This window comes from Magnolia sinica, chromosome 13 (genome assembly GCF_029962835.1).
Source record: "Magnolia sinica isolate HGM2019 chromosome 13, MsV1, whole genome shotgun sequence".
NCBI classification, from domain to species: domain Eukaryota; kingdom Viridiplantae; phylum Streptophyta; class Magnoliopsida; order Magnoliales; family Magnoliaceae; genus Magnolia; species Magnolia sinica.
Window position 1 is genome coordinate 34,264,807 of NC_080585.1, and position 72,089 is coordinate 34,336,895.

The window sequence follows — 72,089 nt, forward strand, 5'->3', positions numbered from 1 at the left end:
TATTGGAAGGGATTGGAAGTTAAATCCTGGATTGGCCAGGCGTGCCAAACAGGCTGGGTGATCTGATCCTGGGATATAACAATCCGATGGATCTTGAGACAATCCACTGACAACACCATCATTACCTTTAAATCTCATCCAATCCACCCTAATCCGTTCAAATTTGCCTGGGATGTGTTTGGTTCAAGGGATTAGAAGGGATGGGAAGGTTTAATCCCGGGATTGGCTAGGCGTGCCAAACAGACTCGATATAGCAATCCCTTGGATCTTACACCAATCCACTGACGCAGACTTCATTACCTTGAAATCCATGTTATCCACCCTAATACCATTCAATCCCTTCCAATCCACCCGGCCAAACACGCCCTAAGGACCCGTGTGGCCGGGGGGATTGGAAGGGATTGGATGGTATTGGAAGGGATTGGAAGTTAAATCCGAGGATTGGCCGGGCGTGCTAAATAAACTGGGTGATCTGATCTTAGGATAAAGCAATCCCATGGATCTTAAGACAATCCACCGACAACACCATCATTACCTTTAAATCCCATCCAATCCACCCTAATCCGTTCAAATTTGCCTGGTACATGTTTGGTTCTAGGGATTGGAAGGGATGAGAAGATTTAATCTTGGGATTGGCTGGGCGTGCCAAACAGACTCGATATAGAAGTCCCATGGATCTTACACCAATCCACTGACGCAGCCATCATTACCTTGAAATCCATGCTATCCACCCTAATACCATTCAATCCCTTCCAATCCACCCGGCCAAACACGCCCTAAGGGCCCGTGTGGGATGGCGGTTTGGAAGGGATTGGAAGTTAAATCCCGAGATTGGTCGGGCGTGCCAAACAAACTGGGTGATCTGATCCCAGGATATAGCAATCCCATGGATCTTAGGGCCTGTTTGGCCAGACCGATCCCACGGTATTAGGAGGGGTGGGATTGGTGATATCCCGGGATATGCATGACAAGCTAAACAGACCCGGTGAACTTGTCCCGGGATATAAGCAATCCAATGGATCTTAAAACAATCCACTGACATCACCATCATTACCTTAAAATTGATCCCATCCCTTAGTTGGATGGATTGGAAGGTAAAATCCCAGGATATGCTGGGCGTGCCAAACAGACCCAGTGAACTTGTCCCGGGATATAGCACTCTCGTGGATCTTAAACCAATCCACTGACACCACCATCATTACCTTAAAATTCATCCCATCCCTCCTAATCCAAAGGGATTCGCCCAGCCCAAAAAGCCCTTAAGACAATCCATTGACAACACCATCATTACCTTTAAATCCCGTCCAATCCACCCCAATCCGTTCAAATTTGCCTGGTACGTGTTTGGTTCGAGGGATTGGAAGGGATGGGAAGGTTTAATCCCAGGATTGGCTAGGCGTGCCAAACAGACTCGATATAGCAATCTCGGGATATAGCAATCCCATGGATCCTACACCAATCCATTGACACAGCCATCATTACCTTGAAATCCTTGCTATCCACCCTAATACCATTCAATCCCTTCCAATCCACCCTACCAAACACACCCTAAGGGCCCGTGTGGCCGGGCGGATTGGATGGTATTGGAAGGGATTGGAAGTTAAATCCTGGGATTGGCCGGGCGTGCCAAACAAACTGGGTGATCTGATCCCGGGATATAGCAATCCCATGGATCTTAAGACAATCCACGGACAACACCATCATTACCATTAAATCCCATCCAATCCACCCTAATCCGTACAAATTTGCCTAGTACATGTTTGGTTTGAGGGATTGGAAGGGATGGGAAGGTTTAATCCCGGGATTGGCTGGGCATGCCAAACAGACTCGATATAGCAATCCCGGGATATAGCAATCCCCTGGATCTTACACCAATCCACTGACGCAGCCATCATTACCTTGAAATCCATGTTATCCACCCTAATACCATTCAATCCCTTCCAATCCACCCGGCCAAACACACCGTAAGGGCCCATGTGGCTGGGCGGATTGGAAGGGATTGGAAGTTAAATCTCGAGATTGGCCGGGCGTGCCAAACAAACTGGGTGATCTGATCCCGGGATATAGCAATCCCATGGATCTTAAGACAATCCACTGACAACACCATCATTACCTTTAAATCCCATCCAATCCACCCTAATTCGTTCAAATTTGCCTGGTACGTGTTTGGTTCGAGGGATTGGAAGGGATGGGAAGGTTTAATCTCGGGATTGGCTAGGCGTGCCAAACAGACTCGATATAGTAATCCCATGGATCTTACACCAATCCACTGACGTAGCAATCATTACCTTGAAATCCATGCTATCCACCCTAATACCATTCAATCCCTTCCAATCCACCCGGCCAAACACGCCCTAAGGGCCCGTGTGGCCGGGCGGATTGGATGGTATTGGAAGGGATTGGAAGTTAAATCCCGGGATTGGCCGGGCGTGCCAAACAAATTGGGTGATCTGATCCCAGGATATAACAATCCCATGGATCTTAAGACAATCCACCGACAACACCATCATTACCTTTAAATCCCATCCAATCCACCCTAATCCGTTCAAATTTGCCCGGTACGTATTTGGTTCGAGGGATTGGAAGGGATGAGAAGGTTTAATCTCGAAATTGGCTGGGCATGCCAAACAGACTCGATATAGCAATCCCATGGATCTTAAGACAATCCACTGACAACACCATCATTACCTTGAAATCTATGCCATCCACCCTAATACCATTCAATCCCTTCCAATCCACCCAGCCAAAGGGGCCCTAGATTAACTGAGGTTTTAAATTTATGGGGTTTCAAATCCCCTCAATGTGTGGGAGTTTGAAATCCAAGGTGAGACCTTTGATTACATCTAAAATCATTTCATAACACATGTATCATTAGACTATTATGCCCATTAATGATATCAAAAAATAATTAGATTATCAATTGCATCACTAAAATTAGTTTAATACATTGACCAACATCGTCCAAACATTGTCAATGTAAATCAACGGTTAAAAATCATTGGTTAGTCACTTAGACATGATTTTGTGTTTGTGGCCCATCTGATAGTTGGAATTTTATCATTTTTTGGCAACATATATATTTCAATCGGCTTATTACAATCATTGTGTCAACAATTAAATAAGTTGACTAATTAAAAATATTAAAGTTGATTTAGTAATTAAATTCAAACCCCAGCAAATATACCATGAATAGCTACTTATGGATTAAAGTTGATTCTCAATTAGGGTGCCAAACACAGCAAGAGGATTTCAAACCCAGGGGGTTTCAAATCCACGGCATTCCGAATCCAGTGGTTTCAAATCCACGCTCAGGGCCTAAATGTCAGCCTGATCTAAAACTTATGTGGACCTTAAGAAGATATTAATGGTAGAAATTCCAACCCATACTGTTTCTTGTGATGTGGCCCACTTGAGTTTTGAATCTGGATCATTTTTGGGCTCAAGTCCTAACATGAACTGGGGCAACGGATGAGGGGAGTGGATCTGACACAGATGTTACAGGGGGGCCACGGAGCTTTTTGTTGCACGGACACCGTAGGATCAGAGCAACTATGGTCAACAAAGTAGGAAATGTTGGTCAACCCAGGGAAAAGGAAGATAAATGATGTATACGGTCACATAACATACGTGAGATTGGATCATATGGCGCACGTGTTGGGCATCGCTAGGTGGGCAGCTGGTGGATGGAATATGTGATGATGAGATCGGGTTTTGCCTATGGGAAATTTCATGTGGGCCCACCTGGCATTGCAGATTGAGACTGAGAGACATGGCTCGGATGGCTTTAATCTTATTGCATGTATATATTGCAACATGCCGGATGGCTAAGATCATCTTAGTATAGTAATTCTTAACATGTATGATCCATCCACCGTAGAGGGCCACGATTTGGACGGGATACTCGGGCAGAGTGTGATGGATGGTATGCAGGCACTTAGAAATTACACATAACTTGCACATTTGTAATACAGATAGTCGAATTAAACCGTCCATGTCATGGTACCCGATGTAGATGTATTTGAAAGAAAATCTAAGATTATTTTATTATCTAGCTATCGGATTAGCAGACGTTTATTGGAGAGTTAAAATGAAAAATAGATCCAACGGTCATACAAGCATCCACAAATCATCATAGGTTAGGATTGTTCAACCAATATGATCTTCGGCTTGTTACTTGGGGACAGTGGGATGCATCTATTCAGTTTATTTGAGTTGATATGTGCCACGTATACAATTTGTAAGCGCCTGTGTATCAAGCGTCATGCGAAGCATGAGCATCATACCCGAAAAAACGTGGAATTAGAAGCGAGGAGAAAATGACCACTGTAGACAAAACCTTTTACCCAGCGGTTTTTATGAAGGAATACAAACTTAAGTTACCAACTTAGACTAGCACGTGCGGACAGCGACTTTGAGGACGAAACTACCCCTCCTTTTCCTTGCGAAGACGAGCGCTGACGCTCCTCCAACTGAGAGTTGTACGAACGGCTTAAAAGAGATCAAAGTTAAATGGCCCCACAGCTATCTATTTATTATATCCACAACGTTCATCCATATTTCGAGATCATTTGGAAACATTATAAAAAAAAATCATATCCAAAGATCAACTGGGCCACACCACAGAGCAGCGGAAAATTGATTTTCATCGTTGAAACTTTTGTAGGGCCCACCATAACATTTATTTTCCATCCAATCTATTCATAAGGTCACAAAGACCTGGATGAAGAGGAAAAACAAATTCATAATGATCCAAAACTTGTGTGGCCCCTAAAAGGGTTTCAACGGTAGACGTTCAAGCAGAATGGTAATGATGCATGCAGGGGGATACGGATATAGCTACGGTTATAATCCGTAGCCATAACTATAGCTCGGCAATCAATCGTGGATCCCACGATTCCACCGCAAGTCGCTGTCCCTATTGGCGATTAATCGTGGATATCGCGATTCCACCCCCCAATCTATGGCTACAGATTATAACCCTAGCTATAACCGTATCCCTATGCACTTTCTTTTTTCTTTTTTATTTTTTTATTTTTATTTTATTTTTTACATGGAGAATTTTATTCTACCTACATTTTTTTCTAACACATATTTATATAAATATGTAAATATAAGCATATAAAATTTTTTTTTCTCTTTTTTCCATTTCTTTCTTTATTCATATAACAAAAATATTTTCTAAACCAAAATTAGTTACTTGACGTACTATATATAATTTTAGGGTTGAAAGTTGGGCAGGCTCAACCCGACCAACCTGTGACCAACCCGACATTGGGTTGGGCTTGGTCAGGATGTATCGAGTTTGGTCTTGGAGTTGGGCCATACAAACAGCAACTTGATAAAACTTGGGTTGGGCTTGGGTTGAGGTCTCGGGAATTGCCTGGAAATGCATAAAAATGACCATGAAATGAAGGGAAATGACCGTGAAATGATGGGAAATGACCGTAAAATGCATGGAAATGACCATGAAATGTATGAAAATGACCGTGAAATGAAGGGAACTGACCGTGAAATGAAATGGAATCGTTAGGATTGATCATGAAATGCATGGAAATGATCGTGAAGTGAAGGGAAATGACCATGAAACGCATGGAAATGACCGTGAAATGAAACGAAATCGTCGAGATTGACCATGAAATGCATGGAAATGATCGTGAAATGAAACGGAATCGCCGGGATTGGCCGTGAAATGAAATGGAATCACCGGGATTGACCATGAAATGCATGGAAATGACCGTGAAATGAAACGGCATTGCCGGAATTGCCCGTGAAATGCATGGAAATGACCATGAAGTGACAAACTGAAAATTGAGCGGGACAAACTAGAAATTGAGCGGGCCAAACTGAAAATTGAGCGGGCCAAACTGGAAATTGAGTGGGCTAAATTGGAAATTGAGCGGGCAAACATGAAAATGAGCTGGACAAACTAGAATTTCAGCGAGCTAAACTGGAAATTGAGAGGGCAAACATGGAAATGAGCGAGACAAACTAGAATTTCAACGAGCCAAACTAGAAATTGAGTGGGCAAACATGGAAATGAGCGGGACAAACTGAAAATTGAGCGGGACAAACTAGAGATTGAGCGGGACAAACTGGAAATTAAGTGGGACATATTGGAAATTGAGCGGGCCAAACTGAAAAATGAGCAGGACAAACTGGAAAAATGAGCAGGCCAAACTGGAAAATGAGCGAGATAGACTGGAAATTGAGCGGGACAAACTGAAAATTGAGAGGGTAAAAATGGAAATGAGCGGGACAAACTGAAATTTGAGCGGGACAAACTAGAAATTGAGCGGGACAAATTGGAAATTGAGTGGGCAAACATGGAAATGAGCGGGACAAACTAGAATTTCAGCGGGCCAACTGAAAATTTTCTGCCACTGGCATGGTAACGTGTAATCTATCCAATGCATGAATCTGATTTTGAGTTGGATGGTCCAAATATATAATAGCATACAGCCCATCCTACATTCTCTTTACAAGAAATTTAGGACTGTGGACCCCACCTTTTATCAAGCTGTTTTAATGAAACAATACAAACTTTCTTTTGGAACTTAGACCTGCACGTGCAGAGATTGAATTTCAGGATGAAAATACCCCTCCTGTTTCCATACTCTTTTCACTGCACTGCTTTTAGCGTTTGCTGACACTCCCCTTAACGAAAAAACAGGTGCTTCCAGCCCTACACTCTCTTGGAACGAAGAACTAAAGTACGAAGGGTTTTCTTCTCATTTTCCTGACTAAAATCTCTGTGAAGCATCTAGATATTCATCTAGATATCATTAATCTACATTTGCCATTTTTCATCTTGGCTACGGTTACGTGAAATCCCACGAACTGGTATGTTAAGAAATGGTATGTTGTACAAGCTTTAAAACCTGAATGGTATTCTGTACAAATATTAAGGAATGGTATGTTGTATAAACCTGAATGGTATGTTGTACAAGCTTTAAGTTCCAAACATTTCTGTGGGTGGTCAACAAATAGAAGGGCCACAATTAAGGAATCTTAAGCTCTTTCGTGGGTCCTAAAGGCAACCATCAGCAGTTTGGATAACTGAACAATGGCCCCCACATGTAGAACTCCTTAAATCCTAAATGGTCTATTGTATAAGCTTTAACAAACACTTCAAAAACTAGAACATGACATACTAGATTAGCTCAACCAATAGCTATTGAAAACACAATTGAATCTCTAAAAATATAAAAAAAAAAAGAAAAAAAAGAAGAAAAGACCCAAAAAGGGCCACAATTAACTGAAAAACTTTTGTAGAAAACATAATCTTAGAAAAATCATAGACAACAAAGAAGAAGATTGATTGGATAACAAAGATTGATCAATCAATATGATTATATATTTATGCTCCATCGACAATAGGGCCCACAATAAATCAGCATTTCTGTATGATATAATCAACTGCATTTATCCAAAAGTACCAGCTATCAGGGAATTTTGAAAGGTGAAATCCTTCCAACTATCAATAGTCTCATGTAGATTGATATCTCAAAATTTTCTATGATGAATTGGCTGATGCATAATGCAAAACTGAAAGCGTCATCTCATGAGAGCATAGGCCAAGGATTTTTCGGATGGATTAGAGAGACTAAGTTTGGGGAGAGACGCAAGATAACCTGTCAATGGAGATCATAGTTGAACAGAAAAGGGTAATTAGAGGTGCTTAGAAAAGAAAATTAACATCCTTAAATGATATTCTTGTTATTCTACTAATGCTACTCTAGTTGTCCTTACCATTCAAACATAGCACAAGAGAATTTCATCTTTTTTCGGCAATGATTGCAAAGAAATCACAATATCCATAACATACAAAGAAAACATGGAAATCTTATTTTCGACTAGTGCATGTGAAAAGTTCTAAACGGTGGGGACTGCATGCCTGGAAATAAGGGGGAAGAACCAAATGGGCTTGAATTTTAGCCTCTTGTACATGCAGAAGAGGGAGCCAAGAACTCATTGTCATGGATTGATTAATGGGGTATCAGCAGCATGGCCTTCTATGATAGAGTTGAGTTGAGTTGCATGTAATAATGGTGTGGGGCTGATTATGTTTGCATGTGAGTTGAGTTGGTAATCAAATGTGAGCTTGATCATGTTTGCATGTGAGTTGGCAATAATGTATCGGTGGGTTCTGTGCTATTTTGTGCTACCAACTACTAAGCATGGCATATCTTGTGTGTGGGTGTTTTGTGGTTGGCCGTTTGTTTGGCAACTGCTGTTCCATGATCCTACTTTGCTTGCTTGCCCTCACCCTTTCGACAATCTGCCATTTAAAGGCCAATCCCAAATCACTATGAGAAGGAATAAGATAATGATGATGCCGATGGCAGCGGCAACGATCAAGAATAGCAAAGCACGGATAAAGACTGGGTTAGAAAGTCCCAATGAACCAAAACTAGGAGATTTTCCATCCAACCTGCCTTTTATTTTATTTTATTTTATCTATGCATACACTTGTGCCACTATATTCATGAAAGTCTGGGAAAACCTTAGAAGAGTCTAAAATCATGTTTTAATTCCCCATGTTTTTCACTCCCCACCTAGAAGTTGGGACAAGATTTATGACCAAAAGGAATTCATGGGAAATGTAAAAACTAACCAAGAACTGATTTATTTTTTATTTTGCCCAGAAACTAAGGAATTACTAAGCTAAGAAATGTAAAACTCAGCAACCAAAAATTGTCTACACATAATGAATGTATTTTATTCAAGCCCACCATTCATCTTTTCAACTCATTTTCAAGCTTGAATCCGAAAATGAGGCAGATCCAAATCTAAGGTGGGCCACACCATAGTAAATTACATAATCTAAGGTGGACCCCTGACTCTCCTCTTTTATGTAGTAATACTTGGTGGCCTTATCCTGTCTCGATTTTCTTTTAGACTGTTGGAAGCTGGCATTCTGAATCAGGTCAAGATGATCTCTTAGTTTTTTCATATACCTTCTAATATTTGGTCATCTGTGACATTGATGCAACAACTCATTGGAAGGTTGATAATCATCTACAAGAAATTAAGGATAGCATTCGTTCCTTGTAAGTACTGAAAGTATTGAACGATGACAGACTATAGTAAGTTTTCGTAAATGCAACATGCTAGTGTCTTTATGTGTGCACATGCATGTATAAGTGCTTTTGTGGCGTGCATATGTAGCACTTATACGAAATTCATGTTTATCTTAGGGCCGTTTGGTTAGCCTTAAAGTTGTATTCAGATAGAACTTTTTGAATGCATTTGTCTAGCTACACTTGTTCGAAGTTTCTTGTTTGGATAAGCAAATCTTCAGTTTTTAAAGATGCTAGAGAACGAGATGGAGGAGAGCAGGAGTGGCACCATTAAGACAAGTGATGTATACTATGACGTTCTTCCCTCCTTTGTACACTACTTGTACACTAACACCATTTTGTTGTTAGTGAGTCCATACATATTTATGTTGAAAGCACTAAAAAATGAGAGTACCAAGCTTCTTTAAGCTACCTCAATAGTATGTAGAAAACGGGGACATAAAACATGCATATGAAAAAGATTTTGGTCAGTTGGGGTTCTCCCCAAGTTGATGAAAGAAAGAAAATTGATGGATTCTTGCTTCTTCCAAGCTGCATTTGCAGTTCTACAGACAGTTCTTGGCCTTAGCACCATGATCTGATGAACATTTGCATTGCATGGAGTCTGCAATACTTATCCATTTATGTCGTCAAAGCTGTACTTTTTTCTTTTAAGTTGTTTCTTTATTTCTTAGCATATACTTTGAAGGACAAAAATCCTTCACATCAGTGACCTTACTTTGATTTTGTATTATGATTCAATAACAGTCACTTGAATGGGTTGCTTTCGAGTTTCAACACTTGATGTAAAAGTGCATTTGGATTTCATAGTTCCCATGGTTGTCATAATTCATTGCAGAACATACTGACATAGGATGGTCTTGGTGGTGTGGGCTATTTTTCGCCTATTTTGCATCTTCTATTTCTCTTGATTTGGTTACGTTAGGTCACTCTTTTATAATCTTGCTGGCTAGAAGATTGTCTTTTCTTTGTTTGGTTGAGCTATTAGTGCTAGCAACAAAGAGGTTCATTTTTTTTTTACTAGATTTCATGATTTTGTTCATCATCCACATGATTTAGTGATTATGTTGTTGTGGTACGATGCAGTTAATAGAGAAGGTGAAACTCTCATGGCATAAAGCATCAAAAAGTCTATTTTTACGCAAACAAGCATATGGTTTTAGTGGAGGTTAAACACATTGAACCTGATTTCCTAAACTTAAACCTTAACGTATTCTTAATTCCCTAAACCTATAACCTAAACATATAACTTAAAACCTAAACCTAAATCTAAAACCTAAATGTATTCTTAAATCCCTAAACGTAAACCTACACCTAATCCTAATCTCAACTCCCTAACCTAAACCTAAACCTAAACTTGAAAAGCCAAACCTAAACCCAATCCCAAACCCGAACTTGATTGATGTAATAATGTAGTCCAATCACATGGCAACAAACAAGAAAATCTTTCCTTGTTGGCAAGCATACTCGAACTTAATCATCACAATGCATCAATTTCCATCTCCACTATCTCTTATAGCATAGATTATTTGAGATTTTGGATTTATCTCATTTTTAAAGTCATGTCCTAAAACAATATGATAATATTAATAGACAAGGTGGATTTGTCACAAACATTATTCCAAGACCTATATAACTTCTCCTTCTAAGGAGTTAGGTAGGGCACATGCAGCTTGAACCATCAAAGGAAATAAGGATCACCTCTCATATGTTCTCTCTCTTTTCATTTGTTTTTTCCATAGGATTGTGTGTATATATATATATATATATATATATATATATTAAAACTAGATTAGGCTCAACCTACACTCAACTTAATTGAACCCAACCAATTTTAACTAGATCTAAGGTGATGAACTCGTCTAGCCTCAATTTCGAGTTTGGCCCGCTCAATTTCCAGTTTGGCCTGCTCAATTTCGAGTTTCGGGTCAAATTGGAAATTGAGCGGGACAAACTGAAAATTGAGCAGGTCAAATTGAAAATTGAGCGGGATAAACTGGAAATTGAGCAGGCATTGCTCAATTCTTCGGTTCCATCGCTGAATTTAAGTTCACTCGCTAAATTCCTAGGTTCCCTCACCAAGCACACTGGAAGGATTGCAAATCCAGGGGGTTTCTAATCTTGGGGGTTCCAAATTCAGAGGTTTACAAATCCACGCTCCCAAATAGGCTCAAGGATTGTTAAGTAGCTGTAATTTTTGAGGCGTAAACGATCCATGCTGATTAGTAAATATGGACGGACAGATTTGCACCTTACACTGCCAAGTGTACTGGGTATAGATGGCTTTACCATACGCCATTTTTTCCTCTCCTCTATGTCATCGCCCTTTGGATATGCCCACTACAAGTTCAACCGGAATACGTAGATCCGCCGAACGCGCTGAAGCAAGCCCACCCATCAGCCAACCGACACACTCATGTTGAATGTATACCGTCGGTTATCATTGTTTCAACTGTCCGTTTCTTTATACATGCCTGACCCACCCAACCAACGGAATTTTTAAGAAACAGAAAATTCACCATTAGAACCACCTTTATGAGCGCCCATGATCCCACAAGGACGCGGTTTGGTTGGTGACCCCAGCACCAGCCGGATAGTTGGTGTCAAAGCTATGTGAGCCACACTATTATGTATGTGTTTTATCAACAATCTATCCAATTTATTTCAGCTCATTTTAGGCTATGAGCCAAAAAATGAGGCAGATCTAAAGCTCAAGTGAACTACCCCACAGAAAACTGCGGGGATTGAATGCTTACTGTTGGAAACTTCTTTAACGCACACGAAAGCTTTGGATCAAGTTGATATTTGTGTTTACCCATCGTACATCATGTGACCTCATGAGCAGGTTAGATGGAAAATAACCATCACTTTAGGCCCTGGGAAGGTTTCAAATGTGGACATCATTCTCACTATTGTATCTTGTGGTTTGATCCACCTGAGCTTTGGATCGCTTCATTTTTGGACTCATGCCTTAAAATGAGCTAAAAGAATGGATGAACAGCATGGATTAAACACATACTTCATAGTGGGGCCCACAGCTTTTGCACTAGATAGCTGGCTCATGTTGGGTCACCTACTAGTTTTTAATGGTGGATATTCAGTCAACACTGTGTTCTTGTAGTATGGTTCACCTAAGATTTGTACGTCTCATTTTTTGTCTCATGCCATAAAATGAGCCGGCTAAATGATTGAACTGAGTGGATAAAAGAGATACATCATCATGGAGCTCACAGATCAGCTAATTGGCTGGTGCTGCGGTCAATAGCCTAATTACATCCTTGATCGTGCGTCAATAATCAGCAGTCCTATTCTAGTTTCGATGGACTGCTTTCGACAGATGAGCCTGATTAGCCAGGGTTTAGAACATATGAAAGCCTAATTAGCCAGGGTTTAGATTCATGGTCATTTCAATGCACTTCACGGTCAATTCCCTTCACTTCACGGTCAATTCCCTTCACTTCACGGTCATTTCCACGCATTTCACGTTCAATTCGCATCACTTCACGGTCATTTTCATGCATTTCACGATCAATTCCGGCGATTCCGTTTAGATTCATGGTCATTTCGAAGCACTTCATGGTCAATTCTCTTCACTTCGAGGTCATTTCCATGCATTTGATAGTCAATCCCGGCGATTCCATTTCCAAGTTTTATCGGGTTGGTGTTTGTATGATGTCATATCGAGGGTTTAGAACATATGGAAGCCTAATGGACAATAGGGTATTTTCTCGTATTCCTCTTGGTTTTTCCTCTCTGTAGTTTCGGGATGCCTCTACACTGAGAGAGTTCCTCTTTTTATAAAGAGAATCTGAGAGGATTAGGAAGAGTTGGTTTACAATAGGGATAGGGTCTTTGTATCCAACCTCATCTCTATCCCCTTTCAATTAGATCCCAATTTGAGAGAGAGGCATGCACATAGCTAAAAGGATATCTACTCGGAGATATTCCATGGGAAAACCATGTAGGACCTGCTCAATTTTCAGTTTAACCGGCTCAATTTCCAGTTTGGCCCGCTCAATTTCCAGTTTGTCTCGCTCAATTTTCAGTTTGGCCCGCTTAATTTCTAGTTTATCCCACTTAATTTTCAGTTTGTTCCGCTCAATTTCCAGTTTATCCCGCTCAATTTTCAGTTTATCTCGTTCAATTTCTAGTTTGACCCGCTCAATTTTCAGTTTGGCCCACTCAATTTTCAGTTTGTCCCGCTCAATTTCCAGTTTAGCCCGCTCAATTTTCAATTTGTCCCGCTCAATTTCTAGCAAATTCCCTTTACTTCATGGTCATTTTCATGCATTTCACGGTCAATTCACTTAACTTCATGGTAATTTCCACGCATTTCATGGTCATTTCTAGCGATTCCGTTTAGATTCACGGTCATTTCGATGCACTTCACGGTCAATTCCCTTCACTTCATGGTCATTTCCACGCATTTCATGTTCAATTCGCTTCACTTCACGGTCATTTTCATGCATTTCATGGTCAATTTTGACGATTCCGTTTAGATTCACGATCATTTCCATGCACTTCACGATCAATTCCCTTCACTTCACGGTCATTTCCATGCATTCCATGGTCAATTTGCTTCATTTCACGGTCATTTTCAACGATTCCGTTTAGATTCATGGTCATTTCGATACACTTCACGGTCAATTCCCTTCACTTCACGGTCATTTCCACACATTTCATGGTCAATTTGCTTAACTTCACGGTCGTTTCCATGTATTTCACAGTCAATTTCGACAATTCCGTTTAAATTCAATGTCATTTTGATACACTTCATGGTCAATTCCCTTCACTTCACGGTCATTTCCATGCATTTGACGGTCAATCCCGGTGATTCCGTTTCCAAGTTTTATCGGGTTGGTATTTGTATGGCCCAACCCCAAGACCAAACCCGATACATCCTGCCCAAGCCCAACCCAATGTTGGGTGGGTCACAGGTTGGTCAGGTTGAACCCGCCCAACTTTCAGCCCTAAAATTATATATGGTACGTCAAGTAACTAATTTTGGTTTAGAAGATATTCTTGTTATATGAATAAAGAAAGAAATGAAAAAATGAGAGAAATTTTTTTTATATGCTTATATATACATATTTATATAAATATGTGTTACAGAAAAATGAAGGTAAAATAAAATTCTAAATGTAAAAAAAATTAAAAAGAAATTAAAAAAAAATTAAAAAAGAAAAGTACACGGGATACGGCTATAGCTACGGTTATAATCCATAGCCATATCTTTTTTATTTGAATCCAAGATCAATCACGGATTCCACGATCCATCCCGAAATCGTACAACAAGCTGCGGTGGAATCGCGGAATCCACGATTCATCTCCGATTCTTTAAAATAAAAAATAAAAAAAAATCGTTGCTTCTGTGGGCCCCACCATGAGGTTTGTGTTATATCCAAACCGTCCATTTATTTGGCGAGCTCATATTAAGGCTTGAGACGAAAAATAATACAGATCTAACTATCAAGTGGACCACACTGTAAAAGGCAGTGGGAAATTGAACGTCTACCGTTGAAACACTTTCAGGGGTTACTGAAGTTTTGGATCATTATGAAATTTGTTTTTCCTCTTTATCCAGGCCTTTGTGACCTTATGAATAGATTGGATGGAAAATAAATGTTACGGTGGGCCTACAAAAGTTTTAACGGTGAAAATCAATTTCCCCGCTGCTCTTTGTGGTGTGATCCAGTTGATCTTTGGATATGATTTTTTTTTGGGATAATGCTCCGAAATGATATCGAAATACGGATGAACGTTGTGGATATAATAAATAGATAGCTGTGGGGCCATGTAACTTTGATCTCTTTTAAGCCGTTCGTACAACTCTCAGTTCGAGGAGCGTCAGCGCTCGTCTTCGCAGTGAAAAGGAGGGGTAGTTTCGTCCTCAAAGTCGCTGTCCACACGTGCTAGTCTAAGTTGGTAACTAAAGTTTGTATTGCTTCATAAAAAACGTTGGATAAAAGGTTTTGTCGACAGTGGTCATTTTCTCAGAAGCGAGAGTATGCGACGTACGGTCCAGAGTGGGTCACCAACCTCGGCAGCGGAAACGGATTGGCTACTCCCCCTGACACGGTGACACCGGCCAATGGCTGGTGGTCGGTACTATGTGGGCCCGCCATGATGTATGTGTTTCATCCATGCCGTCCATATATTTTTACAGATCATTTTATAGTATGGGTCCAAAAATGAGTTATTCCAAATCTCAAGTGGACCACGTTACAGGAAACAGTGTTGAATGAGGTTCGACCATTGAAAACATTTCAGGGGCATAAAAGTTTTGGATCAAGATGATTTTTGTTTTTTCTCTTTATCTGGGCCTGTATGACCTAATCAACATATTGGATGTCAAATAAACAGTATAGTGGGCATTAGGAGGATTTTAATGGTGGATATACAATCGCTATTGTTTTCATGTGGTGTGGTCCACATGAGATTTATATCCCTCTCATTTTTTGGATTAAGCTATCAAATGAGCTTTAAAAATGGATGAACGGAGTGGATGAAACACAGACATCATGGTTGAGGCCCACAGAGCACCGACCATCACCCACGGAGCTGGTGGCAGGGGGAGTAGCCAATCCGTTTCCCTCGGCAGCGAAAAGACACGGTCAGATTTATTTTGGGGGCCGTACGCTTCCGAGGTAGGTGGATCCCTGACTGTAGGGCCTACTGTGATGTATTTGCCTTATATCCGCGCCGTTCATCAGTTTTGAAAATTTAGTTTAGTGCATGGTCCCACCAAATGAAGCAGTACCAAATCTTAGGTGGACCACACCACAAAAGCAATTTTGATTAAATACACACCATTAAAAATTTCTTTGGGGCCAACAGAATGTTTATTTGCCATCCAACATGTTGATAAGGTAGGCCGTAGGCATAGATGAAGTGACCACACAAATATCAGCTTGATAGAAAAATTTTGTGGCCACGGTAAGTTTTCAATGGTCAATCACCACTGTTTCCTATGGTGTCATTTGGATCTGCTTAATTTTTAAGATCATTTACTAAAATGAGCTGTCAAAACGGTTGGACGGCGTGGATTTAAGGTACATACATCACTGTGGGCCCACAATCAGATAGAAGCTTTTGGCCCATTGGTGAGCGCGTATAGCCCACTAATCCAATCTCACCAGTATCCAAATCGCTACTGAAGCGACGTCACCAAGCTCTGTGGGCCCCACCATGATGCATGTGTTGTATCCATACCGTCCATCCATTTGGAGAGATCGTTTTATGGCATGATAAAAATAATGAGATAGATCTAAAGTTCAAGTGGACCCCACCATAGAAAACAGTGGGGACAGTGACATCCACCGTTCAAAACTTCTTAGGGGCCACAGAAGTTTCCCGATCAAGCTTATATTTTTGTTTTCACTTCATCTATCTCTATGTTAATTTATGAATAGGTTGGATCTAATCTAAAAACATACATCATGGTGAGCCCTATAAATGTTTCAACGGTGGGTGTGACTGATCCCACGGTTTTCTGTAGTGGGTCCACTTGAACTTTAGACCTATCTCATTCTTTTTTTAATGCCATAAAACGATCTCTACAAAGGGTTGGACGGAATGGATACAACACATGCATCATGGTGGGGTCCACAGAGCTTGGTGACGTCACTTCAGTAGGAATTTGGCTACTGACCTTGTCAGTATCTAATCCGCGCCCATCTCACCACGTCTGATGGCGCTCACCCCAATCGACGTGGCTACTGAATCGCCCGCGTGAGATCTTCGGAGATCCTGATACGATTACGCCATCCAAATCGGAAGCCGATTGCGTGGTGTGCCACACACCACCGAATGGGTGTGTGTTGACGTCACCAAGTTCTGTGGGCCCACCACGATGTATGTGTTATATCCAAACCTTCCGTTCATTTGGCTAGATCGGTCTAGGAGCTGAACCCAAAAACGAGATAGATACAAACGTAAGGTAAACAACACCAAATAAAGTAGCAGTGATTGAACGTCTACCATTGAAAACGTATTGGGGGTCACGAAAGTTTTGGCCCAATCTATATTTATTTATTTTTCCTTTCATCACGGTGTTTGTGACTTTATTAACGGGTTGGATGGAAAATAAACATAATGGTGGGGCCTAGAAGGTATCAACGGTGGGAATCATTGTCCCCATTGTGCTTTCTGTGGTGTGGTTCCCATGAGCTTTGGATTTATCTCATTTTTGGGATCTTGACGTTAAATTCTCTCTCAAAATGGATGGACGGTGTGGATGTAACGTATAAACTTGGTGAATTCAGCACACTACCAAAGTCAGTGGTGGGCGGCACACAGGCAATCCGCCTCCTGCGTGACGCAAGATAATTGAACCATTTTTCAAAGAAGCAGAGTCCGTACTGAGTAAACTCTGTGGGGTCCACAGTGATTTATGTATTTTATCCACTCCGTCCATCCATTTTACCAGATAATTTTACGGCTTGATCCTAAAAATGAAATATATCCAAACCTCAAGTGGACTACAACATAGGAAACAGTGTAAATTGAAAATCTACCGTTACAAATTTCTAGGGGGCCACAGAAGTTTTGGATCATGCTTGTATTTGTCTTTTCCCTTCATCCATGTCTGTGTGATCTTATAAACAGTTTAGATGAGAAATAAACATTACTGTGGGCCCTAAAAAGGTTTCAATGGTGGAAGTCATTATTCCAACTATTTCTTATGGTATGGTCCACTTGATCTTTGGGTATGCTTAAATTTTGGTATCAACTCCTAAAATAAGATGGAAAAATGGATGGACAGCGTGGATAGACCAGATACATACACAGTGGGCCCAACAGAGTACGATCAGAGCGTATAACTCGAACGCAATCCAATTTCTTTTTCAACACATGAGGTGATGTGAGCCTTAACTTTTCCTGGTTTATGTTGAGACACCTTAAAATTAGAATGATGGCTCGTTTATATTGAATAACACTTGAAATGGGAAAACGGAGCAGGCATTGAGTCGGAATAAGTCAATATTGTCATGGAGTATGAATGTCCATATATACTATTCCAGCCATCTAAATTATAGACCTCACCTCACTTCATCGTATTATAATCAAAGATTGCATTGATGTGTAACTAATGAATGGTTATAATGAAAAACATATAATGGTTCCAATTCAACAAACAGATGTTAATTAATTAGCATAAGATTTTTAAACCACTCAAAGTTTTAGATTATCATTTATCAATAGTAAGTCTAAGGATTTGGACCGTTGGATTCTAAGTTAGATATAGTTCATGATTATGGATGGTTTATGTTTTTTGGAGGAGAATAATAAGAAAGCTTATGTCATTGAAAGTTTTAAAAAAATGCCTTTGAATGAAGTCACCGGCTCGACCCTTTTATTAAACTTAGCAATCTTGACAACCAATGACTAGTAAAGCCAATCAGAAGCCCACTAATTATGCCAACAAAGATCTCAACCGTTCAAAAAAGTTAGTGGCACTAAAATTAGGCCATGTGAAAACATGATTTTACAAAAAAAAAAAAAAAAAAAAGTCCCCCACCATTTTAATTATGGACAAATAATATCATAGAACGTTCGAATTTTCTTTTTGAATGGTTGGGATCTCTTTACAGATAAGGAGAATGTTAATGGCCGGTCCATGATGTGCCCTGCCTCCTCAAAAGGTCGGTTCTAAAATGTTCTGAGTGGCCAAGCTGCCTAAGCATGCCTCACTTTAGTAGTCATGTGGGGAGATGTACCATGGTTCTTTTGGCTTTACCATATCAGCTCTCATTCTTTTGTAATACATTGAAGTAAGAAGAACTATGATACTATTGCAGAGTAGGAATGTCTGTACTCATGAATTCAAAATTGTATGTGTTAAATGCATCATATTATTCTACCCTTCTAAACTATAGGCCTCACTTCAGATGTATTATAACCAAAGATTACACTAGAATAATGTTCCTATGGACAAATGATGTATACCTAGTTGTTCTAATTTAACAAACATATGTTAAGTAGTTTGAGATTAAGATTTTTCAACCACTCAAAAATTTAGATTATCATTTATCTAAAGGGGTCTATGGCTTTGGACCGTTTGATTCAAGTTTGATGTAGTTCATGGCTAGATCAGTTTACATTTTTTAGTACATGAGTATGAAAAAAGTATGTTTAATAACTTACCAAAAGTAAAAGATGCCTTTGGACCAAGCCACCAGCTCAACACTTTCCATAAAATTCTACCGGTTTTGACCAACAAGGACTCTTGAAGCTAATCTGTAGTCCACTAATTGTGACTATTCAAGGAGGTCGGTGGCACAAAAATTAGGCTATGTGAAGGCATGATATACAAAAATCAACTCCTACCATTTTATTTATTAACAAATAAAACCATAAAATGATAAATGGTTTTACATTCAAGTTCACTTTTTGAATGGTAGGGATCTCTTTACAAACAACAAAAAAAAAAAGAAAAAAAGAGGATGTTAATGGGTGGCCTACAATGTGCCCTAGCTCCTCGAAACGTAGGTTCTAAAATGTTCTGTGTGGCTTAACTGGAGGACTATAGCTCACTTTGGTGTTCCCATGGAGAGATGTCTCATTCTTTTGGCTTTACTCTACCATTTTTGGTTCTTTTCATACATTGAAGGGAGAATAACTTTTATGCTATTACAGAGTGTGAATGTTCGTACTCATGCGCTTGAAATTATATTTGTGCTAAATAAGTTATATTATTTCATCAATCTTCAGATATATTATAACCAAAGATTATATCGGAATAGCATTTTTGTAGAGAGATGATATTGTGAATACTCTTGCATGAGTGGGTGCCCTCATTTTCTTCTCTCTCTTATGTAGATAAGGTGTGATATTGCCTTAGATGTAAAAATATATATAGCTTGGAGTCACTTGTAGCCAAATAAAGATTAAAATCTACTGGAAATTAAAAAATCATAAAATCATAGAAGGGCTGAGGAATCATGATATTTTTCCACTCGAGTGACTGTTATTGTTGGTTTATGGCTATTGATTCCACGTTAGAGCCTTGATTATGGAAAATGAAAGGGGTTAGACACCCTTTTTCTACCTGCATGATGTGTGATATCTACTTTACAGGATTTAAAATTTTTTAAAGGTTTGGTAAAATTTTGGCACTTCTACAATTGGCCTTGCTTTAAGAAAACTCATGAAGTCTAGGATGGCAAAAGGAAAAGAGAGAACTAGGCTTGCTTCAAAAAAATGGAGGCTTCAAGCAAGCAAATAAAGTAAAAATATTGTCATAATCATACTTCACGGAGTTTAAGATTCTAAGCAAGTAGAATTTAAAAAAAGGGGGCACCTAACTGTGTCAAGGGAGAAATCAAGCTTAAGAAATAGCTAATGGTCTTTATTTTTTATTTTTTATTTTTATTTTTTTAATTTTCTACACATGCCCACACACTCACGCCGTAGTGAAGTTTCACCACCTATGGATACTCGAACCTTTGACCGGGTGTTGAAACTCCTGAGAGTCTACCACCGGAGCAAGAGTAAGGATCCAGCTAATAGTCTTATCAAGACACAAATATATAACTCCCCATGAATTTTAATTGTGTTTATATTCATCATTATAGTAATCTTTGCAGAATTTGAGATTCCAAGCAAGCAAATAAAATAAAAAAGATGCAAGTAAAAGAGAATATAACAGAAAAAGAGTAATGATATAAATGTTGCGAATATGTAGAGTAGTATGTTATTTGTATTTTGTTGGGATGTGAGAAGGGAAATGGGATTCTGGACCCAATTTTTTGCAAAAGGGGTGGTCAAATATTTTCAATCCCAGGTCTTCTTTGGACTTCAATGGTTCCTTCTACTAGTTAGCATGCTTTTTTGGGTTCGACATCTTGTCAACACTTTCAAGAATTTTTGGGCTTTCATGAAACTTTAATGGCATGTTTGGCTGGACAGGTCCCATGGGATTAGGAGGGATGGGATGGTAAAATCCCGGGATATACCAAACGAGCCAAACAGACCCAATGAACTTGTCCCGGTATATAGCAAACTCATGGATCTTAAACCAATCCACTAACATCACCATCATTACCTTAAAATTGATCCCATCCCTCCTAATCCCGTTCAATCATTCCTGGGGCGTGTTTGGTTGGACGGATTGAAAGGGATTGGAAGGTAAAATCCCGGGATATGCCGGGCGTGCCAAACAGACTCGGTGAACTTGTCCCCGGATATAGCAATCCCATGGATCTTAAACCAATCCACTGACACCACCATCATTACCTTAAAATCCATCCCATCCCTCCTAATTCCTCTTAATCCGCCGGGCCAAATAGGTCCTAAAGGGTTGAAGAGGCTATTCCCTAAGTCGTATGATGACCCTCTCCCTCACAGATGTTGTGCGGGATATATATAGACCTCCACTGTTAGCTAGTGCCGGTCAACAGTGACATATCCACCTACTTCATGATTTCACTTCTCTGAGAGTTAGGTAATAATTATATTCGGTAAAAGTAAGCTAAGTGGACCATCAGCTGGCCATATGCCAGGGTCCATTTTATCTTTTTCTACGTGCGTCTTGTCATGTACAGAGGGTATATATTCTGTATCCTGGAGGGTCTAGATCGTCTATGATCTGGCTGGTCTAGTTTGAGGTCTGCCGATCGGGTCCATTGGTTGTTTTCGGAAGGTGTCAAGGGCCCTTTCAACCTAACTTAGACTATTGATGCTTCGTGGGTATGCTAGAGATAGTGGTTGTTTTCGGAAGGTGTCAAGGGCCCTTTCAACCTAACTTAGACTATTGATGCTTCGTGGGTATGCTAGAGATAGTTTTATCTAAGGGATGCGTGACCAATGTTTCTGGAGAGTCTGGGAAAGCGGCTAATATTTTGTTTGTCAGGTTACGGATTCACTGATCAAGTCTATTGGTTTTGTTTCCAAGATGTACCAAGGCCCATTACTATAAAACTCATTTAGGTTTTTTAATAGTTTCCAAATCACCCAGAGACAGTTTCTGAAAAGTAGTTTATACTTGTTTTTTAGGTGGCGTGTCTACACATATATACCAAATAGACGGTTATAAGAAAAGCATGTAATGATTCCAATTCAATAAACAAATTTTAAATAGTTAGAGATATAGATTTTTCAAACATCGAAAGTTTAAATTATCATGTATCTAAAATAGGTCCAAGGATTTGGATGGTTTGATTTGAGTTGGATGTGGTTTATTATTAAGCCACTTTGGGTCCTTACTCTTGCTCGGGTGGTAGACTCCTAGGAGTTTCAACTCCCGCTCAAGGGTTCGAGTACCCATAGGTGGTGAAATTCCACTAGCATGAGTGTGTGGGGGTGTGTGTGCTTGTGGAAAAAAAAGAAAAAGAAAGCCACCACTCACATTATCCTTGAAACTCAGCATGGCCTTGACCACCGAGGACTACTAAGCTAATTTGTAGCTCACTAGTTGTGCCATTGATGATCTCAACCGTCTAAAGGGGTTAGTGGCACTAAATTAGGCTATGTGAAAGCATGATTTTATAAAAAAAATAACCAAAATCAACTTATTTACTAATGGATGAAATCGTAGAATGATTAATTATTTTACATTCAACTTCACTTTTAAATGGTCGGGATCTCTTTACAGAGAATGAGGATGTTAATGCTTGGTCCATGATGTACCCTACCTCCTCAAAAAGTAGTTTCTAGGGATTTTGCGTCATATAGACCCAATGTACTATCCACGTTTTTTCATTAGAGCGAAACAAACCTTAAGTATCAAATTAGACCATGTGTTATATGGACGAATTCAGAAAGACGAAAATATCTCTATTTTTTTTAGCTGTTTTACCCTGAGAGGCAAAAGTATTTCGTCAAAAAAATTAACATCTATATCCTAAAAATCGCGTTTGGTCAGATAAATTTTTGGGCGGAGAAGAAAAAAAAAGCATTGTACGAACTCGTCTACAATGTTAATTTTTTCTTTCTAAAATATTTTATATGGCTCAAACAGGGGACCATGACTCGCGTTAGGAGTCTTGTGAAGAGATGTCTCATGGTTCTTTCAGTTCTACTGTATCATCTCTAGTTTTTTTTTTTTTTAAATAATTATTATCATTGTAAATCACTGAAGTTAGAATAGCCTTCGTACCATTATAAAGTATCGATGTAATTCATGCTTATGTGCTTAAAGTTTTATTTGTGTCAAATATGTCAGATTATTCAGTGATCTACTTTGTATGCCTTAGTTTGGATGTATTATGACCAAAGATCAAATTAGAATATTGTCCTTATGGACAAATGATACATGCCTAATGGACGGCTATAATGAAAAGCATATAGTGGTTCCAATTAAACAAATAAATGTTAATTAGTCAAATATTAAGAATTTTCATATACTATTCTAAAAAATTTCGTGCAAGAGTAGGTACACGGGTGCTCACATTCACACATGTAAGTTTAATTTTAGATTTCATTATGCACACACATGCACACATTGATGCACATAATGAGCTATATATCACAATTTACTTGATTAACACTAAATTCAACATATGAAACTACTATTCATAAATAAATTTAGCTATCCAACTATTAATTCTGATTATATACCATCACATCATTATAAAATCAATAACGGGCACAATTGGGATGTTTTCATCCAATCATCTAGAACCTCTCATTTTGACCCCAAGTACATAGATGCCTGTTTTACATCATTGAAGTCCTTTTTCTAATGGCTGTACACCCATCTATGTTCGGTTCAAGTTTTCTGTGATGTACGTGTATATAAAATACACTATCCTTTGGAATACCTATTTTTAGGAATCTGATTGCGATGAAATTTCAAATAATTCTTAGCAAGTCCAATGGAGCTGTATGTTATCAATTTTGGGACTTAACTCACGAGACCTACCATCCATTGCATTTCACATCTATCTGTTGGATGACCCACCTGAAAATCATCTGACGACCACCTTTATGATCCAGAAATGACCTCCAATGAATTCACTAGTGTATTTTACATATTAGGCCCTGTCCAAATATATTTTCAGAGATCTCAGGTCATCTGAAGGAATCTTATGCAACCCACGGTTAAAAAAAGATTTAAAGAGTTCGAGTATAATATCCCCAAAATTTTCCTGTATAAGTATTTACAAGGGTGCACATTGACACGTGTAAGTTTAACTTTAGATCTCTTTGTACGCACACATGCACACATCGATGCACATCATGATTTATATATTACAATTTAGACTTATTTAAGTCTAAATCCAACCGATGAAAATATTCTTCATGAATAGATTAAGCTATCCAACTAATGATTCTGATTTTTAGACCCATACCTAAATTTTAGCGTGGCACCTAATGGATGAAGTGGATTTCACGTAAACATCGGTTTAGTCCCTACAAAACAGGCTCCCCTCTCCTATTGTTTCCCTTGGCGTGTGGCCCAACTGAATCATGAATCTGATTGTTTTGTGAGACAAACGGCTAAATTTCCATCGTGTGCATTACGTTGGGGCCACCAGTTCGAAGTAATCCCAGCCCCAACCACTCCATCAAAGCAACTTGGTATGTATGTGTGTATATATCAACAATCTAGATGGAAAATAAACGCTACAGAAACATTATTACAGTGATGGGGCGTGCAATCACCTCTGTTTCTTATAATATGATCCCCATGAGATTTGGATCTACTTCAAATTTAGGTTTGTGGACAAAAGATCTTGAAAAATGGATGGACGGCATTGATGTAGTATACATACATCAAGGTGGGCGAAGCATTGATACGGCCCATCCATCATGAGGGGCACACCATCCCACCATCTCAACTCATTTTGATTAAATGATCTTAAACCATCTGATTAATAAACTGGGAGATGGTGCAGTCAACAAGTATACAAGAAAGATCAAAGCCTTGATGTGGATAGTCCATGAGGGCCCACTTTGGATTGCCAGCTCATCTAAAATCACTTCGATTGCAAGATCTCATAAGGTTCTAACCACCCCTCCGTACTGTTATCCGGCAAAACGTAAGGTCCAGAAAGTGGAAATACCTCGTTTAAATCCGAATCTATGAGAGTTTTCAGCACAAGGGGACCCACAGTGAGGCCCATCATATCAATTATTGTTGGAGAACAGACAGCAAATGAATCACAACAAGAATAGCTCATCTGATTCCTATTAGCAAAAAGGCATTGTCAGGGTGGAACAAAAACCAAGAAAACGTTTCCGCCTGTAACTCATCACAGACACTCTCCAGTTTGAAAAAGGAGAACGAAAAAAGCATCCTGGGTGTGAGGAAGGACCAACTATACTGTGCCATGTACACCATATATCCAAGAAGAATCAATTTCAATATCCACGTATGTCATGTCAAGATGAGTGAAGTAGTCATTTGTCAGCAGTAAAACATTACTTCCTTCACTGAGTCCTTGATTTGAGGCAGCGGGCGGACCTCTGTGCTCCGTTCCCTGGTGTTTCCACCAGCTGCTGATGTGGACCCACCATCTGATACATCACTTTCCATGTAGTACCTTGCACGAAATGCTGCCAAGTGAGCGTAGTATGCGGGAGGAACTGCAAAAATGTTAGGTTCCCAACATTTTAGATACATTGTATTACAAAAATTGGACAACCAAGAAACATGGGAGAATAAAGATAAGGAAATTTGAACAAACCTATGGACACTGAGCGAGTACATCGGGCATACCTGTGAGCATGGAACAGATACAATGTTCAATATAAAAGATAATGAAGGGATTGGAGAACAAACTCCCTATTGCAATTTCTTAAATTTCATAATGTATCCATCTGTATATGGGGGCCCATGGCATGGTGTTCCGAAACTAGATCCACTATGTCAATCCCAAATGGCATGAAATCAATCGTGTTTTAAAAAACCCCAACAGATTTCTAGACAGGCAACGTTCTGAAAAACCACCAAATGGGAAGACAACCCTTTGACATGATGGCCCACAGCAGGTCTTAACATCAAAAGGTTGTGTGACCCTTCAATTGGGGAGGCCCCACATGTACCAAACCCACACGGGCAAAATCTAAGAACAACAAATATATGGACTCCTGTAAGAGAGTGAATATGACCCTATAATTCATCCTACAGCAAACGAAAACATTTAAAATAAAAATAAAAATGCCCAAGCAATGTAAGTGTTTTAATTTGAGAAAGCATCAGAGGTGCATAATTACGTGTAGCAGAGATTGTTTGTTAGCTTTTGCAATGTATCTGCTGTGAACTTGTTCTCATCCCACAGAACATGATAGTGGGTGGGACGGCTTGTTCCCTGAAAATGCCATACAAGACAATAAAATAACAACATAAGACAACGATTCATCATGGCCAACAAGAACCATCGTGCTACCATTCGAACCAGCAGTTACCTGAATACCAGCATGGCTGCAGAGATAAAAATCAAACTCAATTGGGTGGCATATCTTCGTATCGACAACAGTTCCTAACCAAAACAGCCATTTATGCCAATATAACAAAACAAAGGCATGGGAACCATCTTAAGAATTTAAAAAGAAAAAAGAAAAAAAGAAGACTGACAGCTTGACATACCAGGTAAGATGTTACCACTCCTGTCAGTTGAATTACGGTCCCTATGGTCTGCAGGGAAAAGTCGTGTGTGGTGTCTCTTTTGCACTACCACAAATGTCACCGGTGGAACATATCCTTCCTCCAATGAAACACAGGCCTGTAAGGTGGAATATTGAACATAGAAATGGCACCATTACAAAGTTTTCATATGACTAAATTTATATAAAAAGAAAACTGTTATAGAAGGACAATGCAACTTGAACCCTAGCATGGAAAATCACCTTCCTAATTGCATCCAACTCATAAAGCAAAACTTGACTGAACTGGCCTTCGCTCACACCATCCCTGCAAAACTCCAAATCATGAGCCAAAATACCAAACAGTTTCTCATCCAAGAAAAACCACGACTAAATCATAATATTCGTACTCTACAGAGACTCCCAAGGTGAAGAATTACCTATAGAATATGATGCGATGAGGCTTCTGTCCCGTTGCTCGCCTGAATGCAATCAGTTGTTCTCTGACAAATACCATAGATATTCTTTAAACACTGAATTCAAACACTTGCACCAACAATCATATAAATACAGAGGAGAAAAAGACTTACCGGATCATCCCTTTGTTCATAGAACCTCTCTGAGGATCCTGCACAACTTGAAACAGATCTCTTATCAGCTCCTGCCGATGCGGCTGTGCCGAGACCAAACCCCGGTACTTGGTGACCTCTGGCCAATCCATTGAAGCTACAACCTACAATGCACATCAAAGATGGATAAAAATCAAGTGTAACCCATAATAAATGAAAATTAATAACCAAATATATCATACTGCCGCAATTGACGGGCTGGAATCCTCTCCTGGAGATGGATGCGTGACATCAGCACCAAATATTATCGTGGGAACATCAGTTACTTTATGAATACGACCCGCAAGGGCATCAGCTAGCACTGTGTTGCGACCTCCAACCTTTTACAATAAATAACAAGCACACCAAATTATAACATTTATTCATGAATAATATAGGGCCATAACAATCTGTAACACAATTTTTATAAAAATAAAAATAAAAAATAAAAAAGAATGAAAGGAAGAAAAAAAAAAAAAAAGGACAGGTATGCTCATTCTCACTGTTGGAGGATATTTAGAAGAAAAGGATAATGGAAGTTTCACAGACCATTCTTCATTTCTTTTTTCTCCAGAAAATCCCCCAATCAAAGGCTTATGAGTTGTCTAATTTGTGATATGGCATTTGCCACTTGTAGGAAAGTTGTGGCTGCTTAGAAGGCTACTTAAAAAGAGGCAAAAGAACAAAGGAAGAAACACATCAGACATTCAAAGTTCAACAACTTCAAATAATCACAAACCTTGACATTAATTTTTAAGGCAACATTTTCAAGATACTGTTTATTGACTCTGGATGCCTGTCTCGGTTGGCAACACTGCGACACTATGCCCAACTCCGTTTCGCAGACACGTTTTATCTTTCCTGCAAAATCAGAAAACAAAATGCTTTAGTTGATCCATTCCATCTCTCTAGGATTTAGGGTCTTGTCTGCACTCACCATATGAACCACTCATGTCAGGTAAAATGATAATAAGCAATTGGAGATGTTTCTTCTTATCTCCACTTTGTAGGTTTGCAGTGGCTTGTTTGTGTACATCCATCAGAGCCATCTCAATCCTATTAGGGCGATCTGCGCGGATGGGCACCAATGGATTGGGGCTGAATGTCTACCAAAGAGAATGAAGAACTTTAGGGAGCATGCGATGATGCTAATGACTATATTCAAATATAAAAGTCAGAACTCAATACCATTCCTATATTTCGACACATGCCAACCAGTTCGTGGCAAAATGTATGAACTGCATCTGGAGGCAGACGTGAGAAGTTTATGCATGTCCAGTATTCGACATTGCCACCATTAACCATTTTCTGCACACATGCCAGTACAACAAAATTCAAGAGTTAGCTAGCAACAGGAGGAAATCTTCAAATGCTCTGACAAAGATATGTGATACGTGCACAGAAGTTGTTAGTTTATGCTTGAATGTGCGAATCAAGCATGTTTACAATTTGATTGCATGCTTGTTGAAAATGGATGTTTGCACAGAACATTTAGCAATAATAATAGTAAAACACTAAAATCACAGTGTCAGAACAAGCAGACACCCCAAAATTAATGTCCGGCAAGATGCCATGGCAGTGTAAATGCATGCATGATGATATGAGCATTGAATGAATAGATCTGTGAAACAGTTAATCAAAGGAGATGCAGCCATCTTGAGACACAAACACTGATCATCTACAAACAATTATAAAAGCTACATCATTTCCTATGGCCTGAGAATTTTAGTTTCTAATTGCGCCATTGAAACTGCATATAGGCTTCGAAGGTCAAATGCCTACTAAAAGGAGTTTTGTAAGTTACAATGCAGAGGTTCTAGTGGAATGGACACTTTCAACTACAAAGGCTTCATGGCATCAGTGGAGTTGGAGCCTTACAATCAATGACTCCAGTACAGCCACAGCATCTCAAGCATGTTAATGGAATTAACAAGAGAGAAATCTGTTCCTAAGGTCATGATAACATTTTAAATGACAAAATATGCAAGAAGGCAAGTTTAGAATCAACCTTGTTGATCATGTTCCATTGCCCCACTCGAGGATGGCAGTTTGCCTCCCGCCCACTAGCATGATACTTGAGCTGAAACAACCAATAGAACCATAAGCATGCCCATGATTATCAGATAAATACTTCGAATCAAATAATCACCTCAGGAGGTGGCAAAACACGAGCATCAACAGAAACAAGTCTGTCTTGAACTTGAATCCCAAACTCCTGTGCATACTGATCCCTGTTGTAATTGTTGCGCACAACCATCTGCAATGGAATGAGCTCCAAGAATCAAGAATAAACAGATGCAAGTCCTAATTTCCAGGAATAACTTAAAATTAACAAAAAAAAGGTCCTTATATCTAACTGGCTGATTGCTGTGGCCCCATCTCAATATAAAGTTGATTTTCCCAGTTACAAAATTGAGAGCCTGTACCTCATGGATGTTCCTCTCCCTGTCAGCAGGACGTTGACAAGCAGCCCTCAAGATGGCAGTAACCTGCCGCTCATTCAATTTCCTTGAGTATCGCTGCCCTTCAACAATTTGACAAACCTGACAGCATATAATCATTCATGATGTCAAAAACAAAAATTTGACACATGCATGCAACAATGCAGAGTACAGAAAAAGCAAAGTGATGATTTTAGGACAATAGTGGCCTTATACCTCCATAGGTAAGTATGTTGGCCTGGCATCACTGCCAACTTGAAGACATGGCAACAAAATCTTGCGGAGGACAACTCTGTACTTCTCTTTGAAGTACTCAATGACAGAAATGGTATGCCCCTGGTCATCAATGGGAAATCTAAAAGGCACCAACAATGCTCATTATTTACAATGTACAAAATGAACCTCACACCAAACAGTAACAAGGATCACAATATCAGAATCATATCGTGTTGTCTCAGAAATGTAATACAATAAACATAGTGCACAATGCAACAAGACATTTATTTGAATCTTTTTTAAAGAAAGAATTTGTTTGATTCTTGAAAAAACATTTGAGGTTTATGCATAGTAACAAAATTTATATATCATCAATAAGTTATAATGAAATTCAAGCATTGCCTCTTTAAAAAAATGAATTTCAAGTATCATGATGGGAATATATCAAGCTGAATTTAAACAAACTATGCTTACGTCAGCTGGCTCATTGGCTGAGCAGTTATCCCTGAAATTCGATATTGTCTAGATGACTCCTTCCTGTGGGAGGCATAGACCTTTACTCCCCTCAAGGCCTTCTTTATCTGGCAAAACCAAACCATGTGTCAATGACACTAATGAGAAAAAGTTTCAAACAAAAGATCATGCTAACCAAAATGAAATCTCATTTACCAGTGAGAACAAGTTTCAAACAAAAGATGATGCTAAACAAAATGAAATGTCATTAACCGTATGATACAAATAAGAGCATATCTATAACTCCCATTAAGCTATTGTTTGGTTGCACCGAATAAAATGAAAATTTGCAACACAGTAGAGACTAATTAATCATGAATTTCATGATGTTTGGTTCAACCAAACAAACTCCTATAAAAATAATTCATTTTTCTTCACACAAAAAATAACAAATGCAGGTAGAAGTAATACCTTAACGCGGTCGGTATCAGATAACGGCCTTGTTGGATCTCGCAAATTGAGATACTGAGATACAAAATCTACAACTGGAATTGGTTCGTAAAATGACGTTGATGAGATATCTGTAGAAAGGAATAAATGTATGAGCAAAAGAGAGCAAACTACACAAAGATAGCTTTGGAGAGAACAAATAAAATAAAATTAAAGAAGTTAATACCAGCATCATCAGTACAGGTGCCAAAACAGTCAGAAACAACAACAACAACAATAATAATAATATTGTCTGTTAACTTCTTAAAAAATTTATATGTAATATGGGCAAAACACCAGATTACATAAATCAATCAGAACTTGGACATGAGAAAACTGGAGTTCAGCAAACAAAGTACCAATGTTCAGCGAAAGCCCCATCTGTGTAGGGCGGATGCTCTGATAGAATCCCCTCCAACACTCCAAACCATCACCTAGAGAACTTTTTTGACCCAACTCAGGAGAGAAAAAAGATCTTTGCACGGGAGTATAACTGTAACCATCAAAGGCAGACAAAAGTTCATAACAATTCATATTGAGTGGTTATATCAAAAGTAGAGGGCAGCAAATAATTACTTGAATGAAGGCGATTCTCTTAGCACCACATCAAGCACTTGTATTGTCTCCTGTGGTGCATCCAACTGTCTAGCTCGCAAAAACTGCTTCAGATGGTGCAGATCAGCTCGAGCAGCAAACTTAATTGCCACCTTAAACTCTCTCTCCCTTCTACATTTTCAAACAAACTTAAAATAACCATCAAGATAAAAACAACAGGAACAGAAACCACAATTTAAGTGTTTTTTTAGGAATGTCAAGAGAAACCATAGGAAAATATGTAAAACAGTAGTCAGAAGAGAGAACGAGGCTTGACTAACAAACCTGGTCGTTGAACTAGTGGAACCTGTCTTATCTTTGTCGACCAACTTGATGACAAATTCTTTCGAGTCAAATGGCAAAGGCCCAGCAGTGTACAGGCTCTTTCTACCATCATAAACAGGCTTTCTTCTACCCAAATGTGATTCCTTATAGGTTGCTACGAGCTGTTGGATGATGGCACGATTTGTGGCTCGGGATGCAACCTCCGGAGAAACAGAAACCTAGCTCATTTGTTTCAGAAACAGAAAATACAGCAAAACTATCAACATAAAGCAAAATTTGAATCCAATATCTACAAGAATAAACTTGGGGATTTTAAAGGAATCCAATCTCCCTCAGAAATGCAGACAGAAACTTATCATTTAACAACAAGCAAGATACAAGAACCATCTACTCTCAAACACAATTCTACCCCTTCAAAACATCAATAGACAGAGAGAGACAATTAACGGATGATGCAGGTAATAAAAGTTTCCCATCCAAATGTGCAGTTTATAAATGCGAACAGATTGACATATTGTACATGAGAATATTTATGTTTTGAACATTTGTCATAGAGAGCAGTAAGTCCTACATGGCAAAACTAGAACTAAAACAGTTTCTGGGACTGAATTGCACTTTCTGCTACCCAAGCCATGTCAGACTTCTCCCATTTCCAATGTTGTGATCTCTAGTTTTGGCACTACCTAATGCAGATCATCATTGTTATCCACCAAGGAGTGACCACCATGAGCCCTTCCGTCCTCCCACAAGTATCTAACTATGTATGCAGCTACACTTGCAAACCTGGCATCCGTGGGACATCAAATGGGCCATACATGAGGTGGAGCCAATGGTGCGATTAACCTAGTGGGCCATAGAAGCCATCCATTTCAACTCATCAAGTGGTCCACATATGTACAAAATAACAGTTAGATTAATAAAAATGCCATTCATAGATATTCAGCAAATATCTATGCAGTCACACTTGCCAACCTGGCATCTGTGGGACATCAAATGAGCCATACATGAGGTGGGGAAAACAATGCAGTCAACCTAGTGGGCCATGTAAGTCATCCATTTCAGCTCATCCAGTGGTCCATATGTACAAAAATAATAGTTAGAAAAATAAAAATGCCATTCACGTATATTCAACAAGCATTAACGAGTGGAACATCCGCATTATTGGGCCAGGAAATAGCCAAGTCATCCCTTTCACTGTTGGCACGTGTGAACACATGTAGAGCTGAGTTATTCACATAGCAAACATCTTATCACCAAACAAGCTAAGAAATAAAACGAATCCTAAAGAGCAAATAAGTAACAAGATACCAAAGGAGAAACATCATCTATATTTAACTAAGAATTTAAGTTAGGGCAAAAGGCAAAAGAGAACGTAAACAAAACCTCTTTTAGCTCAGTCTAGAAGAAAATAATTTACAGATTTTATGACGTCAACTCAGTGGAATTCCTAATAAAAATAAAAACTAAAAGTAAATCAAGCTGCAGTAATCATGTTGATAAGAAAGAGCTGGTTTCTAGATTCCAAAATCACAACCTACTTTTCCCATCTCGATAAATGACAATGAGCCAATCGCAGCCTAAGCAAATGACAAGGAAAGAAATGCACGAATATCAGATATATATCAATGAATTTCACGAATATCAGATCTATATCAATGAATTTTTCCTCTTTGGAAAACATTGAAACCACACAAGGGCTCAACCTTTAACTGAAAGGAGTCCACATGTGTTATTAGCTCTGGATAACTAAATAAGATGGTGATCGAAGTAAAAGGGGGAAATGTTAGGGAAAAAAAAAACAAAACAAAAAAAAAGAGTAGGCATTGAGGTATAGACAATAAAAACAGAGCACTAAACAAATAAACCAATACAGAAAAAAAATGCATATATAAATCCATTAAAATAATCTAAAGTAAAAAAAAAAAACAAAAACAAAAAAGAACAGACAAACATAAAGAACATTATCAAGTCGTATTTGCAGAAATAATAGAGAAAATGCATTAAAAAAAATACTAATATGCAACCGATTATTCCAAGCTTTAACATCTCACTCAAGAAAAAGGCAAGGATCTATAGCAGGAACAGCTGCAATGGGAATAAAAGGCTTGGATGGGAGAAGATAACATACTAAGAATGAATGCAAAGCTAATTACAGCGAGCTTTGGAATCACCAAAACAAGAACAAAGATCGCAAGGGAAATTTTCTAGAACGATCCAAAACGGAAAATCAAAACGAAAGAAGATTAAAAAACAAAAAACAAAAACAAAGAACAGAGATGCAAAGGAAATACCAAAATGATCCGAAAAGGGAAAAAAAACAAAGAGATACAAGAAAAATCGGAGAAGATCAAGCACTTGAACAATCGAAAAGGGAGAAAATCGAATAAGACAAAGTACATTGGGATCTTAACAAAGAGAAATAAAAACACAGAAAAATAGATACAAACGAAATCATCAAAAAAAAAAACGCTGAGGGATTTAAGAAACGGGGTAGACATATATAAGATCTCAAACTAAGAACACGATTAGAAGCATTTAGGAGAAATGCATTAAGATCAAAGCCATTTTCAAGCCATAGATAGCATCAAACAAGCCATGCAAAAAACTACATATCAAAACACAAAAACAAAGGATCGATGGAAATATCAGATATATCAGGTAAGAAGAACCAGATCCGAACCGAAAATCAGATGAAATACTTTAAACGGAGGGAAATCTCACATCATAGTGGCATAGGTCCTTGTCCTCAGCTATATCGACAAGGAAGTGGTTCGCACGGACCACGCACTTTGAGCCGAGAGTTCCGAAATCGGGCCGAGCGGGGAATCGGATCGCCTTCGTCGATGATGGTGGCGGCAGCTGCTGCGCCAGTGCTGGCGCTGGCGCGGGGGCGGGCGCCGTCGACGGTGCTGGCGTAGAACGTTCCTCCAAGGAAACACGCCGCTCGGAATCGCGGCTTACAGAGGAAGACGCAGATGCTGCAGCTGGAGCTGCTGATGCAGATGGCGATGGTCGCTGCTGCTGCTGAGGAGGAGGAGCGCCTCTACCTCCTCCGCCGCGGCCACCTCTTCCACCTCTCTGAGATGGAGATGGCGCTGGAGTAGCTCTTTGCCCGCTGCTTCCGCGCCTCGACATGGTTGCGTTTCAGAGAAAAGAAGGAGAAATGGAGGAAAGAACGAAGGAGGAGTCTTCTTTCGGTCCTTTTCTCTTTCAAAGGCGGGAATAAGGTTTGTTGTTGTGGGAGTGAAAGATAGCGAGTGAGGGGAAGGTATTTTATAGAAGGAGAATGATACAGTACATTCAGCTTACCGAAATTTAGTAGATCCATCTCCTAAACTTAATAGATGTGAGAAATCTAGACCATTCATCTAATTTTTAACACTGTCGATTGAGAATGGAAAAAAATCACACGGCGATAATGATCCAAGGACTTAATACAACGGAATTTTAATGGACGGTTCTTAGACTCTCAAAGGGAATGTGGTGAAATGTAACGTGGTTTTGTAACGGCGTCTGATCAAAAAGAGAAGGTCGGCTGATGGATGGTCCTGATTGGAATATTCCGCTGCCAGGTGTACGGTGGGGAGATGGTTCCATAGTAAGCGGTTTCTTTTGCCTCTTCGGGAAGACGATGGGACCCGCAGTGTTACTGCTACGGACTTTTCATGTCCCGGTAATGACGGCCTTACCTTCTCGTTAGTCGTGGAAACGTGATCGGAGCTGTTGTACCCGACGACCTCGGGTCCAGCGATGTGGGTGGGACCTAACCGTGAGGCCCACCTAGATGTATACGTTTTATATTTACCTATATGTATAGGTTTTATATATAGGCCGTCCATCTTTTTTAAAGCTTAATTTAGCACATGGTCCCATAAATTAAGCAGATAAAAATCTCAAGTGAACTACACCATAAGAAATTAGTCATTAATGCCTACCATTGAAAGATTCTTAGGGTCCTCCGAAATTTTTATTTCCCATCAAACGTGTCGCAAAGGTTGCGAGAAAAAATAAAAATAAAAATCAGCTTAGTTCAAAACTTTTGTGGCCCACATTAACCTTTTAATGATCAATCATCACTGTTTCTTGTAATGTGGTCCACATTTGATTAGGATCTTCTTCATTTTTAAAACATGCCTTAGAGTGAGCTGAAAAAATAAAAAGACAAAATGGATATGCGATGCGCACGTCTATGATAAATCTATTGTCATGTTCGTCTGGTTGTAGGGAGGTAAAGACGCTCTTGCCCCGTTTCATTTTCGTATTGGCCAGATGCCCCTCAGTCGGATGAACTCAGGGTCTGCTTGGGCAGTGGGATTAGAAGGGATTAGGTGGGATGGGATTCATCTGATCTTGTGCCAATTCCACTCCATGTTTGGGAAGAATGGGAAAGCTTGGATTTACATTAAATGGAATTGCATGGGATCTTGTGCCCATTTCACTCAATGTTTAGCAAGTTGTGTAGGTCCCACCATGATGTGTGGACTATATCCACACCGTCCACCCATTAATTGAGATTATTTTAAAGCATGGGCTAAAAAATCAGGTAAATCTAAAGATCAAGTGGACCCCACCATAGAAAGCAACGGGGATTGAATACTTATCATTGAAAACTTCTTTGGGGCCACATAAGTTTTAGATCTATCTCATTTTTAGGCCCATGATATAAAATGAGGTTACAAAACAAATGAACGGTTTAGTTATAACACATGTGTGTTATTCTCAATAATTTCAAATGATAGTGAGTATATTCATTCAATATACCACTTTATTATCAACAAAGCATGGCATTAATTTTTTCCCATGGTATCAGGAGATATAGGTAATAATTATGTTTTTTGAATCCTATCCCACCTAATCCCTTCTAATCCCACCTCCCAAACAGACCCTCAGCGTCTGGCGGACGCTACGTGTGTGTAACCCACCTCATAGGAATACAGTGGAACCCCAAGTTTTTGTGAGGCCTAGTTTAATGTTTGTGTTACATCCGTTCATCCGTTTCTCCAACTCATTTTAGAACTTGTGTGTAACCCACCTCATAAGGTGATTTCAACATTGACGGATGTAAACTACAAATTTTAACTTAGTAAAAGACCTTCGTGGCTCTTAAAAAAGGTTTCAAGGGCCGGTGTTCGATCCCAGTTGCTTTTTGCAGCTCGCTTCAGTTTTGAATCTCCATCCTAAATTGCGGAAGCTAAACAGAAGGAATATAAAACAAACATCCATCGAGCCTGAGGTTCTATGTAATTTTTATAGCCCGTGTGTTGCAAGTTCCACTTCCACCGTTATTCTGGCCAAAACCGGACGTTTACCTTCGTTAGTGGGACTGGGATTCGGTACTGACCCCTCCAATGCCAGGGTGGGTACTGGTTGGAGCAGTTCGTGCTCTGCGGGTCCTTCCATTTTTATCCATGCCATCCATCCATTTTGACGGATCCTTTTACAGCATAAGATTAAGAAAGAGGCAGATTCAAATATTTGGTGGACCACACCATGGGAAACAGTGATGATTGATTACCTACCATTAAAAACTACTTGGGGACTATAAATGCTTTGGATTAAGCTGGTATTTATATTTTCCCTTCATATGAGTCTGTCTTATCCAATCAACAAGTTGGAGGATGCGGATTGCCTACTACCCCCCAGAATGGGCAGGTCTATGGGCGGGCCCACTGTGATGTATCTGTACATCCAAGCCGTCTATCCCTTTTCTCAGATTGTTTTAAGGCATCAAAACAAAAAAGAAGCAGATCCAATGATCAAATGGACCACACCACAGATGACTCTTGCATTGCAACTGACATTTAATGCTTTATGCATTTTAATGCCAACCAACCTTATTATTTGGTGTGGTCCACTTGATCGTTAGATCTGCCTCAATTTTGTTTTGATGGCTTAAAATAATCGGAGAAAAGGGATTGACGGCTTGGATATACAGATACATCATGGTGGACCCGCACGCAATCGGCATCCCAAGTTGGACAGTGAGACTGGAGCTCCCTATTTTTGATCTAATGCCCTAAAATGAGCTAGCAAAACCAATAGTATAGATAAAATACATATATCATGGTAGGTCTATAAATCACTGACTAATACCAACATCGGTATTTGAGGGACTGTACTGAATTCAAAGGAAATGACAATGCGGCCAAACAACTTGTCTATTGCCTTCCAAGCTCCTCCAGGTGTGCCTCCCACCAATAATACATGTATGTAGAGGATTGTTTATTGAATATGAATGACTGCTTTATTAATCTCTTTTAATTCTTAACTGTCTACCTATCCCATTTATAAAGATAAGATTCAAGAATTGTTTATATGATTTGAAGACATTAACATTAAAGCCATATCCTAACAATGGATGGTTCATATTAAATAAAGCGCGGTCCACATTGCAAGAAATATAGGACAAAAGATTAGGGAGATAAGATCCATTATTAGAGATCTTTGCACGACATGCCGACTCAGTGTGGCCCATAGTATCAACGGCCTTAGATTACCCTAACATGAGCAACACATGCCCTGATCAAGGCATGTAATGAGTATATGCTTAGCCGCCCAACCGTCCACACATTTCTAAGCTATTCCTTGTAGGCATGGTAATATCACTTACCCGACCCCACCCGTCCCCCTAAGGGCACTTTTAGTCAACTGATAATATTTTTTTGCTCAAATGATCATATCTATCTATTTTGGCTTGTCATGCACCTAGCATAGGCTTGGGCATAAGCCTTACTATGTGGGTTGAGTTTAGGTTAGCTTTAGCTTGATTTGATCCTATCCCATCAACAACTATTAAAAAGCTTATTAATTTTAAATTAAATTTTGAATTCAAATTATTAAAAAGCTTTATAAATTTTAAATTTATTAGGAATTATTTTAATTTTAAATTCAAAGACCCCTAAGCCCTGAATGAAATGTCGAGTGCATTATATTGTCCTGTTTGAACTTGAAACGAATGGTGAAAAGGGAGGTGTGATACATTGCTTGCTTGACAGTTAAAAGGATTGAAACCATTTACTTTGACCAATAGTTCAGTGATTGACACCATAGAATTGGGCTAATAATTCTTTTTTTTAACACACACACCTAACCCATGCACTTACACCACAGTGGAATTACACTACAATAGGTACTCAACCCATGATCTTGTATTAAAACTCTTGTGAGTCTACCATCGGGGCATGAGTAAGGACCCAAAGGGCCAAGAATTCAATGGTTGACAATATTGATTTGAGCCTTATGATATCCTTAAATGCTGAATGTGGACCATTGCTTTATTGGAAGATGCTTATGCTTATGCTTAAGCTATAACTTTTAGACGATCAAAAGGCATAATTAACCGTGCAAGAAAAGTAAGATGAGATACATGTTCCTTTTTTAACACATCCAAAGTGAGAGTTCTCCCTTTAGGAATTCTATTCGATTTATGAACTCATTACGCAAGTTATTCCTTTTTTCTTCATTAGTATAAATTAAATAATTATACTAATTCTTTCGGATGATAACTTTTCTACCATACTTCAAGTGAAGATAATGTTCAAATCAAGAATTTTGATCAAATGTGCATTTGATTTAGAGTCACCCATCATTGTGTAAGGCTATTGTACCTAAGGGATAAAAGAGTTGCGACCCAATGCATAAAGGATCAAACCCTCTTTTAAGAGTGAAGTTGTTATTAAGACAATGATTATAACATGCCTGGACTCTTCAACCTTTATTTTCTTTAAATATCTTATTTTCAAATTGAATTAATTTCATCCAAGATTAATAATTTTCAGGACAAAATCAACTCCCTAGCTTATTTTCATCTCCAATTGGGATTTTCCCATGCTCTCTTTCCAGAATCAAATTGAATTAATTTTACCCAAAATTAATAACTTTCAAGACAAAAATCAACTCTTGTTATTAACACTTAGATCCATAGCTCAACTGGCAGACTGAGTTGAGATTCTACTTTCAACACTTGAGGTCTTAGTACCGATCCCTAGTAGGGGTGCTAACATGGAGTGTATGTACTGACATGGGTGTATATTAACAAGCTAACCCAGATGCATAGCTCAACTGGCAGACTAAGTCCTTACTATTGATCGGGTGGTAGACTCTTGGGAGTTTCAACTCCCGGTCAAGGGTTCGAGTACCCATAGGTGGTGAAATTCCACTAGCGTGAGTGTGTGGGGTGTGCGCGCGTGTGTTAAAAAAAAAAAAATAAATAAATAAAATTCCTGTTAATACACGGGGATACGTAGAAGTGACCCATTTTCGATGTTTTTCTTGTGCTCGAAGCTTTTTGAAATCTCAAATAGCGTGTGACAGGCAGTAGGGTTATTGGCTTTTGACTTCGTACAGAGAAAGGTCTTCCTTCTCCAGCATCCATCTGATGGCCACCAATTGAATGGAAAGGATCATCCAATTAGTATAGACTATGAGGTAAACTCATACTCCAATGGCATCGCACAATAGAAGGGCCCACATGATGTACTCAGAATATCAAACCCATCCATCAGATACATGACCTCACGTTATCCCAACTACTCGAAAGTAAGGCCGGATCCAAAACTGAGGTGGACCACACCACAGGAAGGACGTTGAGAGTGGAATTCCTATAGTCTACTTGAAACAGGCCCACCTTGCAGCATATATGCAATCCAGACCATTCAAATCCTTCATCTAGCTTGGATGAACTGTTAGACCGAAAATCAGACTGGTTTTCAGCTCAGGTACGCCACAGTGTCAATCAAGTGTGGGTATTCCCTCTCATCTTGTTACCTGCACTGTGGCCTACCTGAGAGCTGATTTTGGGGGAACGGATTAGCTACTCCCCCTGCCACTAGCCCGGTGGCTGGTGTTGGGTGCTCTGCGGCCCCATTATAAGTATGTCTTTTATCCATGCCGTTCATCCATTTTCACGGATCATTTTAGGGATTTATACAAAAAACAAGTAGGATATAAATCCCAGGTGGACCACACCACAGGAAAATAATAGTGATTGGATATCCACTATTAAAATTCTCCTAAAGCCCATTGTACTGTTTATTTGACATCCAATCTATCTGTTAGGTCATACAGACCTAGATGAAGGGGAAAATTAAAAAAAAAAACAAAGAACCGCTTGATCCAAAACTTTTATCACCCCAAAAAGTTTTTAATGGTCAACGTTCAATCAACACTGTTTCCTGTAACGTGGTCCACTTGAAATTGGGATACATCTCATTTCTTGGCTTATACCATAAAATTATCTAGAAAAAAAAATGGATGGCATGGATGAAACACATACATCATTGTAGGGCCCATAGAACACAGACCATCAGCCATTAGCTAGTGGCAGGGGGAGTAGCCAATCCGTTTCCTGATTCTGGATATTTATCTCGCACGGACAGGTTAGATGTCCTGCACGCATCCGATGGCCCCACTTTCACGGTAGCACTAGCGGAAGTGGATTGGCTGGTGTATCACACACCAGCTATATAGCTGCTATTGGTACGTTACCTGTCGTGCGAAGACGAGCACTGACGCTCCACGAGCTCCGTTGTACAAACCGTTCAAAGGAGATCAAAGTTACATGGCCCCGACGGTGATGTATTTATTATATCTAAATTATTTATCTATTTTTAGAGATCATTTTGGAGCATTATCCAAAAAATAATCGTATCCATATATCATTTAGACCACACCACAAATAGAAGCGGAGATAATGATTGTCACTGTTAACAAAATTTATAGGGCACACCTAATGTTTATTTTCCATCCAATCTGTTCATAGGGTCACAAAGAACTGAGTTAAGAGGAAAAACACATTTCATATCGATTCAAAACTTCTGGCCCCAAAAAGGGTTTCAATGGTAGACGTTCAATTTGCCGCTGCCTTTTGCTTTGTGGTTCACTTGATAGTTAGATCTGTCTTATTTTTCGTCTCAAGACTTAAGATGAGCTGGCATGGATGGTTTGGATATAACACATACCACATGATCATATCCATAGAACTTGTTAAAGTCAATACAGCAGCTATACAGCTGGTAGGAGGTACACTAGCCAATCGGCTTCTCTTAGATGAATGGTGTACATACAATAAATACATTACTGTGGGAATGTAACTTTGATCTCCTTTGAACTGTGTGTACCACCGGGAGCTCCGGTAGTGTCGGTGGGGAAAGGATTGGCTACTCCCCCTGCCACCAACCCGGTGGCTGGTGGTAGGTGCTCTGTTGGCCCCACCATGATATATGTGTTTCATCCATTCCATTCATCCATTTTTAAAGATTATTTTAGGGCCTAATCTCAAAATTGAGAGGGATATAAATCACAGGTGGACCACACCATGGGAAAACAATAGTGATTGAATATCCACCATTAAAATCCTCCTAAGGTCCATTGTACTATTTATTTGACATCCAATCTGTTAATTAGGTCATACAGGCCCAGATGAAGGGAAAAAACAAATCTCATCTTGATCCAAAACTTATATGGCCCCCAAAAGGTTTTTAATGGTTGACGCTCATTCATTTCCTGAACTGTGGTCCACTTTTGATTGATATATATCTCAGTTTTGGTCTCATATAATAAAATGATATGGAAAAATAGATGGACGGCATAGATGAAACAAATAAATCATGGGGGGCCCACAGAGCACTGACCACCAACAATTAGCTAGTGGCAGGGGGAGTAGCCCATCCGCGTCCGCGCCTGTGCTTGTCTTCGCACGACAGGTACCTACAGCAGCTATATAGCTGGTGTGTTGTAAACCAACCAATCCGCTTCCCACTGGAGACTGAAATCTTATCCCAAAGAAGCCATTGTGACAGGGGCATATGATATTTTGGCCGTTCATCATGTAACCGAAAAGGTACGGAAGTGGAAAATAGACCATTAAAGAATTAACTGATAGTCCACGTGTAATGAACTCACGTGGCTCAACAAACGACTACAACATTGGCACGTGTGAGTAGGATTTCATATTTTTCTGTTTGGCTGCCTTTGCAACGGCCATCCAATTAAATGAAACGAAAAAGCATGCGATGCACTTTCGTATTCATGCGAGTAGCTTTTGTTCTTGCTCATACGTCAGTGACAGACTTACAAGTTTCATGTGGTAAAAAGAATAATAGTTAAGAGAGACTCTTGGGCTCTAACTTGCATATAACTTCTAAAATGCAAAGTGAATGGGACATCAGTAGATTGGCCCCACCATGAGGAACATTTCATGCAAAAAAATGAGCCTTTTCCACCGATCAAGTAGACTACACTTCTATTTTTCTATTTATCAATGGCTATACATTTTTTTATATGGTGTCGTTCAGGTGATGGTTATATATATAGGGCTGATTGCTTAATTAAATGACTAATTAATGCTAATAAATGTTAAAAAGATAAAAGTTATATCACAGGGAAAAATGAGTTGTCAACTTGGGTGGGTAGACAAACACATAAACATAGATACGTATGTGTGTGTGAGTCAATTTATTTTTACTACAATACGGTGTAGACATCTCACCTAGGCTAACAACTTGATGAAGCAGGGATGATTTTTAAGAACTAAACTCCCCAATAAAATGAAGTTGCTGATATGAAGAACATGGTGTTATAAAAAATTACCTCAATTACGTCGAATAACAAAGATTTATTAAAAATCTTCTAGGTCAAAGATGTTAATACAGTCTGTTACATTATCAGTAGAGTTTACTTAAAAGTAAGGTTGGATAAAACAACATATGAGTTGTGGCATGGGAAGCCATCAAATATTAAGTATTTCAGGGTCTTTAGTAGTAAATGTTATATCCTTAGAGACTGAAAAAACGATGAAAGTTTGACCCCAAAAGCGACGATGGAATCTTTCTAGGATATTCCTTAAACAGTCGAGCTTATAGGGCATACAGTCTTAGGACCTTTACCATATGAGAATCGGTCGATGTGGTTATTGATGACCAACCTCATGATAAATCTGGTCTTGAGATAGACGTGTGTGTCAACCTATTTTTACCACAATATATTGTAGGTATCTCGCCCAGGCTAGCAACTTAATGAAGCATTGATTATCCTTAATAAATAAACTTAAACCCCAAACCCTACCCAAAACTTCAACCATTTTCAAGCATAAGCTAAATCATTGTTGAACCCAAGCCATTATCTAAGCCAAGCCGCTACCTAAGCTGAGCTCGACTTAAGCCACTACCTAAGTCGAGCCATACCTGAGCCATTTCCAAGCCAAAGCATTAAACCCAAGCTTTAAGTCACTCTCTAGGCACGAATGAGCCAACTGGCTAAATGTAAGAGACGATAATCCAATTATCGCCTCATCTCGAAATATGTGCCCCGAGGTACAGCTGTTGCTCTCCTCGAAAGTCAATTAAGCTAGACCTATTTGACCCCAGAAATCCTACTATTTACCATTTTACCAAGCCCTTTAACTCATAAGAAAGTATCATATGGCATATCCCTTCCCTCCACCAATGTTAGGCTACCACGCCATTATTTACCCTTCATAATCCCTAAAATTATCAAAAAACCAACTCAGTGGGCTAGAAATACCCCCCTCCTCTTTTCGTCTCTACAACCAATAAAGAGAAGCAACTCTCATTAGAGAAGGAGAGTGAGGGAGAGAGAAAGAGTGTGAGAGAGAGAGAGAGAGAGAGTGAGTGAGAGTGAGAGGGAGTGCTTTAGTTCTCAAACTCCCATCTTTTTTAGCCCCTTTTAGCATCCTCCAACCATCTATTAGCCTCTCAGTCCTACTTACGTTAATCCTTTTAAACCATGGTACACCTAAATCTCTAAGCCATTTCAAGTGCAAGTCAAAGATCATGACATAATTACTAACATTCATACTTCATCTATCACATTATTAATTCCCTTTTCAACCCCCCTACTTCTCTAGGTTACCATTGAATACATACTCTATGACTTTTCGGAATTATAAATCCCGTCGCATCATAAACTCATGGTAGCCTAGTCCTCTTACGTAACATTATAGAATCATCACACCTCTTGTAACACCCATATTTTTAAAAAAATAAAATTTACATTTTAAATTTTAAGTGAGAAAGAGATCCACCGATCTCGTCATCCCTTCGTCTTATCTCGTTATACAAAATTCCCCGTATCTCGTAGTTTCCCAACCAACCTTCATTCTTTAAAAAAAAAAAAACGTAAGAAGAGTTCTATTAAAATTGGAATAACCAATGAATAACTTGTAGAAAAAAAGAAATTACGGAAGGAAAAGTGAGAATGAGGAATTTTTTTGGAATCCACGTATTAAGGTTCATAATTTTATATTATTATTATTATTTTCTTACTTTATTTATGCAATATGTAATTTGACATGATCTAAACATTGGATGGATTAGATCAATCAAAAATCCATTGTGTAGTTTTAATTAATTCATGTAAAAAGGTATGTGCATGACTTGCTAAAGTATAGAACGTGAGATTTTAAGGTATACGCATCGCTTTAAGGCTAATATGTAAATTGTGATTTTTTTTAAATGATAGATAACGATCAATATGATCCGTATTGTTCATAGGTGTCATAAAAATTAATTATATAATATTTTTAAGAATCAGATCGATTCGACACCTTAATGGATCGTACTAGCCATATATCTATCAATCTTCTTCCTTAATTTAACAAAATTGAAGAAAAAAAATATGGAAGAATAATTCTCTATGCAAGATACAAGTTGGCACAGAATTATATGACATATTTTGAAATGCGTGATTAAATCATCACCATTCATTAGTTCCTTAATATTAAAATAAATTAAAATATTAAATTGTAGACAGATCAGACCATTGGATGAGCAATATCAATCTGAATAAATGATAAATAATAAATCATATATTTTATTCATTATGTGTAATCGTAAGATTTAAAGAAAATTCTTATTTATATGATTTTAGAAAGTTTTAATTCAATTCAAACCGTTAGTTCACAGAATCATCTCCACCACATCAAGGTGAGTGATCCCGATGTGTTTCTCATCTATCAAGTTAAAATAGATGGATTGTTTGATGTGTTGTATTATTATCCTGATTTAATTGCTGATTTAATTATCATGTACTCTTAGTTGATTTAAAGGACTGTGCTTTCTGTATTAATAATGATATGATTTCATTAATGTATTAGATTATGTTGATTCAAATGTGATAATCGAAATAACTTATGCAATACATAATTCATGATTACATGGTGCAGCTATCAATTGCATGTACAACACGTACTGGATTCCTGGGGGACCTCTTTGGATGGTATATCCTAGTAGAATCGTTACCAGAAGCGCACTATACTAGTGGAAGCCTACTCAAGGAGTAGATGCGGGCCTTGCCTATGCATACCAAATGGTAAAAGCCTGCCAAGGGGTAAATGCGGGTTGACGGGTTTTCAACTCAAGTAAGTGGACAGATTCCCACTTGATGCATTAATGGATTGCATTTGCATTTTTTTCTAAATTTATATTGTGTATGATTATTGGGGATTCTATTATAATTTGATATAAAGAATCATGTCAAAAATTCTCACTAGGCCTGGCCAGCTTATCCTTTTTATTGATAGAAAAACCATACAGATGTGATTGAGGGTGAGCCGGTGGCTCAAGAACAGGAATATGTGGCTAAGCCGGAGGAGGATTTAAGGGACATGTGGCACTCCTTGACAGAGGAAGAAGTTACTGCCTTAGAGTAGCCATGATTTTTTTTTTTTACTTTAATTATATTTGATTTTCTTAGATTGTTAATTAATTTTTTCAAGTTACTGGACATGTTTATTTCATTTCATAAGACCCTCGAATGAGAGGGTCCTTAACTATGTTTATGATTGGTTATTTGAAATAAATGATTATTTCTTGTTTATGAGATGCTTCTTAGTATGAATGAAATGTAGATCTATGATAAAGCTACTGGGTAGATGAGATTTTTTGTAAGCAATTTAATAGTTTAAGTACACTTAGTGTATAAGTCATGACATGGATCTCAGGTCTAAAGTATACGCTTGGTACCCGAAATCTTGGTCGTGATAGAATGGTATTAGAGATTAGACTTTCTAAAACCTAGAGTGACTTGTAGGTCATGTACCCCACAAATTTTCATAAATTGTAGACCCCTAAAATTAGAAATATTTCATTAGAATTTTTCTATATATTGATGTATGAAATGAAATACATAGAAATTCAAAACTAAGTTTCTATTCATTTTTAAACATAAAAATAAAAACTTTAGATTCCCTACACTCCTATTTGAATATAATTTAAATTAATATGGGTTAGTATCGTCCGAAATTAATTTTAAAGATTTTTAATCCACAAAATAATGTTTGACAGCAATAGGCATCAGAAATTACCCAACTTGTAAAATTTGTAACTATAAAAGTACTATTCCATTTGAGGTGATTCAAAAGCCTATTGAAGATAGTAGAGTTTAAATTAATATATTAAAAAAAATTGAATCTTAGAGTCATATACTGATTTAGTGAGTTAGTACATGTTGGTTAGAATTCATCAAATTCTGTACAGGTCTGACTGCAGGAATTTAAAAAAATTTATGGTTGGAATTTTTAACTAAGATTTCACAGAGACATATTAAACTTATAATAAGATCTCTAGAAAAATTTAGAATCTAATCTGAAATTTAAAGTATACGAAAGGTGATAGAAACAACAGTCATCAAACCGAAAATCAATCTGCCCATACTGGTTTTCTATCGATTTAAGTAATGGAGCTTTTCATTTTAATAATTACCTTAGGTTAAATTAATATTTTTATTTGAAGTACTTATAATATATATATATATATATATATATATATATATATATATATATATATATATATATATATATATATATATATATATTAAGAGTAAAATAAAATAAAATAAAGGTCATTATCTCTACTAAATTTAAAATTCTTTCTTATAAGATCATAAGCCCATACTTAGCAATTTTTTTTTAATTGAAAAAATTTAATCTTAAACTTACTAAGACTTATTTTTGGGCTTATAAGAATGTTTTTCACAAATTTCAAGGTCCACGGTAAGTATTTCTAATTTTTGACAATTTGTTTACATTGTTCATTGAAAATCTGGAACATTTTAGCGTCCCTGATCAAACACAATAAAATTGTTACTCAAAAATATTTAAAATTTTCTAAGAGTCATGTACATATTTCCGGATATTTGTATAAAATTTAATGATAATCTAAGCTGTGAATAAATTATGAAAATTCAAATGTAGGCCATAAAAGACAAAAATGACTGCTGGACAGCATGATTTTTCTCCCTCAGTAGTGATGAAAAACCAAGTAGATGTAATGATTTTGATCTAAAATTTTTTGTAAAAATCCATCAGATAGTCAGTGTGACTTATGTTCCAAATTTCAGATCATTCTGATTTCCAGTTTGGAAGTTAAAAATCTGAAAATGATGATGTGTTTATCAAATCCGAATTTGAAATTTCCTTTAGTCACGTCGAGAGATGCAACGCTTTGATATTTAATCATCGTAACGTGTAAAACTTAGAAACCCAACTTATGATCCTTGATTGATATGAAATATATATATATATATATATAAAATTAAATTTTATTTTCTTAAATTTTATTTCCTTTCTAAATTAAAATTTCTTCTCATAGGATTAAATGGCCCCCAAGAAGACTCGTAGTATCCGAGATTTGTTGTCCTTCGCGAGTGCACCTCTCCCTAAGACTCCCGTAACAAATATGACTATTCATGAAGAATCAGGGACGGCTCCTGAAGAGCAGGATGAGAATATGATAAATGAGGATGAAGTGGGCGATGTAGGGCAAGTTTGTCACGCCCTAAACTCGGAGATTAGGCTCACAAAATTTTTGATCGCCAAATCTGGTGCCAACAACCTCCATAGTACCCCATTCTCAGCTCCCAGCTCCCATATGCCAGGTTCCGATCCTGGGATCCTACAAGGAGGATTTTTAATATGAATTTGTCTCATAAGAAGCATAGGCGGATAGTGAGGTCTCTTCCACTCACCTTGTTGCGCGTGATAGGGTGACAATTTGGTTTGAAGTGTAATAGACCCTAGTAATTTTTCAGAGAGGAACCGTACTGATATGTAGACTTATTGAGTAGGATTTACAGATTCATGCATTCATTTCATTCACTATCCACTCGGGCTGGTGGTGCGCAACTAATTGTTGTATACCTTCTCATGGCCAAAATTTTGGTTAGGCGCGCGACTAACCTGAGATCAGGAGTTTACCACATTGAGTCTATCTATCCAAATTTAGGTATGGGACTGGTTTGGATAGAAGTCCCTTGTGATGGACCCCGTAGCCTGCGATACTACGTACTATCATCCTGACTTCACTCCAGCTTGGTCAATTCATTCGTACCGCATATTGCATTGCATCCGCAGCATTTAACATTTTGGGTTACTATATTTCTGCATTTATATGACCTAGATAAGGCTAATGGTATTAGTAGCTCTTCCAAATTGCATATTGTATTGCATCCTCGATATCTGATATCTGGTTCATTATGTTTCTGCATTACATAGCCGTTTTACATTACTTTCTCAGTATATGACATTGACTTGCTATGTTTTTTTATCGCGTATCCTTGATGAGGTTGATGATATTTTTATGGACTTGCAGTATTTCCGCTTACTCTGATATTGTATGATTTATGCCAGTAATTTCGATATTGTATGATTAAGGCATTGTATTGAATACTTGACACTTATCTTGTGCACACACTTACACCACCCTCTAAGCTTTCTATAAGCTTATGCATGATAGATGCGTGTAGGTGACGATAGGACACAGTCGAGCTGGGGCAGGAGCATGTGGCAGAGCTTCTTAAGATTTTATTATATGCATGTATTTCATTTTCAGTATTGTATTCAAATGATTATATTAGTGGATATGTGGTGATGATATTGTTCATATGATTTAGGTATACTTATGGTTATGCTTCTTATGAGACAAATTCATGTTGAAAATCCTCCTTGTAGGATCCCAGGATCAGAACCTGGTATATGGGCGCTAGGAGCCGAGAATGGGGTACTACGGAGGCTGTCGGCACCAGATTTGGCCATCGGGAATTTTGTGAGCCCGATCTTCGAGTTTGGGACGTAACAAAGTTCCTCTACCACCTCCTTATCCAGTTAATATGGGTGGTGCAAGACCGAGCACTCATTTGCCGCTATCTCCAAATACGATGCGTGCTAACTTCAATGGACCTAACATTCAGCCTTGGGATGCAGCTTTTGGGTTGATGACTCAGATGGTGGTCATGATGAAACAACAACAAGAACAATTTGCGGCTCAGTGGGATATGTTAATGAATTTGAACCAGGCACCTCAAAATCATTAGAATTCTTCACTGCACGGAACAGAACCACTTTGAGAAATAGATATGCTCGAAAAATTTACCAAGCAATGTCCACCAGTTTTCAAAGGAGCTTCTGATCCATCAGTTGCAAAAGATTGGCTTAAACAAGTCGGGAAGACTTTAGAAGCTATGAATTGCCCTGATAACTAAAAGGTTCGACTCGCAACATTCTTCGTGTAGGGCGAAGCAGATGTATGGTGGAGAGCAACCAAGAGGATAGTACCAACTGGACATTTGTGGACTTGGAAAGAATTCTAAGAAAAATTCCACGAAATTTTTTTTCCCAAGGCTTATCGAAACCAGAAGATGACAGATTTTGCAAACCTACAGCAAGGAGCGATGATTGTGGCTCAATACGAGGCTAAATTCGCTAAGTTGTCAAGATATATCACAAGACTAGATGAATATTATAAAATAACAAGATTTGAAGAAGGTCTTCGTCAGAATATCCGAACAAGATTTTGTTGTGCGGATATTCAGAAGTACTCTGAAATTGTAGATATATCCTTTCGAGCCGAGAGGGATTGTGAACGTTTTCTAAAGTCGAAGGTAGGAAGCCAAAGCAGAATTGCGCCAAATCAACAACAACCTTCGGAGAAGAGACAACGGACACATGTTCAAACAACACCATCAGGAAATCAGGAGCAACATTTTCCTGAAAATTGTTCGTATTGTGAAAAATATGGACATAAATCTCAGGTGTGTAGGACCGGACTTAAAGACATGGGAGTGAGGTCGCTTTAGCAAATACCTCATATATTGCAACTTCCAGCACCTACTCAACAATCGGGTCAAGCATTGCGTGCATTACCTTCTAAGCCTCCACAAAATTAACATAATAGGCCTCAACCTCCTACGTCTCAAAACCAGAGAAATCAACAAACCAAAATGCAGCCTTCAAGAGCTCGGGTTTATTCTCTTCATTCCATCACACCGACAGACAAGCCTGAAGATAACCATAAAGTCGTGGAAGGTACAATTGATATGAATGGCATTTCAATTTCTATGTTGTTTGATTCTGGAGCTACATTATCTTTTACTGCGTCATCCATTATAACTTCATTAGGGTTAAAACCAGAAAGTCTTGTAAAGAAGATTTCTGTGAAGTCTCTCATAGGAAAGCCTGTTATTTTAGATCAGATTTGCAAGTCTGTTTCGATCATATTAGGAGGGATTCCAATAATAGCTAACTTGGTTGTCATGGACATGTCTGGATATGATATTATGTTTGGTATGGATTGGCTTACCCATAATCATGCCAAGTTGGACTATTACGAAAAGACGGTTAATTTTTTTGCACATGGAAGAAAGCCATTTACAATCAAGAGAAGCAAAGGAATGAAAGGATCGAGCGTGTTATGATGTTAATGAATGGAGAGACACTAGAATTGTCTGTAGACCAAAATCCGGTAGTGAGGGAATATCAAGAAGTTTTCCAAGATATACCAGGTTTACCACCTTGTAAAGAAGTAGATTTTGGTATTGATCTTCTGTCAGGATCAACACCAATATCTATGTCTCCATATCGAATGACGCTTGTCGAAATGAAGGAATTGAAGGAACAACTAGAAGAACTAAAGGCTCAGGGATTCATACGATCAAGCACGTCACTGTGGGGTGCGCCGGTATTGTTCGTGAAGAAAAATGATGGTACTAGACACTTATGTATTGATTATTGCCGATTAAATAAGGTTACTATTAAGAACAAGTATCCTTTACCACGCATTGATGATCTATTTGATCAGCTGAAGGGAGCTCGGTATTTCTCCAAGATTGATTTAAGATCTGGATACCATCAACTGCGAATCAAGGAGGAAGACATCTATAAAACAACATTTCGAACACGCTATGGACACTATGAATTTCTGGTTATGCCCTTCGGACTAACCAATGCCCCAGCAGTGTTCATGGACCTGATGAATAGAGTATTTCAGCTTTATCTGGATAACTTTATCATTGTATTCATCAGTGATATCTTGATTTACTCCAAGACCAGTGAAGAGCATGAGCTACATTTGAGGACAACACTACAAACTTTAAAGGACAATCAATTGTATACTAAATTCTCTAAATGTGAATTCTGAAAAGAGAGTGTTAATTTCCTTGGCCATGTTATCTCAGAAAAGGGAATTGCAGTAGATCCAGTAAAGATTAAATCCGTGGTGAAATGGGAACGACCCACAAATGTCTCATAAATTAGAAGTTTTCTTGGATTGGCTAGTGTAACATCCTGAATTTTCACTGTTTTGAATTTTCAAAATTTTGTTAATTTTTTTTTATTTAATTAACTTATAATGTTACTTATAACCATTAACACTCAATGTTAGTGTATACAGGGGTGGTACCAGTAAAAAAACCGCACCAGTCCGATTAATCAGCCATAGGAAGCTAATGAATTCGCCCGATCACTTGATCATCAGGTGTAGTGTAACGTCCCGCCCAACCAGAACAGTGTCCTGAGGCGTCCACGTAGGATTTGCCACAAGACCATTCGTTTAAGCTACACGTAGTGAGGTATCACAAATAAATTAGACCAAGATTTGCCCAATTGATTAGGTCAGACGGGTCCTGATAGAACCTGGAGCGGGCCTCCAAGCCAGATGACCGTTTACACCTAGCGACAGCCCGTGCGGGCTATACCGCGACGCGGGAAGGTCAGAAAAATCTAAAAATTTAAGGAACCATAGAGCTTACTGGGCTTGTGGACCATCCCGGACCACGGACCCAGTGGATACTCAGAATTGGGATTTGGCACTGACTAAATGCACCCCACTTATGCCAGGACCGGAATCTGGCGCTCGCAAATGAAGCTGAGATACAAGGCTATCCAGCCGTCGGATCTCTTCTACATTTTCAGGGGAGGTCTAATGAATTTTTCTACACCCGTCCACAAACTCTGGGACTTGATCGTGAAACGGTGACCGTTGATCACAAATCAGGCCCGTGCGACCAAACCCCATATCCGATCGATCCCAAATTTTGCATGGCCCTTCAACGGGCCATGGAGCACCTATCCTATAAGTTTCATGGCCAGAGGGCCACCAAAAATGCTCCAATTTTCTAAACAAGATCTAGACCGCTCGTTGGTGGGCCACTAGTTCCAAAACTATAGAATAATGTCCGTCTCATTGGGCTTGACGTCCATCGCGGGAATCAGACTTGGGTAGTGTCCAGAACCGATCAACTTGAGCCGAAGGACGAGTGCATGAGAAGCGCAAATACCCTAAAGAAAGGAACTGGAACTTAAGTGAATTGACTCATCCACTCTTATGCAAAGTTGAGGATTTCGGACCGTCGGTTTGTGACCAAACTTCACACGTGGAGTAAGGATATTTCCCTGCTCATATCCGTATAGCCGCGGCCCCGATCGACTATCGGTGACCGTTGAACAGACTTCTAATCATATCTGTTGATCGGCGCATCCAAATGGCGGGCCGATCATGTCCATACGTAGATCATCATTAGGGCTAACTATCCTATGGTGTAAATCAATGTGTACATCTCATAGTGGGCCCTAGAACTTAGAAAGACCCTCATATAGGTCTAGTATAGTAAAAACCCAACACTTGGGGCCTTTTCCACCAAATCTGGCATTATAAAAGGGCCTCATTTGGGCTCTCTCTCTCCCCATACGATTTTGCCCTAGAGAAGAAAAGAGAGAAGAGAGAAAAAGGAGAAGAGAGAGAGGAGAAAGGAGGAGAAAGAGAGAGGAAGAAGAGAGTGAAGGAGGGTGTTGTTGATGGTGGGGCCCAAGGAAGCTCAACCTTACAATTCCCTATCTCTTCTTCAAGGAAAAGCTCTCCACCACAACCACACCATTCATTCCGTGATTGTCTAGGTAAGATCATTCATCTTTTTTTCCTTGAAACCCTTGAGTGAAGAAGAGATTTACATGGGGTTCTAACATACAAACGTATGCTTTAGGGATTCCGGCCAATCGACCCAAAATCCACACTCCTAGGTCGTTTCCAAGTCTCCAACGAATTCGAAGGTGCGGACTATTGTTCTTAGGTGGCCTAGCACCAATTCTAAAATGAGATTAATGATTTTGGTTGCTTAGATGTCATATTTGGAGAATTTAGAGAAACCCTAGGAATTGTAGGTTTGTTGAAATAATATGGAATTGTTGCTTGACTCTTATGATGATTGATTTTGCCTCTCACATGACTTGATGTATGGTTGACAGTGTGCCCATGGTTGCTTTCTTTTCCTCACATGTAGTGTTGCTTTGGGTGTATGATTTATAACCTTGTGCATATGATTTCTCAACATGGAGGAAGTGTTAACTTCCTCACCAACCCACACCACACACATACACTTTATTCATGATGTTAATAGTTTACTTGTTAGGAAAATTTGAATTGTATGTTGAGCTACATGAGAACATGGTGTTGAATATGCTTGATGTTACATTGGTAGTTGGCATGCTATGAGCCCCTATTCCTACCCTTGGGTTGGTCAGGAACTTGAGGAGAGACGGTAGTCCCATCGGTAGAACTACGCTACGGCTAGACCAGGGGGTTTGGGCGAGTGTGTTCGGGTGGCTGTAGTTCGACTACATGGGACCCTCGTGCCCGATGTCACACGCCTCATGCTCGCCTGACTCGTGTAGTCTAGTCAACTGTCTGACCAACCTTGATTGTTAACCTTGCTTGTTCACACTTGTATGGAACCTGGAACACCCTACAACCGTTGTAGCCCATCAATAACCCACTTGAAATTTGGTCCACAGCTTCGTGAGCCGGGCATGGTGGAATGGGACACTGTGTCCGAGCTGTCGGCCTATGCTGGGGTACCGCGCCTCCCCGTAGTGACCGCGAGCGATCCCTTTCTCATGGCACTCCTCATGTGCTTGAAGTCGGGGATGAGGAACCCGACGGGATCACGGACCGCGGGGTCTCGGCCTCACGCATTGGAGGGTCTTGGCCTCGTAACCCGTTTAGGGCATTGATACGTGGGGTGTACCAGATTCCCCAACCTGCTGGATGAATGGACCTAACTAATCACACGGCTAACATGATCATTGCATCGCACTAGTTAGGGTGGCGACTCGGCAGTCGAGGTTGCACTGAGGGAGTGTTGGCATTGGCGATCGTTAGATGGTGTCGCACGAGGGAGCGTTGTGGTGAGGGCATGCATCATGTCATGCTGCATACATGCGCATTAATAAGATTAGTTTGACGTTTATGCTTGACTGCTTTTCATTAATGTCATATTATAATTGATGCCTGTGATAACTTAAGACTAATAGCACCCACTGAGTTGATCACTCACTCCCACTCTGGGACGGTGTTTTAAAACACCAACCAGACCCATTCATAGATGCAGGTGACTCGGGACTGGAGGAGCCTGGCGAGACGAGCCTGGACGAGGAGGCGAGCTGTCCTACTTCCAATTGATGGAGGGTTCTCCGCCAGCTTGAGAGGCGGGATTGGATCACTAAGAAGAGGGCTCAGTCCTATTCTTTGGTCTTGCTATTCTTTTACGATTTTGTTGGGTATCATCTTATGCGACCCATGTATTCTTTTGGGCATGTATATATACATATATTTGTATTCAGTCTCTTTCATTTCAGTGGACTTGTGTGGATGTACTTCATGTTCCAGGAAATTTCAGGCTGCGCATTTAGACTGGATCGCATTTAACGAAAATTGGCTATAAGTGACCCCGGAAACTCGGGAGTTGAGTATATGCACGACCCCCGATTTCTAGGGCGTTACAGCTAGTTATTACAGAAGATTCATCAAAGATTTTTTCAAGATTTTCGGGCCATTGACAAATCTGACTAGGAAGGGAGTACCATTTAAATGGACTGAGAAGTGTGAAGAAGCTTTCGCCGAGTTAAAGTGACTTCTAACCTCCGCTTCCATCCTTACTCTTCCAAAAGATGGACTGATGTTTGAAGTATATACAGATGCATCAACAAAAGGTTTGGGTTGTGTACTGATGTAATTTGGTAAGGTCATTGCCTATGCATCAAGGCAACTTAAGCCCCATGAGCATAATTACCCAACTTATGACATGGAATTAGCCACCATTGTGTTCGCATTAAAAATTTGGCAACATTATCTGTATGGCGAACGGTTCCAACTTTTTACAGATCACAAGATTCTTCGGTACTTATTCTCATAGAAGGATCTGAATATGAGGCAAAGAAGACGGACAGAATTCCTGAAGGACTACGATTTTAAATTACTTTATCATCCGGGTAAAACAAATTTAGTAGCAGATGCTCTAAGCAAAAAGAGTATAAGCAAAAGACTATAGCTAGTTTGATGATCCATGAATGAGAAATGCTTAGTTTCATAGGAGAATTCGACATCAAACTAAATTTTCAGGAGCAGAAGATTGAGATATGCAATATTAAGGTGAAATTGACTCTTAGAGATCAGATTATTGAATCACAAGCTAATGATGAATGGTTGCTAAAAATGGTAGTTAAATATCAAGATAATAAGGAGTCCGAATGGATTAATAGGGCAGATAAAGGGATTCGATACCAAGGACGTATCTGTGTACCTAATGTCCCGGAGTTGAATGACGAGATTTTGAAAGAAGCACATTGAACCAAGTTTACTATTCACCTTGGAAGCACGAAGATATATCAAGATGTGAAGAAATTGTTTTGGTGGCCGAAAATGAAGAAAGAGATCGTGGATTATATTTTTCGATGTTTTATTTACCAACAAGTGAAGTCAGACCATTAGAATCCATCGATTTTGTTGCAGCTATTGAAAATACCTGAGTGGAACTGGGATTGTATTTCTATGGATTTTATAGTTGGTCTCCCTAAGACTCAGAAAAAGCACGATGCGATATGGGTGATTGTCGACCGACTAACAAAGTTATCACATTTGCTTCCCATCTGTATCAACTATTCGATGGATGAGCTCGCTAAATTGTATATCAGGGAAGTTGTAAGACTCCACGCCATTCCTAGTTCTATCGTGTCAGATCGTGATCCTCGTTTCACTTCGCGATTCTGGATCAGCCTACAGGAAGCTATGGGGACCACCTGCAATCCAATGGGCAGACTGAACGTGTGAACCAGATATTAGAATATCTATTACACGCATGTGCCCTTGATTTAAAAGGAAGTTGGGATGACAATTTACATTTCGCTGAGTTCGCCTACAACAACAGTTATCAAGCAAGCATAGGAATGACTCTATATGAAGCTTTATATGGGCGGCCTTGTTGTGCGCCTAATTGTTGGACTAAAGTAAGTGAGAAGAGTTTGGTCGGGCCAGATATTGTTCAGGAAGCCACTGAAAAGGTCGAGATCATTAGTAAGTGTTTACAAGCTGCGCAAAGCCATCAGAAGAATTATGCCAATAATAGAAGAGGTGATCTGGAGTTCACAATGAGAGATCATGTATTTCTGAAGGTCTCTCCGATGAAGGGACTTATGCGGTTTGGTACAAAAGGAAAACTTGCATCGCGATTTATTGGACCTTTTGAGATTCGTGAATGTGTTGGAGCAGTAGCATACCGACATGCTTTACCTCCTCAATTGGCAAGTGTTCATAATGTTTTTCATGTATCGATGTTGCGGAAATATGAACGAGATGCCTCCCATGTTATTGAGTGGCAAGATCTTGAGCTGCAAGAAGACACTTCTTATATAGAGAAACCGGTTCAAATTTTAGACTATAAGGAGCATGTCTTACGTACAAAAACTATACTGTTAGTCAAAATCTTATGGTTACATCATGGAGCAGATGAAGCATCTTGGGAATCAGAAGTAGAAATTCGCGAGAAGTATCCCCATCTCTTTGAGGAATAACCTCAGGTAAATTTCGAGGATGAAATTTTTCTTTAAGGGGGGTAGAATGTAACACTTGTATTTTTTTAAATAAAATTTTAATTTAAAATTTTAAGTTTTAAACTTTAAGTGAGAAAGAGATCCACCGATCTCGTCATCCTTCTTCTTATCTCGTTATACAAAATTCCCCGTATCTCGTAGTTTCCCAACCAACCTTCATTTTTAAGAAAAAAAAACGTAAGAAGAGTTCTATTAAAACGGGAATAACCAATGAATAACTCGTAGAAAAAAAGAAATTACAGAAGAAAAAGTGGGAAGGAGGAATTTCTTTGGAATCCACATATTGAGGTAAGTAATTTTATATTATTATTACTATTATTTTTTAATTTTATTTATACAATATGTAATTTGGCATGATCTAAACATTGGATGGATTGGATCAATCAAACATCCATTGTGTTGTTTTAATTAATTTATGTAAAAATATATGTGCATGACTTGCTAAAGTATAGAACGTGAGATTTTAAGGTATGCGCATGACTTTAAGGCTAATATGTAAATATTGATATTTTTTTATATGATGGATAGCGATTAGTATGATCCGTACTGTTCATGGTTGTCATAAGAATTAATTATATAATATTTTTAAGAATCAGATCGATTCGACACCTTAATGAGCCGTACTAGCCATATATCTATCAATCTTCTTCTTGATCTAATGAAATTGAAGAAAAAAGATGGAAGAATAATTCTCTACACAAGATACAATTTGATATAGAGAAGTATATGACATATTTTTGAAATGTGTGATTAAATCATCACCATTCATTAGTTCCTTAATATTAAAATAAATTAAAATCTTAAATTCTAGACAGATAAGACCATTGGATGGGCAATATCAACCCGAATAAATGATAAATCATACATTTTATTAATTGTGTAATCGCAAGATTTAAAGAAAATTCTTATTTATGTGATTTTAGGAAGTTGTAATTCAATTCAAACTGTTAGTTCACAAAATCATCTCCACCACATCAAGGTGAGTGATCTCGATGTGTTTTTCATCTATCAAGTTAAAATAGATGAATTGTTTGATGTGTTGTATTATTATCCTGATTTAATTGCCTGATTTAATTAACATGATTTAATTACCATGATTTAATTGTCATGTACTCTTAGTTGATTTAAAGGACTGTGATTTCTGTATTAATAATGATATGATTTGATTAATGTGTTAGACTATGTTGATTCAAATGTGATAATCAAAATAACCTATGCAATGTATGATTCATGATTACATGGTGCATCTAGAGTAGGGCATCGGACCGAGTCGAATCGGATTGAGCCCAACTCGACTAAGTCCGAGTTCTGCATGGCCTGACCCGAACTCGGTCAGATCCGGGACCGAGTCCTGGACCTCTGACCCAATCCGATCCTAACCCAGGTTGCCCTGGACCGATCTGAGTTCGACTCGGTCAGGAAAACCGAGTCGGATCGGATTGGCCCAGGTTCGGATCGATAACAAGAAAAAAAGAGGAGAGAGAGAGAGAGAGAGAGAGAGAGAGAGAGAGAGAGAGAGAGATTTTGTACCTTGATATGACATCGCTTCTTCTTGTTGAATCTGAGGAAGAGAGAGGGCCATTGCAGCTCTTCTTTTCTTCTTCTTCTTCTTCTTCTTCTTTTGCTTGCAGAATCAGAGCTTAATGATGATGATGAAGGAGAAAAGGAATTGAAGAGCTTGGAGAAAGAGAAATGAATTGCAGAGAAAACGCTGAGAGAGAGAGAGAGAGAGAGATTGTGAAAGTATTGTGAAAATTTAAAGCATATAGAAGGATAACTGCTATGAAACTGGAAGATAAATGTTCACATAAAAGCTGTATATTACGATATAACACTTTTATCTTTGTAAAGATTACCTTTGCTTAAAAATAGCCCAATCTATTCATCTGATGTACTGTGTCGAAAGCTCATGGTTTTACTTGATGTATTTACTGTGTGTAGCTCACCAAATAATTAGGCAATTCAAATTGACTTAATAACACCAAGATGATCATGCAAAATATAAAACTAAAAGGTATCACTTTTACTTTGCACTTCAATCCACCAAATGCAAACATCAATCAGTACTTAGTTACGCTAGGCTGCATGTTCGATTGATCAAAACTAGTTTCGCTAATGGCCATGACAATCTCATTGACCTAATCAAGTTTCACATCACCATCCTACCATGGCGAGGTTAATTTGAAATCTTACTTAAACTAGAATTTCAAAGGATTGTGATATTGGGTTATTTTTCTTCACTTTTTGTTGATTTTCTTCACAAACCCATGTTGAACATTGAAGGCAGTGACAATGGTATTGTTGAAATAAATGGAACTTCTATACAAATCAAACAAGGGCAATGATTCAATTTGTTAAAATTACTTAGCAAATGGTAGGGGTTAGATGTACTGAGAGCACCCAAGAACAACACAAAAATCCTGGTCTAAGTGACAGTAGTCAGAAAAACCAGCCATCATAATCTCGCAAGTTTTACAACTACATATAATTTGTTGGTTCAAATTGTGCCAGCCACCATTAGTGATAGAACTTGAAAAGCTGTGTTTGGATGCCAAAGTGAAATACCAAAAGTTGCTAATTTTCCTGGCATTCAAAACGAGGAAGTAGCCCTCAAATTGCAATTGCATTTCCTCAATTCCAGCTTGAAATTAGCAAAAACTGCAATGTGGATCTCAGGCCTTCAATATGAATGTGAAAGAACATAACTCTGATTTGGTTATTCCCACTTTGTAAGAGTGGGGCATAGCCATCTTATTTGGATTGAAATAGTGGGGCATAGCCAGATACTGAACTAATTAATGATCATAGCCATCTTATTTCATTCGTTAAATTTAAACTATTGAACAATTTCTTCATTTATAAGCATCCATTTGATAGGAAGTTATAGGATGGTGCTCAATTTAAAATGCTCTATCCACAACCAGCCCCACGATTTGGACAATCTAAATTTAAGTGCATGAAAAAAATAAAAATAAAACAAAGGGTGTGTGTTCCACTTGCCTGATCAGTTAACAAATGCAAGGAAGTGTTTGCATTTTTGTGACTAATATTAGAACCAAGTTAATCCAAATCAAGGAGAATCTTGCTCAATGCTACAAGAGTTGAAGTTTGATATGAGAAAAAAGAGAATCTTATAGCTCCCTTTGGGAATAAATAGAGTACAAGAAAAGACAAAACAGACTTACCTATGCAGGAGAACACTAGAACACTCCATTCAATCACATTTTTTAAGAAGAAAAATATCTTAAAAGCTGATGGTGGCTACCTTGAAAATCACCATCAATAGCCCACAAAACAAAAGTTATTGAGATAATGTGTTAGATTGCACCATTATTTCATGAAAATGTCATGATATTTTTTGCCACATTAGACATGATATTTAGTGCAACCAAGATGTTAAGAAGTTGTATGAATAAAAAATTATTATGGTTGCGGCAAATACTATGAAATTTCATGACTAATCAGTCTAATTTGGTATAGATTTTCATGAAATTTGGTACCAAATACACTTTAAGCTAAAATTTAAAAAATAATAAAGAAAGAAAAAGAAAAAGATTAGGTAACATGCACATACTGACATAAACCATGTCTAACATCATGTCTAAAATCAAAAGTAAAAAACCTAACATGCACATACTGACATATAGATTAGGTAAAACTTTCATACATTCAATACCCTCTATATGATGAATGCCTTTGTGGCATGTAACTAAATGAACCTTGTCCGTAATAGTAACTCCCTCCTCCACCTCCACCTTCGTCGCCAGATTCATCCTTCGGTTCTCTTTTTACTGATTCAACTGCAGGAGAACTCTTGAGCGAATCCGAGCTGAATGTGTCCAAAAAATAGTCATTCACCTCTGCTGAATTAGATGGTGGGGATCCCTTCCTATCGTCCTCATTCACAGATGCAAGAACTTTTTTCAGACACTTTTTATGACCCGATTTGTACGGGATTCCCAACAGCCTATAAAATGCTGCAAGACTTTTAACAAACTTTGATAGTTTACTTGTGCCTGCTTCAGCATCATGTTGTCTCGGAGGTGGATGTTGTTGTCTGATACTTCTTGATTTGTATGCCATTTGCATGCTTTCTTTTTCGGCCTTTTTATAATCTCGTTCTTCTTGCTCCCTTAAAATTCTCTCTTGTTCTTCTTCTCTACTAATTGTGGTTGTGGAAGACCTGGAACTAGAGCTAGAGGCAGTTGTAGTTCCTCTACTAAACCCTTCTTCATTTATAACAGGCTTACTTCTATATATTCTTTGGTTAGTTGCAGGATGAGGCGTGTGGGAAGTCTTTGAATTAGAATTGAGAATAGCTCCAAATAAATCTTGGACTACCTGAGAAGCTTTGCTACAAGGTGCGGCGTCTCCTCCTCGACAAGCCAAATGTAATTTGAGTTGATTTGTTTTGTTGACAAACTGTTTTCCACACAACTTACATTTCAACTTTATCTTTCCATCGTGGGAGTAGGTTTGGACTCCATAATCCCAAATATTCGCTGATGCATCATCTTCCAATGACATATCTGCCGTATATCTGGTTAGCTTAGGACAAAAAAAGTTATGAATGAATGCAATTACCTAACAAAGTAACAATATAATAAAAGATTTAAACAATATTGTCTAATTGAATAGTACTAATGAAAAAAGAGAAATATTCATCCACCCATAAAATATAACCACAAAACTTCAATGTAACTGTTTTAACAAAATTACAAGTAACATGATATAACAAAATTAGAAGGCACAAAATCATATTGCAGCTGCAGGCACTGTCTCTTCAATCTTGTCACTCTCCTCTTTATCGAACTCCTCATCAATAAAGGTCTCTTTCCCCCACATCGGACGCAGCCAATCCTGAGTACAAATGAGCGCTTCGACCGATTCAAGTGTAAGTGAGCTTCTATACTTGCTTACGACCCTACTCCCCGTACTGAAAGCGGATTCTGAAGCCACAGTTGAAATTGGAATTAATAATATGTTGCGTGCCATTAATGAGAGCACAGGGTATTGCAACTTACAGATTTCGTCCTCCACCACTCCAAAATATCAAAATCATCGCCTTTGTTTAAAACTAGAATATCCTCTTTGAGATACTCTTCAAGTTCAGATCTATGCATCTGTACTTGAATCCCTTTCAGCTGTGTATAGTAAGACATGAAATCATCTGTCGTGTCTTCTTGTGATTCATCAACAGCAGAATTAGAACCCACATGAGGAGATTGTTCTTTTATAGCACACGCATACAAATTGTACAATTCACTGGCTGCACTAGAAATATTTTCGGCCTCAGCAACACCCATCACACCATACAACACATTCCATATGAAGCCAACCATAAAATCTTGTACCGGGGATCAAGAACGACCGCAACACCCATTAACAGACTACACTCAGACCAATACTTATCAAACTTTACCTGCATGCATATGGTCATGAAGTGTAAAAAGTCTTGTCCACTACTGCTTTTGCGCAAGACATCTTTTACCTTCCAAAGTTCAGGCAGAAACATATCTGCTGTTGGATACTTGTAGCCCGAAAATTTTTTCGTGCTTTTGTAAAAAACAGAAAGGAACTTACGAACTGATTCAGCTCTTGACCAATCATCTTCAGAAGGCATCCAAATTACGCACTATCACGCTCCGCATAGTAAGAGAAGGCAGGTCTCAAATCTATCGCTGAATCCAACATTTCAAAAGTTGAATTCCAACGTGTCGTGACATCCAACTTCATTATTCTCTAAGTTGACAAATTCAACCGCTTCACGATCTCATTTCATGCATGTAATCGTGAAGGTGACCCCTGTATGTACTTCACACTCTCTCTTATGTTTTCGATTGTGAGATCGATTGTTTTAAGGCCTTCTTGTACAATCAAGTTTAGGATGTAGGCACAACACCTAACATGAAATATCTTTCCACCAAAATACAAGTCACCGGTGGCCTTAAACTAGTTGTGCAAATTCATTATCATGCTATCATTTGCAGAGGCATTGTCTAGTGTAATTGTTGAGATCTTCTTCTCAATTCCCCACTCCATTAGACATCTGTGTATGCAGTCTGAAATCATCAAACCACTATGAGGAGGCGCAAGATAACGAAAGTTTATTATTCTCTTGCAAAGCCTCCATTTGGTATCAACGTAGTGAGCAGTTAGAGACATATACCCCTTTCATTGATTGGATGCTGTCCACAAATCTGATGTCAGGCTAATTCGAGAAATCGTGGCTAACTCTCTTTTCAACTTGACCTTCTCGCCTTCATACATCTTCATACACACCCTCCTGACTGTCGTACGAGAGACCTTCTCGTATCTGGGGTTAAGGCATTTGGCTAGTCCAACAAAAGCAGGATTCTCTACCATTTGAAATGGTCTTTCATTTGAAATAATTAACTTAGCCGTCCACTCATTCACCGACTCTTTGTCATACTTGTAGATGGATACTGACGGACCCCCTGCAAATTGTGAAAATGAAAGTGTTTGTTGCCTTAGCCCACTTCTCACTTTTTAAAGATACTTTGCTAGATGTTTCTTCAATGTTGTAGTCGAACCATCTGCTTGCTTAGCATACTGACTCTTGCAGTGCTTGCATTGTATTTTCACTTGGCCGTTCTTTAAGGTTACTTCTTCAAAATCTTCCCACACTGCCAACCTTTTTTTCGTATTTCCCGCAACATGTGACTGTGTAGTACTAGTATCAACCACGTCGACGGGCACCTCTCCATGTTCAACACCTAATCCTTCATCTTCAAGGATCATCGGCGATGTAATTGATCGACCACCAGGAGTCGGAGACAAGGTATTGGAAAGACCCTTGCTTTCCATCTGATAGTTGAAATATACTAAATCATATTAGCATTAGCAATCTAATACTAACAGAGTTATACTAAATCTTAAATTAATTACTTATCCAAGGTTGGATAGATTGTAATACTTTCATATTTCCATTTAAACGTCCACGCCGAAAATCCGGCAGTATCTCCCCAGCTTCTCTAGATAAGTTGATCTTACGTTATATTCTGATGCCAAATATCTAAAATAATGTAAAGATATTTGGCATTGGATACAAAACGAAAGAAACATATCCAGAGATAAATGAGAAGATGGACCGCGGATCAGGTATGAACATTTAAATAGGTTATATGAAAGTATACTATCCATCTAACCTTGAATTGTCCAAAAAGGTACAATTTGAGCAATTTTTAAGCCACCAAAAATACATTATATCTATATATGGTCACATAGAAATCCTCAAACGGGTAACTAATTATCTAACTTACAAGTAACAATTAAATCCTAAATTAGTTACCCATCAAAGGTTGGATAGATTGTAATGCTTTTATATTACCATTTAAACGTCCACGTCGAAAATCCTGCAGCATCTCCCCATGCCTCTCTAGATAAGTTGATTTTACGTTACATTCTGATGCCAAATATCTAAAACAATGTAAAGATATTTGGCATTAGATATAAAACGAAAAAAACATATCCAGAGAAAAACGAGGAGATGAATCGCGGATCAGGCACGAACATTTAAATATGTTATATGAAAGCATACTATCTATTTAACCTTTAACTGTCCAAAAAGAGATAATGTGAGCGATTTTTATGTCACCAAAAACACACTGTATCTATGTATGGCCACATAGAAATTCTCAAACGGGTAACTAATTATCTAACTTACAAGTAACAACCACAACTAAGCTAAGTATACAATGCACAATAATTAACTAAGCAATACACATATTAAGCTAAGTATACAGATTACAATGCACATATTAAGCTAAGTTAAGGAAAAAATTGAAAACTAAAGTTAAGGATTCCAATCCTCTAGAATGCAACATCTGTGGTATAGATTTTGAACCATTCTTGAATTGAAATCAAGATTTTCATTTTTCAATAATGCCAAATGAATCCACTTATATTAATTCTAGATTTCAAATCCTCATTGCACACAATCCAAGATTTTGAGAAGGTGCCAAATGGCGCCTTAAAGATTGACTCACATGATAAAACATAGTATACATCACAGTGGGCCTATTGTGGATTGGATTTTGGACCTATTGTGCCATGTTGTCATGTGTGGCATGTACATGAGTTTTATGTTGTCAAATAACACTTTTGTCATGTAATCAGGACCATCCCATCCATGGCTTCGAAAATAGATGGCTATGAAAATAGATGGCTATAGAAAATAAAGCCAAATCAAGGATGATTGAACCATCCAACTAGTGTAATTTTTTACAATAGCCCCCGAACAATAAATGGATCATGCACATCTCTGTTTAATTTTTTACGGTAGCCCCACCATGAAGTTTGAATTTGGGCAGTTTGAATCTGAAGTACGTGCCAGTGTGCCACATGCAATTGGAAAAAACCTCAGCCATTGATCAGGTTCCAAGTATAGCACTACAGAGCATGACTTCAATGCGCCAGGGAGTAGGAACTTGATCCAAAACTTATGTGACCCTTAACAAATTTTCAACAATAGGTGTTCAATCCCCACCGCTTTCTATTGTGTGGTTCACTTGAGCTTTAGATGTGCCTCATTTTTTAAGCTCATATACTAAAATGATCTCATCAAATGGATGAATGGTGTGGAAACAATACATCATATTGAAATGAACCTGAATTGTCATAGTCAAGCGGAGCACAGATTTCTTAGACTAATGTGAGAAAAACATATTAATTAAATGATTAGTTATCCTTTATTTGGCTTTATTTTCTACGCCCATCCTTTTCTCGAAACCATGGATGAGATGACTACAGTTGCCTAATATTAATGAATCATAAGTAATCAATGATGGTCCTGACAAATAGTAGAGGGATCAAAATTGTTGATTTTGATTTGAATTATACTTGTGAAAATGATAGGTTGTCCATATTAAAGGCCATTAGGCAATTTGTTAGTATTTGTCATATTAATGTGATGCTTACACAGTAGCCCATGAAATGCTCTCTCTCTAATGGTGGGGTCTGATCTGTAAATGAAACAGAGATGTGCATGATCATTAATATTGATTTGGACTTATTTCCATGGCCATCCATTTTCGAAGCTATTGATGGGACGGTTACAATTGCATAACAAAAGTGATGCTTTAGAATCATAAGCAATCCATGACACACTCTAACAAATAGATGGTCCAAGTTGTTAAATTTATATGCTTTTGTCTAAATAATCTTGTCCATCCATGTTAAAAGACTGTTGATCAAACTGTTCATATTTATTTTTAAGATGGTGTATGTTTGCATTATATACTATAGGATGTACCCTAAACCTAGTGAACAGTCTAGATCAATGGATTGAACTATCTAAGTGTCCCAATGCAACTAGGAACACTATAACTTACAGTGCTTTCAAAGCACTAGAGCATCTGTCATGAAATAAAAAATGATTTATTGGAAATAGAAAATAATCACAAAATGAGATTATCTTGCCAAAAATTTAAAATTGAAGTAGACAATAATGTGAGTTTGCCACCATTCTCAAAAGAGGACCAACTCATCCATGGTATGCATGTGGCATAAAAGCACATCAATCCAAGTGTGCCCCACCTGATATTTAGATTAGGATGAATTTTGTATTTTCACTCCATCTCTGTGAGTTACACCTGATTAGCAGGTTTGATGAAAGAGCCACAACCGCACGAGCAGCGGGCAGCGGGACATGGCTGGCCCGGCCGACGAGCCACGATCGCACGCTCGCACAACGAGCCATGGCCTGTGGGTCCCATTTCAGTAAAATAAATAAATAATAATAAAAATGGAGTGGCCGAGTGGGTCCTACCTAATCGGGATCGGGAGTGCTGTGCTGGGCTACGGAGTAAAGACTCTGATCTTCAGGTAGGGATCGGGATTGGGATCGGGACGGGATGACTTGGGGATTCACCAAATCTTCGGATAGGGTAGAGAAGACAGTTGGGTAGGGTAGAGAAGACAGTCAGGTAGGGCCATAGAGATCTTCGGGTGCGGGACTGCAGGTAGGGTAGAGAAGACGATTTGGGAATTTTTAGGGTTCGGGCGATTTGGGGATTTTTAGGATTCGGGCGGTGAGAGGTGCTGTTACTTAGGGTAGGGTAAAAAACAAAACCTGGTAAAAGTAAAATATATATACATATATATATATATATATATATATATATATATATATATATATATAAAAAAACTAATAAATAAAATAGGTCGGTCTGAATCGGATCCTATTGGATCGAATTCCGGGTAGGGTCGGGTCGGAACAGGGCTTATCCAGGTCTGACCCGAAAATGTTTTGGATCTGTCTTATACTACCCGATCCTGACCGATCTTGACCGTCGGTTCTATTCGAATCGGGTCGGATCGGGTCGGATCCACTGGTTCGGGTATGAAATGCCCACATCTAGGTGCATCTATCAATTGTATGCACAACACGTGCTGGATTCCTTGGGGACCTCCCTGGATGGTATATCTTGGTAGAATCGTTATTAGAAGCCCATTATACTAGTGGAAGCCTACTCAAGGAGTAGATGCGGGCCTTGCCTATGCCTACCAAATGGTAGAAGTATACCAAGGGGCAGATGCAGGTTGACGGGTTTTTAACTTAAGCAAGTGGACGGATTCCCACTTGATGCATTAATGCATTGCATTTACTTTTTTTTTTTTTAAATTTATATTGTGTATGATTATTGGGCATTCTATTATAATTCGATGTAAAGAACTATGTCAGGAATTCTCACTAGGCCTGGCCAGCTTATCCTTTTTATTGATGGAAAAACCGTACAGATGTGAATGAGGGTGAGCCGGTGGCTCAAGAACAGGAATATGTGGCCGAGCCGGAGGAGGATTTAAGAGACACATGGCCCTATTAGACAGAAGAAGAAGTTATTGCCTCAGAGTAGCCATGATTTTTTTTTACTTTAATTATATTTGATTTTCTTAGATTGTTAATTAATTTTTTTCAAGTTATTGAACATGTTTATTTCATTTCATAAGACCGCAAATAGGAGGGTCCTTAACTATGTTTATGATTGGTTATTTGAAATAAATGGTTATTTCTTGTTTATGAGATGCTTCTTAGTATAAATGGAATGTAGATATACGGTAAAACTACTGGGTAGATGAGATTTTTTGTAAGCAATTTAATAGTTTAAGTACACTTAGTGTACAAGTCATGACATGGATCTCGGGTCCAAAGTATATGCTAGGTACCCGAAATCTGGGTTGTGACATCTCTCCTTAAATCTCATTTATAGACTTTCTCTGGATGTATGTTCCATGGCTTATTGAAATTCTGAACCCTACCACATTAGAAATCCGAGTCCACCTAGTCTTATTTTAATACTTTACATCATATTAGTTTATCCTCTAAGATCATCTTACCACACAAAATCGAGACCGTATACCAGTATGGGTAAAGATGGTATCTAACGTCTTCCATCTCTATAATTGAGGTCCTTACTCAGAATCCTATGTCGCAGATTAAGAGTTAACTTTAAGTAAAAGAGTCTCTGGATTCTCTGGCTTTTACTGATTCTGCGGGTTCTAGCTGACTGCAGAATTTTGAAGTAATTGGCTAATGCCAACTCTAACTCTACAACATCATGAATCCAAATTAGCCCGTATACCTTCAAAAACAAATATAAAAAGTGTGGGTGTCGATTTCCAGTGTTCATATATAGATGTAGTTTTGATTCACATGTGATGTTTTATTTTTAGGGTTTTGAAATATAACATCTTCAATTTTGACCTATTTTTTAAATAATGTTTTTCTTTTTCCATTTTTAGTATTAAAAAAAAAATGATATACATGGGCAAAACATGAAGGAACCATGTCATAACAATTATAGTTAATTGATGCCAATGAAAAGTACTATTTTAACTCTAGTTTTAGAACACCCTGATCCATAGCTCAAGTGGTATACTGAATGAAAGATATCTCGTTTCAACACTGAGGTCTTGGTATCGGTCCCTAGTAGGGGTGGCTAACAGTGAAGTATGAACTAACCGTGGGGTGTACTAGCATGCTAACAAAAAAAAAAAAAAAAAGTTTAGGGTCTAGGTCTTTGAGAGAGTATATGATTGGGCTTAGGATTTGGGAGAAGAGAGAGTGGAGGTTAGTCTTAGATTGTGGTTTTGGGATTTGAAAGAGGGATATTATTATCATTTTAAAGAAGAGAGATGTTGCTAACATAATCATAGTTAGTTTCGGTCAAAGAATTGAATTGTGAGGTGTTATTTATTTATTTATTTTTATTATATTAGAAAACCGAAGTTATTTGGTGATGCAATCGGCTACTGCCCTGTCTTACCAAGAAGGGATGGCTCTACCAGGTGAATTTGAGCAATTTCGAAGGTGTGACCCACCTAATGTTTATATAGGGCTGATTTTTTAGTCATCCCATCATCACAACGGGACTTACATATTGCATGAATTAGATGGTACACGTGCACACACACAACAAGCATACAGTAGAAAATAATGGACAACCACTCAAAAACATTCAAATTCATGCAACATCCCATGGAATCATTGGATTGACTTGATTTTTGGGGCATTCAAATTTCACAGTAGGACAACCTTGATGGAAAGGTTGGACCTATTGGTACACCCACATAAGCCCTGTGCACAATACTTCATCAATGAGATTTGTCTACCACAATTAAGTAGAAGATTATGGACTCGTGGAAGTGTACAGTAGAAATAAAGAAGAATATCAACATCTTAACATCTCTTTTCAAATAGTGGACATTTACAGAAATAAAGAAGAATATCAACATCTTAACATCTCTTTTCAAATAGTGGGCAGATAAGATCAATTAACAAAGTTGAGGATAGAATGGAAAGAAAAAGAAAAAGGGAGAGGCAGGGAGAAGGTAGGATACAATATTGACTGAAATATTGATTGATGTGTTTGGTCTTGATAGGTACCATTTTATCACTGTACTTTCTTTTGACCATCCTTTTCATATAAATAAAAGTTTATACCACTTGTTTACCATTGATGCAGATGGGGTAATACCTCACCCTTCTCTAGCTAGGAATGAATAGGGGTCTAAGGGGACACAATGATTAGTTTTAACCACACCATCCATGAATTTTGGGTACAAGATCCAAGGGTCAAGTGTACCACAATACAGAAATTAGTGGTGACAATGGCACCCACCATTGAAAACTTCTTGGGCCCACCATGATGGTTAAGTGCCATCGAAACTGTTTATATGGCCACATAGACTTGGATGAAGGGACAACACAAATATATCTTTGGCCCCCAAAATGTTTTCAGCTGTAAGTGTTTAGTCACCACTGTGTGGTCCCCTCGAGGCATGAAGCTGCATCATTTTTGGGCCTCTACCCTAAAATGATACCAAAAATGGATGGACAGGGTGGATAAAACTTATATAATGGTGGCCTGTCAAGCCTCCATAGCCCTATCATGATACATATCTTTTATCCACGCCGTTCAATCATTTTTCTGGCTCATTTAGGACACAAGCTCAAAATTGAACCCAATCCAAAACTCTGAGTGGACCACATTATAGAAAACAATGATGATGATGTCCGCTGTTGAAATCTTTCTTGGGCCAGTGGTGATATTTATTTGTCGTCCAACCTGTTCATAATGTAAAATAGACCTGGATGAAAGGAAAATAAAAATATTAGCTTGATCCAAAACTTTTACCACCCTCAACTGTAAGCTTTCAATCCCCACTTTTTAATGGGAGTAGCCAACTTGGGCTTTGGATCTGCTTCAATTTTAGGCTCATACCCTACAATGAGCTGACAAAATGGACGAGGGTTTGGATAAAACATATACATCATGGTGGGCCCACAAAGGTTGGACATCAGCTAGCTGGATGGTGTTAGGATCACCAGGGGTCACCAGCCAAACCGCCTCCCGCGTGAGGGACCACCTAATGAATCATGATACATCGGACAATGCATTCAATTTTTACTTATTTTGCTGGTTTTATTCTACCTTCTCCTTTTAAACGTTGTTATGCTTGAGTGTCTAACAGGAAAGTGGGGTCACCGTGTGATAGGTCCATGCACTAATTCGGGTTATTCATGCTCAGTAATACGGTGCTCTTAGAGCACCGTATGTTACAGTGCTCCTAGTTGCATCGAGACACTTGGACAGTCCAACCGATGGATCCAGACCATGCGTTTGGTGCAACAATCGTTTCCCGTCCGATCATCCAATCCATCTATAAGTTGGGCTTTATATTCTATAGTCATTCATTTTCC

At 38.6% G+C, this 72,089-nt stretch overlaps 2 protein-coding genes across 2 annotated transcripts; one reads left to right on the plus strand and one right to left on the minus strand.

The window, feature by feature from the left end:
- Nucleotides 1-25,180: 25,180 nt before the first annotated feature.
- Nucleotides 25,181-34,949, minus strand: LOC131223533 (protein argonaute MEL1-like). The gene is made up of 22 exons (XM_058218978.1): nt 34,417-34,949; nt 31,696-31,913; nt 31,393-31,542; nt 31,176-31,309; nt 30,799-30,908; nt 30,349-30,455; nt 29,875-30,013; nt 29,644-29,760; nt 29,367-29,474; nt 29,226-29,297; nt 28,406-28,525; nt 28,155-28,323; nt 27,957-28,078; nt 27,421-27,558; nt 27,200-27,342; nt 27,050-27,112; nt 26,874-26,937; nt 26,614-26,749; nt 26,433-26,506; nt 26,241-26,335; nt 25,712-25,743; nt 25,181-25,610 (listed from the first exon to the last, which is right to left on the minus strand). The coding sequence occupies exons 1-22, from the start codon at nt 34,828-34,830 to the stop codon at nt 25,432-25,434; spliced, it is 2,904 nt and encodes a 967-aa protein (XP_058074961.1). The 5' UTR covers nt 34,831-34,949; the 3' UTR covers nt 25,181-25,431.
- Nucleotides 34,950-57,202: 22,253 nt separating this feature from the next.
- LOC131224218 (uncharacterized) lies at nt 57,203-57,826 on the plus strand. Its single transcript, XM_058219755.1, has one exon. The coding sequence runs from the start codon at nt 57,203-57,205 to the stop codon at nt 57,824-57,826; it is 624 nt and encodes a 207-aa protein (XP_058075738.1).
- The last annotated feature ends 14,263 nt before the right edge of the window (nt 57,827-72,089 follow it).

What these genes read in the sequence shown, in the direction of transcription:
- LOC131223533 (XM_058218978.1), bottom strand. Translation starts at nt 34,830, where the DNA reads ATGTCGAGGCGCGGAAGCAGCGGGCAAAGAGCTACTCCAGCGCCATCT. An exon ending in TCCACTAGTTCAACGACCAG is followed by an intron (nt 31,543 to 31,695) that starts GTTTGTTAGTCA and finishes TTGAAAATGTAG; the next exon opens with AAGGGAGAGAGAGTTTAAGG. An exon ending in GGGAGAGGAACATCCATGAG is followed by an intron (nt 29,475 to 29,643) that starts GTACAGGCTCTC and finishes ATTCCATTGCAG; the next exon opens with ATGGTTGTGCGCAACAATTA.
- LOC131224218 (XM_058219755.1), top strand. Translation starts at nt 57,203, where the DNA reads ATGACTCTATATGAAGCTTTATATGGGCGGCCTTGTTGTGCGCCTAAT.